General features: G+C 41.4%; 2 protein-coding genes across 2 annotated transcripts in view; both read right to left on the reverse strand.

Moving 5' to 3' along the window:
* Positions 1 to 6,888: 6,888 nt before the first annotated feature.
* Positions 6,889 to 46,592, reverse strand: LOC123829706 (cytosolic carboxypeptidase 3-like). Its single transcript, XM_045855579.1, is given in 11 exon segments — positions 6,889 to 7,321; positions 11,107 to 11,356; positions 22,530 to 22,601; positions 23,245 to 23,302; positions 28,665 to 28,745; positions 35,642 to 35,742; positions 36,669 to 36,795; positions 37,969 to 38,131; positions 40,952 to 41,731; positions 43,043 to 43,181; positions 46,556 to 46,592. Coding segments are annotated over 11 exon segments (2,241 nt in total).
* A 7,524-nt stretch (positions 46,593 to 54,116) lies between these two features.
* The window catches only part of LOC123829749 (cytosolic carboxypeptidase 3-like), a 5,708-nt gene continuing 4,517 nt past the window's right edge, over positions 54,117 to 55,307 (reverse strand). Inside the window, exons 4-5 of the mRNA XM_045855634.1 lie at positions 55,215 to 55,307; positions 54,117 to 54,736 (exon numbers count right to left, since the gene is read on the reverse strand). The exon at positions 55,215 to 55,307 is cut by the window's right edge and continues 93 nt beyond it. Of these exons, the coding sequence (XP_045711590.1) occupies positions 54,723 to 54,736; positions 55,215 to 55,307 (107 nt within the window). The 3' untranslated portion in view covers positions 54,117 to 54,722. The remainder of the gene's footprint in view (positions 54,737 to 55,214) is intronic.

Genomic DNA, 55,307 nt, shown 5'->3' on the forward strand with positions numbered 1-55,307 from the left:
TTTGTTTTCTTAAAACTACTAAAGCCAATAAAAGTTTATTGAGGTAAATATTAAGTTACTTTTACAGATTTCTAATAATAGATACATTGGAAGAGACTTTGTCTCAAATATCTCCACCTGGTTTTGTAGAACGTCGATGGTGGTCTAAAGTAATCGTGAACACACAGCACTCATGTCCTCGACCAGGGTGCCCGAAGAAATGGAAATAATGTGTCACAATTAGATTAAAACCCTCTGTATTTAAAAACACTCTCAGGAATTACAATTCTATCAGAACTCAGTGAGAACAAAGAATACAATTAAGTAACGGCAGTTAAACTGAATAGAGGTGAATCTAGGTTACTCTTAAAGAGAGAAGAAACAGATGTCTTACAGTGGGTGTGGACATCAGGGTTTTCCGTTGGAAATCTGAACTGAACCTGCCAGGGACCCTGTGACCCTGGGTCTCGGTGGCCTCGTGAGAGAACGCTCCTCCTTGCTCGGGGTGGGAGGTTGGCCGCCAGCTGCCTGCTTCTCTCTGAAGGGGGCAGGTGAGTGTACTGCCTGCAGCAGCGTCTCAGCCAGAGGTGTCAGGGGCCCCGTCGTCCTTTGCGGCCCGTTTCATGCACGTGCATTACTCTTCGGGCCTCTTTCTCCCCTGGGCCTTCAGTTCCCACGCTCCTCCTATCGCCCGTCTCCTCGGGGAAGCGGCTGTAGGCTTTCCCTTCGATGAATGTTTTCATCCAAATCATCCGTTGTTTATTATTTCCCTCGAAAGTTGTTCCAGATTTTTGTTTTCTGAGATACCTTTGCCTTTAGTTGGGATCAGAAGGGTTTCGATCCATCTTTGATTGATGTCTGTCCTTGAAGATGAGCCCTGACTGAAACTGGAAAAGAATGGCGTTCGGGCTGCCCGTCACATACCGAACCCAATAAGCAGAGACAGGGATTGAATCTTTATGGGCACTTTATTCAGATGCCTGGTGATCTGAGAAGACGGTGGGTTCATACCCTAACAGACCATCTAAAATTCCATTTCAAACAGCCCCTTTTTATAAGGAGAAGAAAAGTATAGGTAAGGGGTTTGGAATTCAGGGAACAGTTAATTGGATTAAAAAGCTGCAGCATTCTCGCCCCTGGCGGCGGTGGTCTTTAGCTGCGTCCTGGGCAGTGGTCATCTCTGGAGCACAGTGGCTCAGGTACCATCTTGATGGCCTGCAGTCCTCCTGGGCACAGAGGCGGGACTGTCTGTGGTCTCCTGGAGTTGGGGGGGTGGGTAACATACCTTCAGTTCCTGGAACAACAGCTTTTATGTGCATTGATTACTAAGCTTGTTAGCTATTACTTAAACTAAACATTTCCAACTCTTGAGTCCTCTACCATTACGGCCTCTATAACTGGTGACTTGAGGACATCACTGAAATAATGATACTCTTCAACCAGGGCAGAAAAGCCTTTGGCTAACTCTTTATTCCTCCTTAAAGTATGTTTGGCTTCTTAAAAAAAATTATAGCAGCGGAAACAGAGGGGAAACCCAAAGGGCTTTGTCTCCTGGAGTCAGGTCACATCATCAGCACAGCTGGAGAGCTAGCTGGACCGATGCTTCTGTGGCAGCTGGAGGCCCTCCACGGGCCCCCGTTAGTGTCCAGGGGACCAGACCACAGCTACCTGCTCGGAACCCCACGGACTGCTGTACTTCTAAAACACACAAGTGCCTGGCAGCCAGGCCAGACCACCCGCGGGGCAGGCCAAGTGAGTCCTGGCTGAATAAAACATTTCCCTGATGGCTCCGCTTGCACACACAGGAGGTGACGCTGTTTGTTTGCTGGGGGTAGCGGGAAAGGCTGCTTACAGCCCGAGGACACTAGCCCGTGAGCTCTGGCTACTCGAGGCCCCACCTGACACTGCAGCAAACACCCTCTGCAGGAGAGCATGTGAGGGCAGCAAGGGTGAGACGTGACACACTGGAGGACTCCCATGCCCACGTTCCTGGGTGAGGCCCTTCTTCTGGCCTGAAGTTTCCTTCTGTAGCATTGAAGTCCGACCCTGATCACAAAGGTCGCAGGGAACTCCCTTCCCTGTGGGCTCACTTTTCAGGTTAGTGCAAAGGAGAGGAGTCAAAGAAATGGAGGGCGTGACCAAAGGTGTTAATGATCTCACTGAGCAAAATGTCCTGAGCCTTGTCACAGTTCATAGGTCATTGCAAGTGTTCTCAGACGGTGTGACTCAGCCACCCAGGCTCCTGTGGCCGGGAAGTGGCCCTGCCGTCCTCAGCACACAGTCACCTTCAGAACGGCACTTATCTCCGCGAGTGGACAATATTATTCCGCCAGGTGGATTTGCGATCTGCTTTTCTTTTTCTTTTTTCTTTTTAGATTTTATTTTTATTTATTTTTAGAGAGGGAAGGGAGGGAGATAGAGAGAGAGAGAGAAACATCAATGTGCGGTTGCTGGGGGTTATGGCCTGCAACTCAGGTATGTACCCTGACTAGGAATCGAACCTGGGACACTTTGGTTCCCAGCCCGCGCTCAATCCACTGAGCTACGCCAGCCAGGGCCGCGATCTGCTTTTCCTTTAAACAAAACCTCACTTTTCTGCCCTGGCTGGTGTAGCTCAGTGGATTGAGTGTGGGCTGCAAACCAAAGTGTTGCAGGTTCAATTCCCAGTCAGGGTACATGCTTGGGTTGCAGGCCATGACCCCCAGCAACTGCACATTGATGTTTCTCTCTCTCTCTTTCTCCCTCTCTTCCCTTTCTAAAAATAGATAAATAAAATCTTTAAACACACACACACACACACACACACACACACACACACACACAAAACCCTCACTTTCCTAAGATTGCTCTAGGAGGCCTAGGCCCAGGCCCACAGCCTCGGTGGTCTATCACCCGGAACTTGCCATGAACAGTTCTCTCCTGGGGCCCTTAGGAGAAAAGATGAAATAGTCAGCTGAGGCTGGCCTGGGAATCCGGGGGGCACCACGGCTTGTTTGGGTCTGTGGTCTGCCTACGACTGTGGAGACCAGAGGCTCTTACCAGACTCGGTGATGAGGGGTAAGGATGGTCGAGCTCTGAACAAAGTGACCATTGCTTGCTTATAACTTATTTCAGAGTGAAATCACGAATGAACAGTTGATAACATATTTCTGAAAGTATCCAGCCGTGATAAAGAAGAGTTTTGTTTTCAAGGAAAAATGACATAAAGAGCAAATCCCTTTTATATGCAGAAAGGGAGCTCACCCTTCCGGGGTAAATGTATAATTTTTTTTGGTGGTGGTGGGCAGATCATTCCTATCTTAAAAACTAAGAGAACAATTCAATGGCGCCAGGGTCAAAGCCCCAGAGTCAGCGTCTGCCCTTTGTTTCATCTTGCGACTGCCCCCTGCCTCGCTCAGAAGCATCAGTGCTGCTGCAGAATCCGGGCCCCGCCGGGCCTCCCGCTGCCGCCTGTGCTGGGAGCCACAGGGGAGGCCGATCCGGTCAGGCCTGCGCAGAGGACGGACGGGTCACAGCAGACACTCAGCCCTCCTTTCACAGTAGCCTCGATTCTTCTTTTTCTTTTTTTAAAAATAAAATTTTTTTACTCACCTGAAGACATTTTTTTTCATTCCTTCTAGAGAGAGAGGAAGGGAGAGAAACACAGATGCGAGAGAGAAGCATCGATGGGTTGCCTCCTGGACCAGAGATCAAACCCACAACCTAGGCGTGCGCCCTGACTGGGAAGCAAAACCACAGCCCTTGGGTGGCAGGACGACACTCCAGCTGAGTCACACTGGCCAGGGCTGTTTTTCTCTTTTGCTGGACGGAGAAGTCCAGGTTGCCAATATCATATTGTTTTGTTTACTATAGCTTTATAGTGAGTCTTCTAAGTCTTCTAGTTCAGATTGTGTTGGATATTCTGAAACTTTTGCCTTTCTATATAAGTTTAGAATCACGTTTGTCAATAACTGGCTAGGATTTTGAGTGGGATTTCACTGCATCTGTAGATCAAATTGGGAAGAACTGATCTCTTGACAACATTGAATCTTCCAATGGATGTACATGAATCTCTTTCTACTTTAGATTTTTTATTTCTGTTATTAGAGTTTTGTGGTATTCCTCAAATAGATCTTGAACATGTTAGGTTTATAGCTAGGTATTTTGTTTTTGGGGGGGTGCTAAGGTAAATGGTATTGTTTTTAATTTCAAATTCCTGTATTCATGGCAGGTATCTAAGACAGTGATTCACTTTTGTATATTAATTTTGTGTCTTGCAACCTTGCTATAATTGCTTATTACTTCCAGTAGGGTTTTGTTTGCTTTTGTTTGTTTGTATTTTTTGTTTGTTTTTGGTTATCTGGGACTTTCTACGTAGACTATCTTGTTCCCTGTGCACAAACATAGTTTTACTTGTGTACACCTGTTACTTCCTTGTCTTACTGAATTACCGAGGACCCCCACTATGGTGCTGAGTAGGAATGGGAGCACAGACATCTATGCTTGCTTCTGATCTTAGCAGGAAAGCCCCTAGTTGCCCATCATTATAATGTTAGTTGTAGATTTTTTGGTAGACATTCTTGAGCAAGTTGAGGAAGTTTCCCTCCATTCCAGATTTGCTGGGAGTTTTTAATCATGAATGCGTGTGTGGAACTTTGTCAAGTGCTTTTTCTGCATCTATTGATGTGATCATAGAACGTGGTTTTCCTATCTGTTGGTGTGGTGGATGGATATTTGGATATTGAACCAGCCTTGCATACCTAGAACAAAGGCTACTTGACCGTGGGGTATAACTACTTTTAGATGTTATTGGACTCCATTTTCTGATATTTTGTTGAGAATTTTTGCATCTATGATTATGAGAGATATTGGTCTGTGATGTTCCTTTTTTGTAGTATCTTTGTCTGGTTTTAATATTAAGGCAATCTTGGCCTCATAAGAGTATGTTAGGAAGTATTCCTTCTGTTTCTATCTTCTGGAAGAGATTGTAGAGAAATTTCTTTCATAAATTTTTGGTAGAATTCATCAGCGCACCCATTTGGGCCTGGTGTTTCTCTTCAGCAGGTTATTATTGATTGATTCAATTTCTTTCATTGACATAGGCCTATTAAGATGGTCTATTCCTGTGTGAATTTTGGCAGATTTTGTCTTTCAGGGAATCGATCCATTTCATCTAGGTTATCAAATTTGTGAGCAGAGAGCTGCTCATAGCATTACCTTATTATGCTTTCAATGTCTATGTGATCAGTATTGGTGGCCCTGCTTTCATTTCTGATTGGTCGTTTGTTTCTTCTTCTTTTTCTTAACAGTGGTAGATTATATATTTGATTGACAATGGAATACTATTTACCACTAAAAATGAGCTATCAAGCCATGAAAAAACGATAGAATTTATATGCATATCACGGAGTGAAAGAAGCCAGCCTGAAAAGGCTACACACTATATGATTCTAACTGTGTGATATTCTGGAGAAGGCAAATTGTGGAGATAGCGAAAAGATCAGCGGTGGTCCCGGGTTAGAAGGCAGAGCACAGGGAAGTTCTAGGGCAGTGGACCACTCTGCATGACACTGTACTGATGGGAACATTTCCTCTACGTGTGTCCAAGCCCATGGAACGTGCAGCACCGAGGGTGGAGCCTGATGGAAATAGGGACTTCGGGGGATGACGATGCCCGGTACCAACGGAGGTTTGTCAGTTGTGACAGATGAAGCGTTCTGGTGGGCTGTGGTTCCGGAGGCCAGGGAGCACACGGGGAATCTCCGTGCTTCCTGTTCAGTATTGCTATGAACCTAAAACTTCTCTGTAAACTACAGCCTATTAAAAACCAAAACAAAAACATCATACTTACTCTTTAATATCCCAAGGAGCTCTCCGTGAATCCTCTTTGGCTACTGAAAATATCGTGGAGAGGAGGCTGCCCACCCTCAGCCTCTCGAGTCCCATCTGGCTACAGCGACCTAATTAGGCTTGTGGCCTGTGCCTGCAAGGTCCCTCTCCTACCCGATCCTCTGGCTTCTTACCCTCACCCGTGATGGGCGCCGTCGCTGACAGCGGCTGCAGGCTGGGTCGGTTCTCACCCACCCTCCCCCCCCCCCCCGCCCCCTGACCCCCACCGTCTGGCACGCCTGTTTGTCCGCAGTTTGTCTCCTGAATGACAAACCACAGGGGGTTTCACCTGCACGAAGCTGAAGCTGCACATTCAGTGGCTCAAAGGACACCGCCCATCTCACCTTTCACATTTCTGCTAAAATGTGAGGAGTGAAATAACTATTGCAAACCGTCACCTACAAACCTACACAGTTCAGGGCCATCTTGTGCCAAAGTTTTGCTCTGTGTAATCAGCATCTTTCAATATATAGTATTTTTCAAATTGTTCAAATGTTAGCACTGTACTGTGCATTATCTTATTCTGTAATTATTTTACTCATGTATGTTTTGTGTGTACAATTATACAGCAATCTTCTAGTGGGGAGAAATGTCTTTCTTTTTTTTTCATCCCCAGTGTTTCCTATCACACTACAGATGTAACAGAAATGCAGGAAGTGTTTGTTGACTGATTCACTCAAGTGCCTAGTGGGGACATTCAAGTCAGTGACAGATAAGACAGGCCATTCATTCCCTCCTGAGCTCCTGGTTTTTTGGTGTTGGATACATAGATCATTTTGGGTGAAATGAGAATTTTTTCCCATCCTGAGAAAAATTAAATATAAACACTTGAGAAGATTTTAAATCCTCTGTGTTCTCCCCAGATCTCTGAGTCCGTCCCTGAAAGGTGCCCCGCCAAAGAAGACGGGTGTCTGGATTCCGGAGTCTGGCTGTGCTCGCGCACGCGTCGGGGGAAACAGCGCCAGAGGTAGACAGAGGGCTTTTCTCTCTCTTTCTTTTCTTTTTAATAGGCAAGCACGTGTGACCTTTCATGCGAAGTGTTCAGAGCAGCGTGAAGCTACATTCTTTCTGCCTTTGGAACTCCAGATGGAAGGTGGGCTGTCCATCATTCTTATCTGGCTGCTCACCCTTGTTCTCGGTGGGAGCGGGGAGCTACTGCACAGGGCTTCGCTGGTTGGATTCTTTAGCTTGAAGACTCCTGCCTCTGATAATCGTCGCATCTTTTTCAAAACTCGAGGAAGGGGTCTCCCATTTGCTGTGGACGGGTGTCATGCCTTTAGTCCTTATGGCCTTGACGTGAGAACATGTTTCGTCCTGTCCTTTGAAAGTTGACAGACTTGAAAATGACCTCTGGGACACAGGCTGGAGCCATTCTGAAGAGCTCACCATGAGGTTCCTTTGGCTCATAAAAGAGTGTCTGGGCGGCACCCAAGTGGCGCCGTATCTCTTTTCGTTCGCACAAGTAGCTCGGTTTCTAGGGAAGAAAGAAAACGTATGAGTTTTTGCCCAATATCTGTACCCTAGGTATTTGTGATAGCATCAGTCTATTTTCTTTCTCCTTCGGGGAGGTCATCCTCCCTTAAGACGTTTTACCGCCATTTCTATGAGAACGTTCTAAGTCCTTATCCCTGGTGATGATTTTTCAGGATAGCTCCAGCTCCGCGTTTCTAAATGCCTGGAGGATACGTTTATTTGGAGGCCTGCCCTGACCCCAGGCTCCCTGATGGGACAGTCACTCCGCACCTCAGCTCCTCACATGGAATGAGTGGAAGTGGAGGTGACTGTTCTCTAAAATTTCACAAACCCACCTTATTCTCTTAGAATGGACTCATTGTACATACTCTGAGATTTTTTTTTTTCTGCAGCCGGTAAAAAAACTAATCTAAGTCCAAGAAATGGAAGTTTTCCTCCAGAGAAGGAGGTTTTGTAAATTACAAATTGCAGCCACCTAAAGTGTCTCACTTTTCTTTTGAGTTCATTTTTTTCTTCCCCAAAAATCTCAACTATATTTTCAATTAAAATTGCAATTTTGAAATAATTGTAGTCTCATCTACAGCTGGGAGAAATAACACAGAGAGGTCTCAGGTAGCCTTTGCCCCGGTTCCCCCAGTGGAATACCTTGCAGAGCGATAGTACAGTAATATAATCAGGACATCGCTACTGGTCGTCAAGGTGCAGACGGTTCCCTCGTATTTTCCTTTTATAGACATACCTACCTTCCTCCTTGCCCATCCCCTCCTAAACTCCTGGCAATCATTAATCTGTTGTCCGAATTACGTAGTTTTGTTATCTCAAGAATGTTATATGCACAGAATCATACTGAAGGTAATGTTTGGGGTTGGCCTTCTCCCCTGGCATAGCTCTCTGGGCACGGATCCAGGCTGGCCTGTGTATCAGCAGTCCATTCCTGATTATTCCTGAGCAGTAAATAGCCCGTGACCCGGTGCACTACAGTGTGTTTAATGGCTCGTCCATTGAAGGACACGTGGTTTCTCTCTGAATCATGGCTATTACAAATAAACCTGCTGTGAACATTTGTGTACAGGTTTTTGTGTGAATGTAAGTTTTTCATTTTTCTGGGATTAACGCCCAGGAGCGCAATTTCTGGGTCATAGGGCAGTCATATATGCGGTTTTAAAGGAAGCTGCGAAGGTGTTGTGCAGAGTGACTGCACCATTCGACGTTCCCACCCGCAATGCACAAGAGGCCCAGTTTCTTTGCATCCTCATCAGCGTTCAGTGCTATCACCACTTTTTATTTTAGCTCTTCTGATAGCGTGTAGCTATCTCATTGTGGTTTTAATCTGCATTTCCCTAATGGCCAACGATGGGGAGTGTATTTTTTGTGTGTGGTTATGTGCCATCTTATGTTGTGTTTGATGAAATGTATTTATATCTTTTGCTCATTTTCTAAATGAAATGTTTGTTTTCTTACTGTTGCATGTTGAGACCTTTTTAATCTACATACTAGTCTCTTGTTTATGTGGTTTACGGATATTTTCTCCTACTTTATAGCTTGTCTTTTTATCCTCTTAACCAGGCCTTCTGAAGGGCAAACACTGGTATTTTGATGTAGTCTAATTTATCAATATTTCTTTATGGATTATGCTTTTGTTGTAAAGTATAACTTTTTGCCCAACTCTAGATTATGAAGAGTTCCAAGTTTTCTAAAAGTTTTATAGATTTCTATTGTGTGGTTAAGTCCATGATCCATTTTGAATTATTATTATTTGTATGAGAAATTAGTTTAAGTTAAGTTTTATTTTTTTGGACTTTGGGTGTCTAATTACTCCAGCAACATTGGTTGAAAATTCTCTCTCCTACATCGTATTACTTTTGTCAAAATTAGTCAAGCAGATTTGTATGGGTCTATTTCTGGGTTCTCTGTTTGGTTCCATTGATAAAGATGTCTATTCCCCTCCGATACTATACTCTTGATTACAGCAGTTATAAAAAGGTGTTCAGATCAGATAGACCGATTCTACTTTATCCTGCTTTTTCAAATTGGTTCTTTTTTCCTTTGTTTTTGTAAACAATACTGAAATGAACATCGCTACAGAAACTGTGTAGCCCTTACCTAGGTTTTTTCCCTTAAGATCAATTTCTAAAGGTAGAATTTCTTATCAGAATGAATGAAGATATTAAGAATTTTTCATTTATATTGTTGAGCCGTCTTCCAGAAACTCTGTACCAGTTTACATTCCAATAATTAGTGAATGAATTCTTTCATTGAGAAGCAAAAATGAATAGCATTTCATTATTTTGATTTGCACTCTTTGGATTTAAATGAGATTGAACATTTTAAAATGTTCATTGCCCATGGTTTTTTTTTTAACTCTTTGTGAATTTCTGGTTTATAGCCTTTGCCCATTTTCCTATTGAAATATTCATGATTTTGGAATTGATTTATAAGTTATCTTTTAATATTACCATGTATTTTGCCATGTAAAATACACTCCCATGTATAATGTGCCCCCACATTTTTGGCCCAAACTTTCAGGAAAAAAATCTTTTCATTTTAATTTTTAAATTCTGTTATTTATTTATTTACATTTAGATACTTGTTTTTTTGTATTATAAAGGAATTTTAGCATTTATTTTTGAACATATGGTACAAGAAATTTTATGTGACAAATAACCACAAAACACAGGAACAGATAGATACAAGGTATTTCAGGTACTGTCCATGTACAGTATGCATCCTTATTTTTCCCTCAAAAATTTGGGCAAAACAGTGTGCATCATACACGGTAAAATACAGTAAGTATATTGGTCCCGTTTTTCATTCATATTAAAAAGAGAAATGTGAAAGCGTAGCAATGAGAGACTCTGGAGTCAGAATGTCTAGCAGGGGTTGAATCCAATTCTGCTACCTACTGGCGGCGTGACCTCGGACAATTACCAAACTCCTTTGAAACGCAGTTTCCTCATGGATAGAATGGAAAATGTGCGTACCTATGTAAACATAGGGCTGGGTCTAGTACGTAGAAAGCAGTTTTTCAAAATTTGTTGATAATACTAGTGTTGTATTTATTATTTTCTGCTTGTCATTGTGTTACTTTTATTTACCGTATTTTTTGGACTGTAAGACACACTCCCCCCCAAATTTGGGAGGAAAATGGGGGTGTGTTTTACAGTCTGAATGTAGCTTACCTGGCTCACTATGGGGGGCTGGCAGCAGTGCAGCAGGGCCACAGGTTATTAAACATTTTACCACATTTTTTGATTCAAAATTTTTTTCCTGTTTTCTTCCTCTAAAACCTAGGTGTGTCTTATGATCCGGTGCATCTTTTAGTCCTAAAAACATGGTATATAGATTTCCTTTGGTTTAGTGTTGGTTCTATTTTCTTTTTTATCTTTAAAAGAAATCTGGTCTCATCCTTTCTGCCTTCCTCTGAGTATCGATAAGCTGAAGTAACTCAAATTAACAGTTTCTAATTGTGGTTGCCTCTTAGGATCATAAAGTTTAAGCACACCTGAGAAATTTCAAGTCAGGCTATGGTCATAATTTATTAGTGCCGGTGTACTTTGTTCATAGACTCAAATTAATGAGTGGTTTCACGCAGGTAAACATTCAAATAAGACCCGATAACTCACTCCTTCACACACCCAGTATTTTCTCACGGCTTTGGGCCTGTGTCCCTTTGTCCAACGTGATGTAGCTGCCACCATTTTTAAGAGTCTATGCTGGTTTCTTAGGCTAATGAATTACTTAGCCTTGCTTCCTTTAAAAAGAATGCCTTAAGTAGTTAAGAACGACAACATTGCATTGACTTACTGATGCTGGTTCTGGAAGCAGGTTCTTGGACTGAGTATCTGTTTTATCTGAGTGGTTTGCACGTTTTTAGTGCTTTTTACGAGAGGGATCAAATACTGCAGTATCTCTTCGGTTTGAGTCAGCCTTTTATTCCTGTATATTCTTTTTTCGTCATCTGTCCAATTTATGCCAGTCTTCTTGCTTTGGAAAGTTGTAGATTTTTTCATTTTGCCTTTTATGTTGTGATGCAGATCTGGGGAGCAACCGCAAAAATACGTACAGATGTAGAGACTGAACTGCTCCAACAATTAGTCATGGAGCCTTACCTGCCAAGGATCCTGTCTAAATAAAAATCCTTACCCATCTGAAGCTTATTCTTTAATTACAGGGGCAGAAAAGAAGCAAATAAACAAATAAAATATATGTTAGAGAATGATACAGTTTATGGGATAAAATAAAGCTGGGGAAGGGGATAGAGAATTCCTGGGCAAATGCTGACTTCTGTTTTCAAAAGGGTGTTCAGAGAAGGCCCTGTGCAGCTGATGTGTCAGGGGGAGTTGGGGAGGGAGGCGGGCAGCTTCCCGAGGAGAGAGCGTTCTCACCGGTCAAGGGGAACAGTGAGTGCGGAGGCCCTGAGCCGGGAGCGTGGGAGTGTGTGTTCAAGGAAGACCACGATGGCGCAGTGGCTAAAGGAGCATGAACTAAAGGGAAGGAGACTAGAGCTCAAACAGGTGCAGTGAGGCTCAGTTTCCACAAGGGCTCAGCGGCCACTGTGAGGACTCTGACCGGCACTGAATGTGGAACGGGGGTGAGCGCAGGGCTGTGAGCAGGGGAGCATCACCTCCCAGATCTGTTGCAACAGATCATGCTGGTTGCCGAGTTAAGAATAGACTAAATAGGGCAAGTCTGGACAAGCAGGAAGGTTACTGAAATGATACCCCTTTCTCTTGGAAGGTCAGTGAGATGGTCCAGGAGAGAGGGTGATAGCTTGGACCAGGGTGGTGGCTGTGGCCAGACAGCTTTGTATCCAAATCATTGCTTCTTTGAATTTGGTAAAAACAAACCCCGCCCTTTGCAGGGTGCCTTCCGTCAGCCAGGCCTCACATTCCAGGCGCCCCTGCTCTGTCTTTGGATCTTGCATCACCCACATGGGATGTTTCCGTTAGCTACCTAAAACCGTTTCTGCAAGTGCAACTGATGGATTCCAAATACCGATCAGCCACACCAGCAAAAATAAATCACATTATTGAAGCTAAGTGATGGGTTTAAGAGGGAGTTGCTTACACTATTCTAGCTCTTGAAGTTTTTTAAAACAAAGTCCAAAAGTGCATTCACTCAACCATCACTGGCCATCCAGCCCTAATGGCCATCAATGTCTTCAGGACATACTGTATTTTGCTGTGGATAATGCACTCCGGGGTACAATGCACACCCATGTTTTTGGCCCAAACTTTCAGAAAAAAATCTTTTGTTTTAACTTTTAAATTCAATTATTTATTTATTTATATTTAGAAACAAAACTGCTGATCATATTCCAGGTTATTATTTTGCATGTGAATATCATTACTGCTTTCTAGGGTTATACTTTTAATCCATAAGCCTAAATAAAATAATTAAAAGCATTTATATAGGTACAGAATTAGTACTGCCCATGTATAACGCTCATCCTTATTTTCCCCTCAAAAAATGTGCATTATACACAGCAAAATACAATAATTCTAATTACTACCCTCTTTCTAACATTTGTCAAAATATAGTCAATATTCACAACCATCATCGCCTTCCTTCCCTGGATACTTCTCGCCTGCTACAATCTGGCTTCTACTCTCCCCGTACCAGTGAAATTGTCATTTCCCAAGCCATTGACCTGTTGTACTTGCTTTCTCTGCTTTTGCTTATTCCCAGAGCCTTGAAAGTCTCCCCCCTTGATTCACTGAGCAATTCAAGTGTCTGGGGCACCGCTCTCGCCCCATTTTACTCCTGTTCCTCTGGTCATTTGTTCGGTGTCCTACATGGGCTTCTCTTCCTCTGCCTGACTTTTAAGTGGGCTGTTCCCCGGGATTCCATCCCGTGGGCTCGCCTCTTCTCACCACATGCTTTATTCTGAGCACTCACAGCTGCACCTGTAGCTGCCACAAACCACGGATGACCCTAATACTTGTTACTCTTCCATCTAAGCGTGGCTCTGAGTCCCTACTCATCTGCCCTCTGGGTATCTCCATTTGCATTTCCCCACAGACACTCCTAATTCAACTTGCCCACCGCAGCCCCTCTCCTCCTGCATTCCACGCCTCAGTCAGGAATACTGCTCTCGCCTAGCTACCTAAGTAACGACCCAAGACGGCCTGATCTCCTGTGCCTCCGTTTTTGGTATCCGGTAATGGGAAGCTCTATTCATTCTACTTCCAAAGATTCTCTTGGGTCTGCTTCTCTTCATTATCCTGCAGCTCCTTTTGTTCAGACTCCCTTTCTGCCTCCCTCGCATTTCTGCACTGGCTTTCTCACTGGTCTCCCCGTCTTCAGTCTCACTTCTCTTCAGCCTGTCAGCCGCTCTCCCCTCCGTCTCTGCCATCTCAGCAGACGGTCGGCTCAAGCCAGCCAGTTGCTCTGGCCCCAAACCCTGGCTTTAGCAGTGCAGACGCCTGTGAAACAATCACCACAGTCACCATCTAGGAATGATCATTTCTAAAAAGACTCTCTGAGCTCCTTCCCAGTCCTTTCACCGTCATCCCCTACTTCAACCCCTCCTACTCCGGGAAACCTCATCTGTTTTTGTCTCTGAGATTAGCTTGCATTTCATAAAAGCGAGATTTCGTGTAACGTGTACTTGTCTGTGTCTGGCTTCTATGACTTAGCACAATGCTGCTGAGATGCATTCACGCTGCTGAGATGCATTCACGCTGTAGCAGCGGTTCACTGATTTTTGATTGCATGGTACTAGAAGGCATCATCAACAAGGAGATATTGGGAATAAGGCAATTAAATAGATTTTTTCAAGGCTATAGTAAACTGAAATAATTTTTTCTATATTCAACTCATACAGAGATTGAATAAGGCAAGTATTTCTTCAAAGTTGGGAATAAAATGGCTATTAACCATCCCTGTTTACAAAAGCCATTCCCCAAAATCCTGATTTCATAAGATTTATTAATGATGATACAGTGAAAGCCACCTTTGAATTTATTAAAATCCTAAAAAACCCACCTTCCATTGGTATACTTGTTTTCTCGGTCCAGCTGGAAATTTCCTTGCTCGTGGGAGGCTTTAAGGATATCACTTGGAAGCAGTTTCCACACAAATCCGTGTTCTTGGGCTGAATTGTCTCCTGGATTGGTCTCTTGCGGGCTTCTAAAAGATGTCCGAGTTGGTCTTTGCTAAGCCTCTGAATCGTGCTTTGCGACCTGAAAAAAATTGGGTGCTCTGATTTCAATGTCAACAGTGAACTCTCTAATCAAGAGGAATGTAGTACCACATTATATTTGTATATTACAACTTACAGTATGCAGAGTATTCTTACAGACAGTATCTTACTGGGGGCTCTCACCAGTGCTGTGATAGAGGCAGGGTGGCCAATGTCATCCCCAATGTTACATCAGAGAGGGAATGTAAGCAAATGTTAGGGAATAAGAGAGATTAAGCTATGCATTTTCAAGATCACGTAGTTAATATGAGGGAGAGGGGCCCTGGCTGGCGTAGCTCAGTGGAGTGAGCGCGAGCTGCAAACCAAAGCATCGCAGGTTCGATTCCCAGTCAGGGAACATGCTTGGGTTGCAGGCCATGGCCCCCAGCAACCGCACACTGATGTTTCTCTCTCTCTCTCTTTCTCCCACCCTTCCCTCTCTAAAAATAAATAAATAAAATCTTTAAAAAAATATGAGGGAGAGGAAGGTCTAGAATTCATATCTCCTTACTTCAGTACTTCTTCTATTACTTTCTTTTATCTTGCTATAGCATTTGATTTCTTTCCCTAGATATGATAAATAAAATATTTTTAAAAATTAAATCTGGGTGAGTGGGCTGGAATGGGAGTAAAAGGGAGAAAACTGTACTTTGAACAATGATTAAAATAAAATAAAATAAAATAAAATAATTAAATCTTAGTTTCAATCAGTCAATCCTAGACCCAAATAAGGTATGCCCAAGATGGTTTCCTACTTAAGTCTTGGGGGTAGGCGAGTTTGCGTACTTCAACAGAACCCATCTTTACTGAACAGCATTCCAAGTTCTTAGCGATATGCCAGGGAAGGGAGGGCACACCCTATCGCCTCGGCTGTGCAATTTCAGTCTATTCTCAAATACGTGCCTGTTCCACGGGTCAGACGGTCATTCATATTATCCCTAGCACCAGGGAAACTTGCCAAGGGAGCTAGTGATGTAGTAACTACTGGTTTAGACACGACGGCAAAGTTTATCTCCGTTATCCCTGACTTCTCTTCCCATCATTCCTTTTTCAGTGTTTAGGTCATAGTATTATATACCTACATGACCAGTGCTCCAATTACTATCGCAGATAGTGGAATACGTGATAGGCATTCATTCTAAAATGCTAAATAGGTTTCTTATGCTAGAAACATTCCTTTATAAAAAGACGAACTCAGGTAATGTAATGAGAAATGCAGAGAACCAAATGTCTGATGTAGATTTTAAGGCATCCATTGGGGACAGTGTGGGAGTATTGAAATCTCAGAACCCTTCAAAACACATCACACGGGCACTCCTGTACGTGCAACTGACCTAGTCACAGGACTGTGTAGAATGTGAGGAGACAGCCAATGAGAAATTGTTATCAAAATGTGACTTTCACCTGTTGCTTTCATTCAAAATCAAAATCTTACAAAACAGAGGGAAAGGAGTTGGGTAGTACTTCTCCTACCTCAAATGTCCTTTTAGAAGGCAGGGAGGGGCTTGTCCAGATATTTTCACTAAAAAAGAAATTATACCATAAAATTTCTGAAATTAAATTTTTAAGATGAACCAAACTTAATGCTTTATGTTCTTGAAAATTATTTATATATTTAAGGGCTAACTTAATTGAGCTTATCTTCAGTGGTCTCATTCAGACACATGAAATATGTTACTACATATTTCCCTTGGATACCTTTTAAATGAAACTGCTTCAACAGAACAGCAAACAGTAGAAATACCTGTCCAATAACAGTCCCAATTGAGAACTGAGTGTTTGTCTGTTAGGGTGTATGAAGGGCACCTACATGAGTAGTAGGACGGCTAACTTTTCAGGGGGCCAACCCAGGGCACAGCCGTACCAGACCCAAACATAATAAAATATGCAATAAATCATTATACACACATGTATTATGATTTTAACATAAAATAGGTGTTACTTCAATTATATATTATTTGATTTTATGCTACATGAATACTTTAAAGCAAAAACAATAGAGCTAGTTAGCAGCGATAATTAGTAGTAATAAAACAAATGGTGTGCGGGAGAATGGTATAACAATATATTTATGTTTCTTCTCTGATACAAGTTTTAACACTTGATTGGATATTTAAACTTTATAAGCCATATTATTGTGTTATTTTAAGACATACACATAGAAGACCTTTTAGAAGTTGAATGTCAATACAATGGCCCTAACTAAACAGACATCACCCATATTTAACACAGTTGAACAGGGACTCATTTCTTCACGTCCCATGACACAGTAGGGGACTTTTGCTCTGTGTTTCCTTTCCTAGTAATATTCTCTAAACTGCCTGCGGCATTTGGGGTGCCCTCCTTTTCTTCTAGGTGGTGGTAAAACTGAACACATTCAAAATCGAGCTCTCTTTGACTTGCAGGTCTCCTCTCATCAAGCCCATGTCACACTGATGGCTGGTGGCAGTCCCATTCAATGACATAGAGTTAGATACCCTATCGGCCCTGTCGAGTTAGATAGGAGTTTGATCTGGGATGTGACTTTCCTTATTAGCAATAACGGGTTCCTAGACTTGTAGGAATAAGGCTCTAGTTTTGTAAAAACGTCCATCCGTTTGGCCTCTACAGACTTGCGTTAGCAGACCAGCTTTTCCACATTCAGGCTCTTTGCATCTCCAAATTCATGACATGAGGTCCCCACGTCTAAATGTCCCTTGTTTTCAGACAGCCCAAAGCATACTGGCTGTCACCGCAAGTTAAACTTCTTTCTCAGGGAAATGTTTTTAAAGCACACAGGTAATGTGAATTTAAACTGAAGGTGGATGTCAGATAAATGACAGCTTTTAGTGTTGCTTAATTTGGTTGCCCTTTTCTGGTGACATAGTTTTGAACTCTGAGTCAGGCTTATTCACCCCCAAAGGAAATTTCACCGTATGAGTTTTTGCCACCATACACATAATATCGAACAAGTCAGGTGCAGTTAATTCATCCCTTCCTACACGCCTTATGGACTCTGCTAAGGCCATAAAACACTTCTAGAGAAAGAGCGTGGAGTCGTCCCCCCTCGCCCACGGGGTGCATGTGCCAAGCCCCCAGCGGACGCCTGAAACCACGGATAGTACTGACCCCTCTGTACGCCATGTTCTTTCTATACCTCCACGCCTGTGTAAAATTCAATGTACAAGTTAGCCATAAGAGATTAACAACTAGTAATAAAGTAGAACAGTTATAACAGTGTACTGTATTAAAAGTTATGTGAATGTCGACTCTCTCAAAATATCTGTACCGCACTCAGCTTTTCACTGAAGGCAGCACTTTAACAGCCTATTTTGTCATATTTGAGCAGCCGGCATCACTGCTCTTGTACTTCGGGATTATGTGAGCACGACACTGCGACACCAGCACAGTCTATTTGGTAACTGAGACGGCTGCTAAGTGACTAATGGGTGGGGGCGTCTGCCGCAGGAAGATGCCGGACAAAGGGGTGGGCCACATCTCAGGTGAGATGGAGCAAGGTTTCCTCATGCTACTCAGAACGGCATGAGATTTAACCTTGTGAAGTGTTTATTTCAGGACTTCCCTATTTAATGTTTTAGGACCGAGGCTAACCTCAGGTCATGGAAACCGTGGAAGGCAAAACTGTGGATGGGGGTGCTACTGCGTGACATTGTTTAACTTTCCTACATTAAACCAACCTCTCACTCCTGGGATAAATCCTGCTTGTTCATTATGTGTGATCCTTCTTACATGTTGCTAGATTTAGTTGCTAGTATTTTGCTTGTCCTGCTCTCTTGTCTGAATTCTTAATGATTCGGAACTTGGTTCAGAAACATGTTGTTTATCAGGCCCCTGTAAATGCTAACAATCACCATTTTGAGAAATCCGCTCTGCTTCTCCTGTATCCCCAGGCAGCGCCTGCCACAATCCCACAGCACAGTAAGTTGCATTTATCCAATCATACCTCTATTGTCTGTTCACTTGTCATTCTCTCTGCTTCTTGAGAACAGACAATATTTTACTGCCCATTTTATTCCAATATAAACCACAAACTTTGCATGGTATAACTTGAGACCTCTGGGAAGGAGATCAACATCAGATTTTTTAAAAGATTTTATTTATTTATTTTTAGAGAGGGAAGGGAGGGAGAGAGAGAGAGAGAAAGAAACATCAATGTGCAGTTGCTGGGGGTCATGGCCTGCAACCCAGGCATGTGCCCTGACTGGGAATCGAACCTGCAACACTTTGGTTCACAGCCCACGCTCAATCCACTGAGCTACGCCAGCCAGGGCCCAACATCAGATTTTTAAAAGAACATGAGCAAAGATGGAAAGGAGATTATACACAAAGAATGAATATGAAAGAATGGCTGAGGCATGGAAAAAGAGTATCAGTAAGGCTAAAATACCAAATAAACTAAGATGTGAAGATATATTGGAAATAAGAAATAAATTTTGCTTAGCTGTATTTAGAATGAAAATATACCAACGAATGTTTAGATTTGTTCTGCTGGGATTATTTTAAAATACTGATGGGTGACGAAGAGCAGAGCCCTCAGCCTTTACACTGTTTCTGTCTTTCCTGGCAGAAAGCTTTCTTCGGACCAGAAGGAGGACGAAGGGAAGAGTAAACACTGGCACGAGATGACAGAAGTCGAAGCCTCCGCCGAATGAGTTACCTCTCGTCTCAGGCATACCGCCTGTCAAGTAAGAACAGAATTTGCATCTAAGATCACAAAACCATTGACAACAACATTTAAGAACTCAAGGAAGTGACTCTCCTCTCCCCGTTAAATGCCTAACTTGTCAGTTATGACTCCATCATAATTTAAGGATCAATTCCTTCAAGAAACCATTCCTTGAGATCAGCAGGCTGGATCAGAGCCCCGTGTGACGCACCAGCCCGACTGGAGTGCATCACTATCACTGCATCTGTCTCACTCTCACTGTAAGGAACCGAATGTGAGTCTTAGTGAACTTTAATACCTGCTCCTTAAATGAGTAGCCAGACTGGCTGACAAGAGGGAGAGTTGTGTTTTGGGCAGAGGAGACAGCATAAGCAAAGACAAGAAGGTGAGAAAACTTGTAATTTGAGGTTACAGGAAGACCGTCTTTGCAAAGGTGTTAAGTAAAAGGCAGAGAAAGGCCAGAGATAAAACTGGGGAGGCAGTCAGGGGCCAGCTCATTGGGAGTCATGTTAGAAAACTTGTTTTCTGTGCTGCAGCTGGTGGTTGTCAAGAAAACTGCTCGGGATGAATAATGGCTGGATGGGCTAGGTCCCACCAACCCTCCCTGTCACCCCCAAAGTGGGGAGCTGCAAAGTGTGGTCTGCAGATCACAGCCCCAGAATTATGTGAGGTGACGCACAGAACATGCAGAATCTGGGCTTGACAGCAGAGACCAACTCAGAATCCCAAGCTGATGCTTTCATAAGCTCCTCAGGTAATTGTCGGGTACACTAAAATGTTAAAACCGGACATTCTACAAGAAAATTGGCCCATGGTCTGTCTTCAAAGCTGCCAGTGCTGGGAATAATAGAGGCCAAGCAGCTGTTTCATATTAAAAGAGATTAAAGGGATGTGGCGATTTAATGCAATCTATGATCTCGACTCAGAGAGAGGTTTTGCTCTAAAGGACATTGTTGACACATTTGGCAAAATTTAAATGTGCTATGACAGAAAATGGTACTGTATCAAAGTTGAATGTCCTGATCCGGATGTAAGAGAGCATTCTTAGAAAATACACACCGAAGTTGTTTAGGGAAAAAGGAGCGTGATGTCTATGAAAAATTAACTGGGGGAAATAGAGGTGGGTAGGTAGATGCAGTTCTTTGTACCAAATTATTTAAAAAGCAAATGTTTAAAAAAAAATTTAAAAGAGTTACCTGGCTGGCGTAGCTCAGTGGACTGAGTGCGGGCTGCGAACCAAAGCATCGCAGGTTCGATTCCCAATCAGGGCACATGCCTGAGTTGCAGGCCACGGCCCCCAGCAACCATACATCGATGTTTCTCTCTCTCTCTCTCTCCCTCCCTTCCCTCTCTAAAAATAAATAAAAATAAAAAAAGATGAACCATCTTTAAAAAAAAGTAAAAAAAAAATAAAAATTAAAAAATTAAAAGAGTCTAAAAATACATGAGTCTGGGGCTGTGCCAACTTCAACCACTGTAAGAAAGCTGGGAACTACGGAAAGGCTTTGGGTACGTGGTTTACACGAGCAGATCTGTGTTCCCGATGGATGGCTGCTCGGTAGAATGAAAGGCGCAGTTGGGGTGCCCGTACTGGTGGTTAGGGGACCGGTTAGAAATCTGTGGGACTCCCGGTGATGGGTCCTAAGCATCTGAAAAGAATGGTGGTAGTTACGACGGAGAAAAGAGGATTCTGAGGTAAACTCGGCCTCATTCAGTGGCTGACTAGACGTGAGATGTGGAAATGAAAGGAGAAAAAGGTTAACTATTAGGTTTTAGCGTGGCTGGTTACGGAGACAGTGCTGCTACCAAAGTCATACAAGATACAAAATACAGGAGGAACGGCATTTAGTGTAGAATTAGATGAACCTGAATTTGAATATGAGGGGCATCTAGGAGAAGATGCACAGCAAGCAGATAATTACATGTGAGTCTGAAGCTTTGAAAGAGGTCAGATATATGTATAGATAAGCATGTATACATATTTATATGTATACACAAATATGTATGTATATAAACACACCTATGTATATAGTACAACACTATGACGTAATCGAGATCAAGAGTTCATGAGATGCGGAATCCAAGAAGACTTAATTTAGCAGAAATGAATTTAAGAACCAGTACACTGAGCCAAATACCAAACCAAAGTTGAAGAAGTACAGGATAGGGGACACATAACTTAGCAGCCCCCCTATGAAAACAATGCTTTATAGTTCGGAGTGTATGTAAATCCATGAACTCAATAGTTTAGGACGGGGTGTCAAACTCATTTTCACTGGGGGCCACATCAGCCTCGCAGATGCCTTCAAAGGGCCGAAATAATTTTAGAGCTGTATAAATGTAACTACTCCTTAACTGTTCAGGGGTTGAAATTACATCCGGCCCTTTGTAGATAACTGCAATGCTGATGTGGCCCCCAGGGAAAATGAGTTGACACCCCTGGTTTAGGACCGTTTTCAGACAACAAATGCAATCTCACACTGCGTTCATGGAAATCTAGTATCTAGAAATGACAATGAAGGTCTATTTGTGTACTCAGTAGATGACATTTACAATACCGTGTTCAGCTTCATTCAAGCTTGAACAGTGATGGGGAAGAGTGAAATAAGATGGCAGAGGGAGTTGGACCATGCCATACTAGGGACGGTTGAAAGAAACGGAAGGAAAGTTTCAGGGAAAGAAATCATAGCTTTAAAAAAATACTTACAATCTATCACGTGGAAGAGGCGCGTGTTTGTTCTCATGATTTCAAGGAGAATTGGGGAAAGTGAGTCAGTCAGACATGTTTGCCTTTAAGGTTCCTTTACTCTGTGTTTTATGTTATTAGATAGATGGATGAAATTTACAGAAACACATGCTTTTAAGTCAATGTGGGAAGAACTTTTTCTTGGGCTATTTGTCTATAGCGATGGAATAAACCATATTGTAATTTGGTAAATTATCTGTTACCAAGTGTCATCAGTCAAAGGTTGGATGCGCCTGGGTCCTGTGATGAGTAGGAGGTAAGAAGAGAGGACTCTCAAGGTTTCTCTCTGCTTTAAGACTCAGTAAGATGGGAATGAAAAAAACTAGACAATAAGGTGAATATTTTCTTTCTTTTTTTGTCTGGGTAAAACTACGAAAGGGCAAATTGACATACAATGATATCTGCTGGCTTCCACTATATATTTCTAGAGCTATAATGAAAAATAAAAATCTGAGGTTTAAAGTTTCTGGAATAGTGAACTGATCTTTGTCTATCCATTTTGAAGCTAATCCAGCTTCTTATACGCAGAACGTGATCATACGCATCTCAGTAAATGGCTCACGTACAGGTGGTGAGTCGCCACTCACTGCTGCCGACATTCCCATTTTACTCACCCAAACCCGGATTAGGAAGCCGTCTTCTCAGATAATCAAACACACAATCAACTGGTATGTTTGGCCTCATATCTAGAAAAGATGGTAAAAGAGCCTTAGTCGTGTGGAAACAATTCATTGACTCTTTTACAATTCGTGTTTTTTATCATTTTCTAAATAAACACGTGCCGGCAGATAAGCATGTAAACAGTTTATTTAGTTTAGCGCAATTAAACCCATACAAACAACTGTCAAACCTTATGAATTTTTGTTGCATCTTTGCTATATAGAGCAAAACTCTAAAAAATGTTCATACCCTTTGAATCAGCAATTTTCTTTCTAAGAATTATAACTAAATAAGAATATGCACCAATGGGGAGTTATAAAGTCTTCATTGTTGTTTATGATAGAAAAAGCATAAGTGAACAGCGGTTACCAATGGGGATGGTTAAATTAAGGTTTACTAAGTTAATGGAGCACTTTGCTACCGTTTATTAACATGTAAAGAAGTTAATAATAGACTGCAATTTTAAAGGAAAACATAAGTTGCAAAGCAGGTTGAACTTAACTTGTTTGTCTCTACTGAAAGATGAGCCCCCAAGGGGAAGAAATGGTATGGCGTACTTCCTAACACCCCCAAGCACCACGTGTAGTGGCGACCTCCAAGTGGTGGCACAAACAAGTGTTTCTTGAGCAGAGGGGAGTTATTTATGAGGTGGCACAAACAGAACATTACCTTTCACATCGGGATTTGAGGCTTCGTGTCTTCGCAGGAAACGTCCTTTATCACAATCCTAATGGGGCACAGAACAAGAAGGAAAACAATTCTGTTACAAGCATGAAAATGTGTGTTTCCTATATGATAAACAGAGGAGCTGTTTTCAATATTATTCCTTTTATACTCACAGGTTTAGAATGGATAAAACAATTTCTTAAACCAGAACCTCCTAATACCTTTCACAACACCATTTTTCTCCTATAGCAATGAGTGGAAGAAAATATTGGTACCAGCCCTGGCTGGTGTAGTAGCTCAGCGGATGGAGCGTGGGCCTGCAAATGAAAGGGTCACTGGTTCAATTCCCAGTCAGGACACATGCCTGGGTTGTGGGCCAGGTCCCTAGTGGGGGGAGGGTGCTCAAGAGGAAACCACACATTAATGTTTCTCTCCCTCTCTTTCTCCTCACCTTCCCTTCTCTCTAAAAATAAATAAAATCTTTAAAAAAATAGTTAAAAAGAAGAAAATATTCATATCATATTTTGGCATTAAAGGGAGTTTTAAAAATTTTCACTGCATGTAGAACCTATTTATGATGAAAAACAAAAATGTACTTTATAATCTCACTTATTAGAATGAGAAAAATAAAGATATAGGCAGATAAGATGGTGTGATGGGTAAAAATATATAAAATTGCATGCAAATGTATAAGCACTTACAAAACTATGCTTACACAGAAAAGATGGAAAATATTTTCTCGTAGCTTGCAAAGATGCCAGTCAGGAAGAACAGAGATGACCCTGCTTTCTATCCTGACAGAAGGCGCCCATGTGACCCTGATGGACTGAAAGACAAAACACTGTAGAGCCATGACTTCTGCTAACACTGAGTATAGTCCACAGGTCGTTGTGACTCTGAACACATTTTAAATGTGTTCAAACGTTTGTTTCTGCATCGGTGCAATGTGGGTATTATAAAGAATTTTCCAAGAGGGCCTGAGAAAGGAAAATAGAATTAAAACAATTTTTGTCAAATGTAATGCATATCAATTTATGATAGAAAGTAGAGCATGAAATAGAGTTAAAAACTAAAATAACACCTGCCTGGTGTAGCTCAGTGGATTGAGCAAGGGCTGAGAACCAAAGTGTCGCAGGTTCGATTCCCAGTCAGGGTACATGTCTGGGTTGCAGGCCACGACCCCCAGCAACTGCACATTGATGTTTCTCTCTCTCTCTCTCTTTCTTTCTCCCTCCATTCCCTCTCTTAAAAAAAACAAAACTAAAAGCTAAAATAAAATCCCTTTGTAGGTAAAACTGGTAAGAAGAAAAATTTGACATAATCGGTCTGAAATAAAAGAAAATGTAAAAATGAAAGATGAATGCAGGGAGAAAGGGGACTATTCTAGAACAAATGACACAAGGTTCAACATAGTGATACTACATAATCAATAGGAGTTGGAGAGACAGGGGTAGATTAGGCTGGAGAAAACGGCTGGTAAGACTGGTCTGATGGACTCTCAGTGTGTGTCATGGCAGCCCTCTTCCCTCTCCAGAAAGGATGCTGTGAGCCATAATGTAACTATTACATTTATTCACAGGAACCACTGGGCCAATGGCCTTCTGAATGGGATCTACGAATTTTAACCACAGTAATCTATGATTGCTTTTGCCGAAAGTCTGCAAAATTATTGAGTGTGTCCTGGTAGGAAATGAAGTGAACTAAAAAAAGTTTTAGATAACTTCCTACTATTATTTTGGGATGTATTGATGTTTTACAAGCAAACCATTAAAATAATAGCTCAAGAGCAGGAATTTGAGCGGTCCTCAGGTGCTCACTGCAGTTAAGATGACATTGTTCATTCTTTTTGCCAAAGATTATCAGAAAATAAATTTCAGGATCAATGACTAAGACCTCCTAATAGTGTATGGGCACATTTAGAATATATGCAACATTCTGAAATGACCAAACGACAAAGTTGTTTTCCATGTGGAAACTCCAACATTATAGGTAGAGTATGATTTCATAACAAGTTTTAAATCTTCAATCAAGACAGATGAAAATGCATAGATATTTGATATAAAGGAATTTACTACATTTTACATGAAATACAGTTTGGATAGATGAGGAAAATCACTATGTGGATGTTTACAAGAACTAAATAAATATGTGTTTCACAACATCTACATACCTGATTTGGGTTCTGTAAATGACAATACATTGAGATCAATTAGAGAGTTTGTTTGCAAAACGATTTATTTATAATCTTGGCCCTCCCCCAAGTACACTCGCATTGCACAGTTTACAAGGAGAAACTGAGATAGCAATGTCAAAATATGCAGTATTACTGCAACAGTATGCTTTAAAGAACAGAATTAAAAATTTAGGAGAAGTGCTAATGTAGGAGAGCCCCACACACCAGCAGCACAGGCCTCCCGGTAAAATCCGCATGAGCTCTGGGTTGTATGGACCCCAGCTTCCTGGTGCAGACAGAGCAGTGACCGGGGCAAGATGCTCCTGTGGGGGAGGGGAAGTAAAGGATGCGGGGGACCTCCTGTACATGCATACGGTTCCTACAACTCCTGTGCCTCTACAGTTATTCCAAAATAAAAAGTAAAAATAAAAGAATTTAAAAAGGAAGAGAGGAAAAAATCATTCCAAAAGTCCCTGGGAAACGAGACTCTGTTCCTTCAGCCCGCACCTGGCAGGTGACTGTGCGTCCTGTGCTCAGGGCGTGCTGAGTGAGCTTGTCACTGCTGACCTGAACTCCCCACTGGTGCTCCGTCACATAACGGGGAATGTTTGCAGAGCAATGTCTAGCATTTGCATTGTTTGAATACTTGAGTAGAAATCTTCTCATCTTCTGAGTCTGGCACTAAGGTCTTCCCCAGCTTCTGGGTTTTCTGAAGGTGACGGACGCTCAGGGATGGATTGGCTGGACCCGGTCAGCTAGGGACATCGCTTTATAACTGTCCCCCCTGTGTTTGTCAGGCTTGCTTCCTAACTAGACAATTCTGCTGAACTCTGGGTGCTGACTTCTACCTGCTCCATCTTTTATCCCCCTGGGCTTGTTATTTACTTGTTTGTTTCTTGGGAGACTGGCTGGGTTGTTTTAGACAGCTGCTCGTCCTCCTGCAGTGGCAGGCTTCTGACTTTGCTCCCCAGGGGTGCAGACTTGGGTATGTGCACACTCACTCTGGGACGGCAGTGGCTCTGCATGGTGGCCTTTGTCTCTTTCCCTGAGCACAACCAGCTATGAAACTCCACTACTTTCTGGCTGATAGCTTCACGGTGTTCAACAATGCCCTCGGCAATATATTGTTCCACAGAGCAGTCCAACCAAATGTGTGCGCCTTTGGAAGCAGAGCTCCTGAGGTCAGTGTTGGAGATTTGTTCTGATCTCAGGAGGGCTCCTCCCAGCTGTCTCTTTCCCACTTCTCTTTGGCAAACCAGACGGCCTACAGTTTAGCCTATATTTCCAATGAACCTACCACTCTCCTCCACCCTTTCCCCATACTTCCACCGATTTTGAGAATGTCCTTGAGTTTCTCCAGGATCTCTTGCAAATTAAGTCACTTCTTTGGAAAAGAGACTGGGAGCTACCTGTTTTATCTGGTTTTCCCTCAAGGCAGAATTTCTGACCCGAGTGTCTCTGGAGCTGGGGGTGGGGACAACGGCATTCTCTCAGGGATCCCCACTGTCGAGCTGAGCTGTCAGAGCTGTCGGTGGAAGACGGCAGCAGTCTTTGGCTTTCTCAGTTTGCCTCTCCCAGAGTGGTACCACCGCTAGACAAGCCAAGGCAAGGGCAATTCGGGCCAAAAGTATTTTCAGTGACGTAGCACCCAAGGTAGAGTCTCCTTCTCATGAATGGGGTCTGGGTGGAAGGAGGGACACCTGTGTCTGGGCTGCACTCACCCGGAATGTAGCTGCAGCAACAGGTAGCTGGGTGCACGGGAAGGCGTCCTCTGACTGGTGTCACGGGAGAGGGGGCCCTGCCCGGCACGCTAGTCTGGAGTGGGAGGGTGAAGGGGGGAGGGGGAGGCGATTCAAACACCATGGGCTTTCACTGTGCTCTTCTTTGTCTTCTCCTTCTCCTTTTTTACCAACTTGTAGATTTTCATAAACAGGTGTGTTTTTTTCATTTGCTGGATCCCATTAGGACCACTTCCGGATTTTTTTGTTAGTTTAATTTAAGAACTCCGTATCGAGTCATTTCTGCCAAATTACCCAGTGTGTGGATGCTCTGTGCACTGGGGAGCGGGACGCTGGGGTGACAGACAGGCAGGGCGCTCACAGCAGATGAAGACTCGGAACAAAAAGCCCAGTGTGTGTGAATGCCCCAGGGATGAGTGTGTTTTCCCTACTGTGTGTGCTCGATTTTCATCTTCGGCCCAACTTCATAGCAGCTGGTATATAATGCACTTTGTAAACTCTCCCTTAAACTTTTTTTTGGTGTGGTGGAATACATGAGACATAAAATTTACCATCTTCACCATTTGTAAGTGCACAGTTCAGTGTCCGTAAGTACATTTACAGCGCTGTGCAGCCGTCACCACCATCCTTGTCAGAACCCAGTCACCTTCCCTAACTCTGTCCCCATTAACTACTACCTCCCAGCCCTGCCTTAATCCTGGCCAAGATTCACCCTTTTCACAGATAAGCAACCAAATGCATTAGAAAGAATATTTTTTTGTATGTCTTCTTACCAACTGCATGAGCAACGTGCATGTATTCAAACATCAGAGATGTAAGCAGTGGAAAGCCAAGTGCCCCCACAGATAACCAATGGTGCTTGTGCTGTGTAGTCCTCCAAACGTGGACAGTACACAAGCTATAAAGTTGTGTTTTTCAGAGCTGCAAATAAAGGTGACTTCTTCGTGGCAGCTGAAAAGCACCACAGCGCTCAGCAGATGCACCCAGAGAAACCGGGAATGCCACATTCTTTCGCTTTCACTTGCTCTCTCTCAGAATCAACGTCTGGTTTCCTGCCTTTTAACTTTGTGGGAAAAGTCTTCAAACCTCATTGTTTAAATGTTTTTTTTTTTAATAATTTTCACCAACTTTTGCTAGTGAATGCGTCTGCAGGGCTCCCGTCATGCAGGGTGGAAACAGTCTCCCTGCACCATCCAGTTTATACTTGGGTGTTCCCATTCAACTTTTCTTAGTTTTAATTTATATCTCCCTGCTATTCTGGATGCAGCCCCATAACATGCCTCAAATCCTTCCCTGAGTAAGGGGAAATTTTGCACCTTAATAAGACCCACCTCTCATCTGCCGAGGTCCTTTTGTGCTTTTATAACCAGTAAAAATATGAGCAAAATTTTAACCACTAACTTTTCCTGGGGAAAAAATTAGGGTGTAAGAAGGTTAAGAGGACATAACTTGCCATTCTCTTGCAATCAGTTTTTCAGAAGCTGCTAACAACCGGACAAATGAATATTTACCTCTTGACGGTCTCTGTCATGGTGGCAGCTTGCTATGGCAGAATTTCTTTCCTTCCTTGTTTTCAGATGTTTTCTATTGCTCTGTGTCTAGGTAAAAGATTCACATTTAAAATCAGCATTTAATCAACCCATCAAGGGTGGTATATATGCAGACATAGAACTGAAGGTCTTCAGACCTTCACTTATAAGGAGATGAAGTACTTTTCCTATGCCTCCCACTAAGTACAACAAAAAAAAACTGGGTGTTATATACAAAATAAATTTAAGGGACTCTAAAAGGTGAAAAAAAAAGGCAAAGAGGAGCAACACAACCTTGAACAGTTTCCTGGGGTTTTGTTTGTTTATTTGTTTGTTTTTGCCTCATGTAGTGGCCCTAGAACTGGAGGGGCCAGCAACCCAGAAATGCCAATGGGTTAAACAATGGCTGAAAACTCCCCAACTTTGATAAAAGACATGAATATAAACATCCAAGAAACTCAACGAACTCCAAATAAGATGAAATGAAAAACTCCATACCAATTCCATATAAATTTTAGCATTATTTGTGCTGCTTCTGAGAAGAATGCCATTGGTATTCTAATACGAAATGCATCGAACCTGTAGTTTAGTTTGAATAGTTTGATTATTTTAATGATGTTAATCAGGCAGAGAAAGACAAATATCACATGGTTTAACTTGTATGCAGGATCTAGAAGGACAAAACAAATGAGCGAACAAAGCAAAACACTGAAAACAGACTCACAGAGACACAGATCAAACTGGTGGTCACGGGTGGGGGGCGGGAGGGTTAGGAGGGTAGGAGGGTAGGTGAGAAGGTGAAGGGGAACAGAGTCAATAATATTGTGATGTGTCTGCACGGTGACATTGTAAGGTACATAAATTAAAATGTCATATCACTATGTTGTACACCCGAAACTAATATTGTATACCAACTATACTTACATTAAAAAATTTTAAAAACGTATTTGCAATAAAAACCCCACACCAAGACACATTATAATCAAACTTACAAAGTCAAAGATAAAAAGAGAATCTCGAAAGCAGCAAGAGGGAAGCAAATTATTACATGCAAGGGATCCTCGATAAGACTGTTAGCGGATTTCTCATCAGCAGCTTCGGAGGCCAGGAGACAGTGGGCCAATGCAGCCTCAGCGCTTACAGAAGAAACCCTGGCAGAACCGTCCTTCAGCACTTAGGGAGCAATGAGGACGTGCCCAGACACACAGACGCTGAGGGCGTTCGTGACCCGCAGACCTGCCTGGCGAGAAGGGCTCAAGCAAGCCCTCCGGGAGAAATGAAAGGGCACTAGACAGCCTGACTGTGCATTGATCGAAACTATTTCTTTAAAATGACCTTTTCTTTCTTTTCTTTTGATTCCAAGTGGTCTCGCCCAGCACCCCGCCTCGCCTGGCCCCTTCTACCTTACACTCGGCGCCCTTGATCAGCCTAATCACGAAGCCCTGAGGACAACGAGGTTCTGGTTGGCATCAGATAATCTTAGGAACGGAGCCTCAGGTCTGTTGACCACAGAGACAGTTTTCATCAAACTAGAGATAGCATCTAGGCCACAACTGAATTTCAGCTCCACACCCATAAAGTCAGCGAAACCAGACAAAGAGACGCCGTGGCTGAGGTCAGGACCAGACTCATCGCCCCTAGCGCAGACGGATCTGCAGAGAACACTGCCCTGACTGCAACCCTGACTCCCCTGGTCACCACGATTAACGACTTTCCCCCTGTATATCCTGTCCCCTGGAAGCCACTGGGGAGCCAGGTCTTTGAGCATTAGCCCACCTGTCTCCAGGTGCGGGCCACTTCCTGAAATAAACCCTCACCTTCTTCGCTGCAAGCTCATGTCCGTGTCTTATCAGGCTTCATGGGGAAATGCACCCCTTTGGTCCAGTAACAACAGGAAATTGGAGGCGTGGGGAGAAACGAAGATCCCAGTATAGGAGGACACATGGGCAATTATGAAAGCTAGCGTTGTTGTAACAATGGTTTCAAACTGCACTTTTGTTTCCTACGTGATAAGTGACTAACACATTTAAAGAAAAAAAACTATTAGTGTAAAAGCTAGTAATTACTGTAATTTTGACTTGTAAGTCCAAATCTTGTGTTCTTCCTAAGAGACGAGTACATATAAAAATTATCAGGTTATGTTTTTGGACACATGGTGTATAGAGACATAATTTTTGGACATCGACAACCGAAAGGAGCAGGCTTGCAGCTGCACAGGAGCAGAGTTTTGTGAGTCGTTGAAGGTTAGCCGGGACAAGTGCATATTAGTGTTACAGCTTTAGGGCGTCCGAGGTAACCCCCACAAAGACGACAAAGAAAATACCGCCAGGATATACACAAAAGGACACGAGAAAGGAATTTAGACATCTCACTACAAAAAAATCAACTGAATGTAAATGGAAACAGTAATGCAGGACGTGGCTGACAAAACACTGTCAGACGTACAGAAAACAAGTAGCAGAGTGCGAGAAGTCAGCCCATTTGCACCAGTAATTCTTTTCATTGTAAATGGATTAAACTTGCCAGTCAAAAGATAGATATTGGCAGAATGGATAAAAAAAAATACACGACCCAACTATATGCTATCTTTAAAAGACTCAAAAGATCCACAAACAGGGTGAAAGGGAAAGGACGGGAAATATATTTTATGCAAATAGTAACCAAAAGAAGCAGGGATGGCTATCTTAATATCAGACAAAATAAACTGTAAATTTAAAAATGTTACAAGGACATTTTATAGTAAATATAGCAAGAAGACACAGCAATTATAAACATCTGCATATCTAATGACAGACCATTAAAATACCTGAAGCAAAAATGGGCAGAATTGAAGGGGGAAACAGACTGTTCTGCAGGATGGCTGGAGCCTCCCACTCTTGATGACGGACAGAGCGAACAGACAGAAGACGTGTAATGAATATGGATAAGACGGAAATTGGTACCTAGAGGTGTGCTGCTGTCCTAACAAAAACCTGACTATGTCACTGTTGTTCGCTTCGTGACGAGCTGACAACAGGTGGTGTGGAGACGGTCCCGGGAAGCTAGGAAAACAGTGACACAAGGGATGTAGAGGTGACACATCTAGTACAACTGTCTCCAGTGACAGCGTGACGGACAGAAAACACACCTAACAGGCCTGGGTCAGCGGACATAGAGATTTTGAGGCAGAATGCTTAGTGTATACATTGGTTGTTGCCTGCTTCATTTGATGAGTTGTTACAAGAAAGAAATCATTTGGACAAAAGAACTTAATTGAGAGGGAAAACGGAGAGCCCCCGGTTTTAGAATCTGAGGGTTGGCTTCAGTGAAACCTTAAGGCAAAGGTTGAATCCAAGTTACGACTTTCACATTTGTGGTAGACAGTCTAAGATAACTAGAATGATCCCCGTCTCCCAGTGTCCTCACCCTTCTACCATCCTCTCCCTTTGAGGGTGGGCTCAGGCTAGTGACTCCCTCCTAACACATGGCAAACGTGGATGGGGCTCTGCTTCTGAGACCAGGCTGCTGCGGGGCTGTAGCTTCTACCCCGCGTGCCCTCTCTTGCCCGCTCACTCGCTCACTCAGAGAGGACCCCGTTAGGCGCGCCCTACAGAGAAGCGCACAGGGCAAAGTACCCAGGGAGACGTGCAGCCAACAGCCAGCAGGGAACTGAAGCCCTCAGCCCAACAGCCTGTGAGGAACTGAATCTTGCCAACAACCATATAAGTGAACTTGACAGTGGGTCCTTCCTCAGTCAAGCCTTTACGTGAGACCACCTTCTGCCTGACCGACACCTTCACTGCAGCCTTTGGAGAGGCCTTCGAAGCACCCAGCTAAGCCATCTCTGGATTTCTGACCCGCAAAGTGTGTGATAATAAATGTCAGTTGTTTCAAGTGCTAACGTTTTGGGTAAGTTTTTACTCAGTAAAGAAGATTAATACAACATCTGTCTAAGTCCGTTTGGCTGCTACAATAAAATACCAGACTAGGTGGGTTATAAATAACAGAAATGTATTTCTCACAGTTTTGGAGGCTAGAAGGTTGCAATCAGGGTGCCAGCATGGGCAGGTGGGAGCGCTCTTTTGGGTCACAGGGTGCTTTTGCATCCTCCAGAAGGGGCTAGCGAGCTCCCTGGGGCCCGCTGTACAAGGCACTATTACCTCTCACGAAGGCTCCACCTTTATGACCTAACCCCTTCCCATGGGCCCCACCTTCTAGTACCGTTATACTGGGCATTATAATTTCAACATATAAATGAGGGGGGGGCAGAAATATTCAGACCATAGCATCCTTTCCCTGTTTCCAGAAATTCCTGTCCTTCTTACATGCAAAATACATTCATTCCACCTCGACAACCCTAAAAGTCTTAACTCATGCCAGCATCGACTCCTAAAGTCCGAAGTCTCACCTCAGTATCATCTAAGTCAGATACGGGTGAGACTCAAAGCATTGTTCACCCAGAGGTAAAGTCCCTCTCCAGCTGTGGCCCTACGAACCAAACAAGTTACGTGCTTCCAGAACCCAGGGGTGGAATAGACACAGGACAGGCATTCCCATTCCAAAAGGAAGGAACAGGAAAGAAGGATGAGGTGACAGGTCCCAAGCAAGCTCAACACCTAGGAAGGAAAAACTCAATGAGATCTTAAGGCCCAAGAATACTCCTCTCTCACTCCACGTTCTGGCGCCGGGACCCACTGGGGTGGCAGTGTCACTCCTGCTGCTTGGCAGGGTGCCGCCCCTGCCTGGCTCTCTGTGGGGCCCAGCCCACACCACAGCTCCCGGCTCCAGGTGGGTCACCTCTCCACCTGCTGGCCGCTGTTGGAGGCTGTCCGCCTGTTAAAACGTAGGTGGTAGTGGCCCTAATAACCTTCTGGTTACCTTCGAGCCCTCAAAAAAATCTTGTTATAAAGAACAGCGCATATTCACACAATGGCTCTGAGGTATCCTCCCGCAAAACTCAAGCCCACCAACATCCTGCACACGGTCCTTTCTGCATGCACTACAGCTCTCCTCTTTTCTTTCTGGATTCTCACCAGAATCACTCTGAAATCCTTTCATGGCAATATCACCATTTTCTAACATGCGCTTCAAACTCTTCCAGCGTGTACCCATGACCCACTTCCAAAACCACATCTCACTTTTTAGGTGTTTCTTACAGCAGCACCCCACTCTCAGCACTGGCTGTCTTAAGTGTTTCTTACAGCAGCACCCCACTCTCAGCACTGGCTGTTTTAGCCTGTCTTGGCCACTCCCTACTAGCACTACACTGGGGTGCAGGGTGTCAACATTTGTAGTTGGTAGGGGTGCAGACACTCAGCACACAGCACCATGTAAAGTCTCTACTCCTCCCCCCCTGCACCTATTATCATCTAACATGTCATATATTTTACTTCCTCATCTTTGTTTTTTATATCCCCAACTAGAATATACTCGACGAAAGGGAAGGATTTTTGCCCGATATTTTTTACCGCTCTATCCCTAGAGTGTAGAGCGGGAGCTCCACAGATAGCTGTTAACTAAGTGAATGAGTAAAGACTGGACCAGCACTCAGGCAACGCTATACCACCAGCTCCCACTGGAACTGGTGTGGCTCCTGGCAAATCATTTAATCTCTCTGGCTGTTACCTGTTTTCATCTATAAAGTAAGAGTGTTAAGAAACCATCAGGTGAAAAAATGCTGTGATTTGAAGGCATGGTATATAATCAGAAAATAACAGTTATTGCTAGGCAGTAATTATACAACTGGGAGCTTTTCCCCCCGTCTCCTAGTGACAAGAAAAGAGTGCCTGTGCAGCACCTCCACACCACGGGCAGACACCTCCGCCATACCTGAGGAGTTAACTTGGGAAGAGAGGTCTGAGAGTCACTGGATTCTGAACAGTCGGAGCCATGGCTGCTACAAAACATAATGAAATATTTTCTTAGCTTACGGTATGTTTTGGTGCCATTTTAAAATTTCAACTGTGACTTTTGCCTTCTTGCCTTCTTGGAGTGGTAGAAATAGTTCTAATTATGAAAAGAATGTTTACAAACATGGTGTACATAGATGTCTGGTAGTTCTAGGCTTCTTAGGCTATTGGAAGAATAATGACTTAAATTGACTGGAACACAGCAAACATACACAAATCCATGAGTTCAAAACGATACTCTCCATCTGCAGGTGAACTTACGAGTCACCCCCGGAGGTCACAGGGGCACTAAGTCAAAGTCTAAACATTTATAAATAAAGGGGAAGAATCAAATATTTATTCTGCCCTTCCTATAGAAACTATACTAAGATTAGTACCTTTTTTCTTCCAACAACATTCCTTTAGCACTGAATTTGGCACTTATTATTCATTTAGAGTATTTATGAGGCATCTTTATAAATGTGTCAATTCTTTGCGGGTAATGACAGCATTAAAAACAATTTGAGTCTATCTTTCACATATAGTACATAGTTTGTGCTCATTTAATGTTACTTGACTAAATGAATTAATAAAGTCTTGATGACATCTGGATAAAGTAATGTGCATAGGAAAAATTTTCCTCTACCCATAGTTGGGATTCCAGTTGAAACTGATGATTACATCCTAGTAATATGAAAAAGAGTAATATGAAAACCAGTGAAACAGCACACCAAATATTACTTCCACCTCTTGACTCACCTAGACTCTAGATCCAAAACAACTTCTTCCAGAGAAGTATCTGAATCATCAAGGACTTTCTCCAAGTTGATACGTTTTTGCATTTCTTCTAGTTCTTTTAGGCACTGATAATACTAGGGAAAATGATCAATGAGATGATTATTAAAATAACTTTATTTTCTAATTAAACTAATTGAATATTTATAGACGCCTGGAACAATAGCTACTGGGACATCCACTACCACAACACCCTGCACAAGGACACTGAAAGGAGTGAACTGCCGTAGGCCCGCAGGTGGGTCGCGCTGCCTAGGAGAGTGGAGTCGGATGTGCTTCCAAGGGGACTTCGCTCACCTTACTGCGGTCTGGATCACAATAGTCCAAGAGAGTATCACAAAAATGATATCCCATGGACTCCAAGTCTTTTGTGTTGAAATGAGTGCCTCGTTTATTACCTAGAACATCAATAAGTTAATTCACCCTTGAGGATGACTTAATTTTTCCTTAGTAGATAGGCCTAAGCTGTAAAACAGAGTATAAACAAAGCATCTGATATGATTCCATATCCTGTCCTTTGGATTTTCTTCTCCGGGGCAGGTCATTTAACAGGTTATTGTTTTCCTTCATTCCCCATCCACCACCTGGACCAAAGGTCAGTCTATGCTGTAAGGCAGAAGAGAATTCAGTACAAAAGTTATGGGATACTTGGTTACCAGTTATAAACACCCTAACAATCACTTAAAGGAAAACTTGGGTAATGATTATAATGTTTTCATCATCATTAATAATATCAGTTTCAAGGTGCTTTAAAGACTAGCTAGTGGATTTCCCACTTTCCTTTGAGTTGATACATTCTCTAATAATTGACAATTATCTTAATGTGGAGTATTCTAATGATTTGCTGGATGTGATTAAAAAATTTCTTAAATGGAACTACAGAACACTTTTATTTTTAGTTCAAGGAACCAAGTAATTCCATTAAAATATAAATTGACCAAAAACAAAAGCTAAACATCAGTCTATTTGCCTTGCGAAGAGTAAATCCACTAAAAACATTCTTAGCCTGATATTTTAAGTATGAGCACTGCTTTTCTTGAAATCGTTAGACTCATCTGTAGGAACCCCTTCTAAAAAAAAGCAATTAAGAATTAATTCATGAAACAACCAGTTACGTATTCTATCGACAGGCTAAAACTTCCTACTCTGAAAAAAAGGGAAATGAAGAGAGAGTTTGTTTATTCATTTTATCAATAGCATTGATCAGACATCAGTATGTATTTAAGTGGGAAGACAGTGCTCACTATTAAACTATCTACACTGTTATCTTACCTTAAAAGTGGCTTAAGCTCTGAGAGCCACGACCGAGAACGCTTGGTCTTACCCAGAGTGGATCCACAAAAGGTGGCCTCCATGGTAAAGCTGTTCCTGATGCCCATTTTCCACATTACCACCCTTCCTGTTCCATGTTTGCTCCTCTGGATATTAAACTTGCAAGCTGAGAAGGAAAACTGGAAAGAAACAAATGAACAAGAGCTATTGTTCTTAGGATAACAATGTGGGGATGAAGCAGGGATGAAGATGGAAAAGTGGTTGTGCAAAACCAGTAATTCTCTCTAAAACTTCGGGAGCTGCTTTTATCTTCTGACCGATGGAAAGAATTCATTTTAAAAATGATATATTTACATTTCTGAGAACTACAGATTTAAAATCTAGCAATAAATTTTACCTTTTATCTACAAGTAACATACACATTCAAAACCAGTTGAGTAATTCTTAACACAGTTGGGATAAGATTTTAAATGTCAAAAAAGCTTTGACATATTTAGGAATGGAGATTAGTGTTATGGATTTTCAGATCAGAATAAAGATGCTATATTTTCATGTGAAAGAGCACTTGAGAGCTGCCTGAGAGATTGTTATGACATCAGTATCTATAGAATTTTTGTCATTTTATTTTTAAATTAACATAAGTTTGACATGTTTCGTGTTCCAGTCTATGAATTTTAACACATGTGCAGATTTGTGTAACCAGAACCATAATCAGGATAGAGAACAATTTCATCACTTCTAAAAAGCTCCCTGTGCTACTCCTTTGCAGTCACAAGTACTTCATTTATTTTGGAGCTACAGTAAGTGGTACTGTTTTATATTTTAGATTCCCATTGCCCATTGAGAGTTTAACAGAAATTAAATTGTTTTTTTGTGGCTGACCTTGAATCCTATGACATTCTAAATAATTTATTAGTTTTAGAAGGGTTTCTTTTGTGGACTGCTTTGGATTTTCTAGGAAGACAATCACATCATCTTTGTTATTATACTTCTTCTTTTCCAATCTGTCTGCCTTTTTTTTTTCTTGCCTTATTGCACTTGCTAGAACCTCCAGGAAAAGTCTGAACTGAAGGGGTAAGAGTGGATATCCTTGCCTTGTTCTTGACCATAGGAGGAAAACAATGTTTGTTTGTTTTAATCATTAAGTATGGTGGCAGGATAATGGGCACTTCCTTCTTCATATTTCAAATTATTGGTCACCAAACATTCTGCATAGTTGCTTTCTTGTGCCAATTGTAAAATCAGGCAAAATAACTAAATAAAAAAATTAGTGTACTGAGTAAGATTATCCATTCTGTCTCATGTGGGCAACACTTAGTAAAGGAAAACTTAACATCTTAGAAAGGGCTTACTTTATCTGGACAGTTTTTGCTCAGCATAAGTGGAAAGATTCGCTGCTGTAGGTACAGTGCTTTACATCTGCCGCTGCCACCACAGCCGTACATGAAGATGTTCTCTTTCCTGCTGTGGCCGTGGAGGTCGCAGTACAAAACCACCTCTCGTTCCTCCATCAGTCTACCAAGAAGAAAAAACGTAAGTCACTCAAATTCACTTTTGCATTTCCCTTTTGTGTGTGTAACTCTGGGTTTACAAGTCTAACATCCAAGTAGAATGTCTGCCATATCAGCTTTCGATTGCTCTTCTTATCTATACTGATTATTAATATGGAATTTGAAAGATGGCTGCTGTAATTTCCTATTAACTATATCTAAAATACAAATGCCTTCCATTCAAAGGACAAACCCTACCTTATTCTCAACACTTTTTCCAGTAGGATCTGGGTTACCATTTTGGCTCTCTGTTGTATACAGAAAGAGTTCACTGCTTTCTCCATTAGTGCTCGCATGGATTCTTTCTGGCTGGAAGACCTTCTTTCTTCAAATTCATGAACACTACCCCTCGCCCCTCCAGAGTGACCTCACATCCCATTTCCTCTCTAACCAATCAAGCTTGGAGATCTTTTTTTTTTTTTTAACACCCATAGCACTTAATACTGGCATCATTTACTTGGCACTTGCATAGGAAAGTTTTCATACTTTTGAGATTTAATCTTCAGCTTAAGAAATGCTTCAAATCATCTTTAAATCATTTGGAACAGTGCTATGCATACAGGTACCCAAAATCTTTGTTAAAAGTTGAGTGCCTTATCACTTGGTGCTGACGCCAATGAATATTTAACCCTTTATTAGTGTGGTGAGTAAATATCACTTTGAGAAAAATGGTACCAAAGTTTGAATTGACTTTTCTCCCCCAGTAAATTTATAGTAAATAATTTAAGAAAATTATTACGTATTCTAAAGAGCATAATCCTTAGCTTGTATAATTTAGGCATTCAATAAATATTAAAGTAATAAAAAATAAGCCCCCCAAATTGGTTGATGATGGCTTTTAATAGGTAAAAAAAGTAGTGATGTTAAGATGGTAGAATTATGGGTATTTTTGCCTTTTTAATATTTCTAAATTTTATATATATTACTTAAATAATCAAAATTTCATATGTGATCTTATATCTGGAAGGATAAATAGCACAATGTTAGCAATGTTTCTTAGTAATATGAAATGTGTTACGGTGGTCTTCCCCCTGCCCGAAACCTCAGACCATACCTAGCCCTGTATATACTGTGTTTTTTTCCTGGACATGCATACACTTCATGGATTCTCTTTGGCATATGTGAATTACCAGCATCACTACTCTTGCACTTTGGAGCCATTCTTAAGTGACGTAAGGGTGACTCAAACACGAGCACTGCTGTAGGTGACAGTCAATCTGATAATGAGATGGCTACTAAGTGGCCATCAGAAGGTAACATACACAGCGTGGCTGCGCTGGACAAAGGGATAAGGCATGTGCCAGATGGGACAAGGAGAGATCTCATCCTGCTACTCAGAATGGCGTGCAACTGAAAACGGATGCCGTGTTCATTTCTGAAGCTTTCCCATCTGATACCTTCAGACCGTGGCTGACTCTGGGAAACAAGCGGTGGAGAGTGAAACTGGGACTGGCGGACTATTGTACTTTTATACCAAAAATATGGAAACTGAACATCAAAACTTTCAAAGCATAGCTTCTATCAGAAATAATACACCTTTACACTAGAGTGAAATTTCATATTGAAGTCTGCTACATGTATTAATTTATTGTCCTCCTCTCATTTGGTGCCAAACAAATTCTAATTGATAACTTACAGTGGACATAGAGCCACTGAATGACCACTTCAAGTTTTTAGAAAACTAGATTATAAAGCAAGAATATCACATTAGCTCCTTAAATATGAAATATGCTGTACATGTTGAAGTCAACAATTTCCAAATTTTAATGGTCTTTTGGTTTCTTTTGAGTCAAAAGAAATTTCTACTTCTAAGTAACTAATTTCCAAGGAAATGTTACGACTTCTGAAGTAAAACAGGATCTAAGGGTTTCTCATCTTACATTAATTTAAATCACTTTAGAAACAGTTTGGATGTTTTTTTTACTCTCAGGTATTCTAGTATCTTACACAAAAATCTACTCTATTTCTCATATTCCTGAACAACTTTTTTCTTTTTTATATTTGAGGAAACACTAAATACACTTAATGCTTTCAATGTCCCAGATTTTATTCTGGGTACTTTAGTAACAATAATCTCATTTAATCCTCCTATCTAAGAGGTATTATTATTCACATTTTATAGGTGATAAAACTGAGGCTCACATTTGTTCTTAAATCACTCCAGGTCACCTTGTTAGCAAATGATAAAGCAGGATTCCAATCTGATAGGTTTAACTCAAGCTCCACACACTTGACCTGGTCATTTAATGAAAATTTTAAATATTATGTGCTTTTACTGTTCCAGATTCTTTGGCAATTTGAAAGCTGTTCCATTTTTGTAGGGAAAACTAAGGCTACTTATTATTCATGCAGGTTTTAAATAATTGTGTAACCTGTTCATCAAAAGACTCATCACTGAGTGACGAATGATCAACATAGTGCCGGAAGGCTCTGTGGGGTGTAATTTTCACATATAAGGGATTCAAGGATCCCAAGGTAAACATCAGTGTTAGCGTTAGCTTTAGCAAGGAAATCAAGTTTGGGATGTGCAAGTGTAACTATCAGTTTCACAACGCCATTAAAATGTTCCAGCGTGGAAATCATTATTCAGTATAAGGCTAGTGCATCCAGTGGTACAGTGCCAGAAAGATAGAGAAGCAGAGTTGGGAAGAATGGGGGGAAACTAAGTAACTATAGTTAATCTATCCAAAGAAAATCTACAGTACCATGAGTGGGATGGTGGAACCCCAACTCTTACCGCCAAGTTGACTACAGAAGCAGAGAGGCAATTCGAGGCTCCATTTACCTACGGATCATGTTCCGCGTAGACCACACAGAAGGGAACAGCTTCTTCAGGAGAGAGGTGTAGTTCCGGTTTAAATCCTGTCCCGCTAGGGAACACCGGTAATTTCCTACAATCACACCGTCGGGATTCAGCATGGGCACCACCTTGAAGACGAAAGTGTCCCGCAGCAGCTGCGCGTCACGCGAGCCTCCTAAAATATAGTCGAGGAAGCCTTTCATGATCCAAGAGCTGTTGGTCTCTCCGGGGTGCACCCTCGCGGTCAAAATCACGGCCTTACGCTTCCTTGAGTCCCCGTCCTTCGAGGGGGTAGTGATCGTTAAGACGTACACCATGTTCCTAGCAATCGTGTGGCACAAGACACGTATTTTACAAAACTTGGACCTCACTGGGTCATTATGGATGCTGGAAAGGTATTCTTGCAGGTTGGTGTAAGTGTACGGGTAGCAGTGAGCAAAGTAGCAGGTGTCTTTGCTGTGTGGAAATTGAAATGTCCACGTGAGGGAGAAATAGTGGCGCCCCTCTTGCCCGGGGTTGTTCCTGTAATACTTGATTTGGTCCCCTATTCTCTTCCAGCCAATGTTATGAGTCTTGGCCTCTTTCTCAGAATAAAAGAGTGGGCGCATACCCCGGCTGTAAAGACTAGCGGGCTTGGTGAAATTGATAATCGTGAACCTGTAGACTATTCCTGCCTGGGTATTAGTGACTTGGAAATAGTACCACTGGGTGTGCTTATTGGTGAAGAGGTCGGGACGCACCGTCAGCAGGTATTCGTGGTCTGCCCTGATACACAGAAGAGGAAGGGAAAAGAAAGCACGTAAAATGTGGAAAATGACATTCAGTTTTAAATACATAAGGAAAGTTATTTTATTTTTACCTATTCACAGAAAGCATTTTTGGGGGGTGGGGAGAAAATGTTTATTCAAGCAGTATCCTAAATTGCAAGTAACTGCAAAACATAAGAGTTTGGAAATTTTCTGTTATTGGATGTGAAAGCTCTTCCGTGCTAATTCTGAAGCTTTTTTATTACTATTGAAGAGAACACATACACAATGGGCACTGGATTTTAAAAAACGACATTTTCACTCCAATTATGTTTCCTACAAAAGAAATAAAGAGTTCCTGAGACTGAATTACAGTTCAATGTGTCTTTTTTTTACTTCAGATATATATTTCTGTTTTCTATTAGATTCTAACTGTAGGGATCTGATATACTATCACTGAGAACAATTTAAAACATGTATAAATTAATATGACCACACAGAGTATACAGTTTTAAACACTTTGAGGACTGCACTTGACCACTACCCGGAACCCCCGTGTTCAGTCATGGAGAATACGTAAGTAAAGGCAAAAATAACTTTACTGTATAGTCCTTATGATATATACATGGACCAAACTCACCTGGTTAGTTGTCTCTTTTTTCTTTACCAAGTAACTGCCCATTCATCAGCATCAGGCACTCAGTGTGCGTGTGTGTTGTGTAGTTGCAAACTGACCCGGGAATAGGTGGAATGGCTGTGCAAAACCTGGGTAGCTTCTGAATCTAGGTGATCGGTATGTGATAGTCAATGTAGAATTTCGTTGTCCTGTGTACTTAACTATAGTACGTGTTTAAACATTTTCATAACCAAATTCTTTAAAATAATCTATTTACTTATTTTTAGAGAGAGAGGAAGGGAGGGCAAAAGAGAGGGACAGAGACATTGATGCGAGAGAGAGGAACATCAGTCAGTTGCCTCTTGTGCGCTCCCTGACTGGGGATCGAACCCGCAACCAGGCGTGTGCCCTGACCAGGAATCAGACTGATGGCCTTTCACTCTGTGGAGGGACACCCAGTCAGCTGAGCCACACTGTCAGGGCCACAATAGGATTGTTTTTTCAAATATCACTGGGTTGGCGTACATGCTCCTAAGTGTGTTTTCTGGAACACCCATCCCAAGAACTATTCTATGAAAAAGTTGGAGAAGCAGCGTGTCCTTCCAGGAACGACACACGGTTCCGAGTTGGACACTAAGACTTCAATGGAGCAGATACAGAGAACGACAGACAGTTGAGGGCCTAGCCCCTCAAACAAGCGTGATTCCAACCTACACTTTGACTACCTTCTGTAGATTACCACTCTCAAACCTTGCTTCGAACGTCAGCGTGTTGTCGCGGTCGCCCACGGGCTGCTTCAGGGATGTCCGGTTGCCCCCGACCCGGGAGTACACGAAGCAGGGCTCTTTGTAGGCTGACGAGAGAAACAGGCCATGAGGCTATCGCGCCGTGTCTAAGGTATAGGCTATTCTGCACGGAGTCTGCAGCTACAGGACAAGTGAAGCGGCGCTGAGAATTTTAACTTGCAAAGTAATTTGATCCTAACGTGTAGATTTATGTAAATCTAAGAGTACTTAGACTAGGAAAGCAATGCCTAAAATAAATTCATATATTATTCACATTAAAAATGCTCATTCTGGTTCTGGTTACTATGAAATAATTGGTTCTGAACTTGACCTTTCACTATACATAACTATAAAACTGGACAAGCCATATGAGCTAACTTTTAAAATGTATGTAGACAACACAGACCAGAACTATCTCAGATTCTTGAAAGACGATAAATACATGCAATGAGCCCTGTTTTCAACCCTGGCTGTCTTCCTGTGAGTATTTCTGAGTACATCTTCAGAAGGTTGCACTGAAGAATATCAGAGCAGGCCGTGGCAGGGAGGCTCCGTTGGTTGGAGCATCAGCCTTTACATGAAAATGTTGCAGGTTCAATTCTGGTGAGAACACATACCTAGGTTGCGGGTGTGAGCCTCGCGGGGCGCATACAGGAGGCCACCAACTGATGTTTCTCTCTCACACTGATGTTCCTCTCTCTCCCTTCTTCTCTCTCTAAAATCAATAAACATATCCTTGGGTGAGGATTAAAAGGGAAAAAAGACTGGTATAACATTCTTGCTGGGCTGAGGAGGCGATTGTGCCCCGGGGCTGCTGCAGTGGGCGAGGCAGGGCGCCAGAGAGAAAGAAGCTACACAGAGGAAGGGACTCGACAGTTTATGTGCTGTTTTCCCAGCTCATTGCGGGGGGCCGGGCCGTGCAAGCACAGGATAGGACTGAGCAAGACAGGAAAGAGTGTTACTGTGCAGATGAGATAATAGAGGGTATACAGTTCTAGAATATACTGGAATTTCAACGTAGCCAGTGCGGAAAGACTTCACTAAGCACCTCAGACATTTCATCGTGACCCCAGAAAGGCTGCACGTTGGGTGTAAGAGCCACATGGAAGAGTAGGGGCCATCCATGACCACTATGGCACTAAGGACAGAAGGAAAATAAATCTGCCCTATGTAAAAAAGTAAAATCAAGCCTGAAGGAAACAAAGTTATCTACCAGCAATTTAGCTGCCTACCAAAACAAAATTCAACTTAAGTTTTAAAAAGAATATGATATGGACTTTTACAACATATCTTTCACCATGTTCCCCATATGGTTAAAAAATGATGAAGCAATGGAGGGAAGCATGGATCAGGAGAATGGGATCCATGGTGACACATACACACATACACACGCACGGGCACCAGAGCCCGAGACAACTCAGACGGGAGTTAGAGGGTTTGGGATATATGTTAAAAGACTTAAAGGAAAAGATAGAGACAATGAACAAACAGATTAATCTCAAAAAAGAAACAGAAACTACAAAAAAGAACCAAATGAAAATTCTAGAAATAAAAAGTGCAATAACTGAAATGAAAGATTTACTAGATGGGCTTATAAGAAGTTGAAATTTGCAAAAGAAAGACTCCATGAACTTAAAAAACAATGAAAAACTCAAGGACAAAGGAGGACAAAAAATTAACCAAAATTCAGGAACATGTAGGACATAACTACAAATCCAACATTTGAAATTGGAATTCCAAAGGGCAGAGAAAGAATAGGATGGGAAAATATGTGAAGAAATAATGGTCGAAAACTTCTCAAATTAAAGGAAAAAAGTCAATGAACCAATGGATCCAACAAGGTCAGAAACTCCAAGCAGGATAAAGATAAAGATAACCAAATCTGGGCAGAGCTTAGATTTGCTGAAAACAGAGAGACGGAAAAAGACACATAATATACAGTACAGGAAACACTGATACAAATTATGGCTGGCTTTGTATTAAAGACAACTGAGGTCACAAGACATTGGAACAATATCTGTAAAGGAAATGAATCTTTGAAAAAAAATGTCAACCGGAACTCTATACAGCCAGTTGTTTGGGGGCTTCCCTCTCTTCCAGCTACAGGTTCATTGACCCTTTCTGTCGTTTACCCTTTCTACCTGCCGTTTACCCTTTCAGGCCTAAGGAACGGAATGGTTCAACCTGTTGAGAGTCTCATGTTGCTTCGCCATCCCTCTTTAGTGTCCTTTAACTCTGCCCACCCTCTCACATTTTCCTTGAACTTTTAAACTTCCTCCCAGTATGCCATCCAATTCCTGACAAGACCTTGACCGACTTACCTCGACCATTTCAATTTTAGAGATTTTCTTTATTTTTAAAGAGAGAGAAGAAGGGAGGGAGAAAGAGAAGGTGAGAAACATCAATGTGAGAAAGAAACATCTGTCAGGTGCCTCTGTGTGTGCCCCAACTGGGGACTGAACCTGCAACCCAGGCATGTACCCTGACTGAGGATCGAACCCGCAACCTTTTGGTACATGGAATGATGCTCCAACCAACTGAGCCACACAACCAGGACTTATGTTTTCTTTTAAAGTAACTTTGCATAAACTAAAGTACACCTTCAAGGATATAAAGAGCACTAAACCAGCGTTTGGATCAACATGTAACCAAACATCTTTATGGGGACAGATTCCCTGGTAATCTGCAATTTCTACTGTAATCAGTAAAACAAATACTTGTATAACTAAGAGATTCATTCAGGTGCCAGATTATATTTTAGAGCAATGTGTTTCATTATGTACCCACCATCTTCAGCTAGGTAAACCACTGTATCTTCATTAGAGTTTGTATATAAGGGCTCCTCCTCTAGGCCTGTTGGGATGTACACTGGCTCAGAATAAGAAGGAGTCCAATCTGGAGAGAGGGGGGAGGGGGAGGGAGGGAGGGAGAGGGGGAGGGAAAGAAAGGGAGAGAGAGGGAGAGAGAGGGAGGGAGGGGAGAGAGAGGGAGAGAGAGGGAGAGAGAGGGAGAGGCATTACTTGAATATGTCAACAGTAAAAAAAGGAAAATTTTATTGGACATTTTAAAATTGTTCATTGGTAGATCCAGGCTACAATTTAGTTTTGTGCAGGGTTAGATTTTTACCGAGGATTCATTGGCAGTAACAGTGAATATGGTCACACTATAACAAAATCCATAACATTTCACCTGCTCCTTGTTCTGTGTTGTTGTGGTGCGTAGTTCGTGATTATGTTGTGTCATTGTAGATTGTATACTCAAGTTTCTGTTTCTCCGGGACATTTGATATCTTTCTGACCCATCTTTGGAAATCTTGCTCCACCTTTTACTCTTCCTTTCCCTGCATCTTCAGCATCTTGCCTGATAATGGTTGTCTCCTGAGCTTATAAACAAGCTCCAGCATCTTCTGTCTCCCCGAAGATGGGCTATCCTTGGACCCCACCTTCATCTTTAGCTATAGCAGCTTCCGTTTTCTTCATTATTGTTGGGACCAAGTTTCCTTCTTTCTTTTCTTCTCTTTTTTAAAGGCCAGGCTATGCTGGTCACATTTATATCACTTAAAAAAATCAATGTGCAAAAGAAACGTCCATTAGTTGCCTCCTGCATGACCCCAACTGGGGACCCTGCCCACAACCCTAGCATGTGCCCTGAGCAGAAATCAAACCAGCAGCCTTTAGGTTTTCAGGCTAGTACTCAATCCACTGAGCTACACCAGCTGGGGCGGGCCCAAGTTTCTTAAAAGTTGTCCGAACCACGCTCAAATGCATGGTCTATTCTGGACCATGATCTACTTGACTGGAAAAATGTGTTGACATATTCACAGCCCAACTACCCTAGCTGTTCCCATTTTTAATGGAACAAGGATCTGACTCATCACCTTACTTCTCTTTTATTATTGGCTTATGTGTGTCAGACTGTGCTTGGCCTCGGTAATGAATATATTCCTAGACAGGGAGCCAGCCTCTGTGATCACAAACACAGTCATCAGAACAGTAAGAAAAAAAAAAACTCATGGTGATAGACAAGTATTACTGCAAAAACATTTGGGGGATTATGCGTACAGTTATTTTAGCAACATAAGTATACTTGACATAATTATTAGGGGCCAAGTCTAGCTACAGAGCACAGATTAAATATTGATACCAAGAGGCATCTCTGCACATTGTCAATAAATTGAACAACACACAACCAGACAAAATTGATAATAAACAATAAAGGAAGTCATAACTAAAAAGTAATCTCTACTAGTTGAAAACTGTAATCGACTCAAATCGAAATGAACCCCGAACTGATAACATAGTACGGATTCTGAAATTTGAGGAGTTTCAGTATGGTGTCTGTATACCATCAAAAGCTGCGTGACAGCCAGACATCCCGGTTAAGGACAGGAGACTTCATTCATCTGTTACTGTTCTTCTTTAATTATTCAACAGTGAACGGTCCTTATAGTAAGAAGTATGAGGCTCTAGTATTAGAACTGGAGAAAGAATCTACAATAGGGTCAAGTTAGCAGCTTACCAAAGTACTCTTATGGTACCTGTGATTTTCTGAAGGGGTGCCAGACCTTTCCCAAGAGGTAGCGTGATTTTACATTCCCACCATCAGAGTACGAATGAGGCTTCTGACATCTCTATATCCACATCAACATTTGCTTTCTGATTTTGAGTCTTGTCATCGCAGCGGTGTAAAGTGCTATCTCATTGTGTTAATTGATTTGCATGACTTCCCTCAGAACTAAAGATGTAGAAAGTCTTTTCACGTGTTTATTGGCCATGTTTATTTTCTTTGTAAAATGCTCATTTAGATCATTTGCACTTTTTAAATTGAGTTGTTTTTTTTTAAATTTTTAATTAATTAATGTTTAGACAGAGGGGAAGGGAGGGAGAAAGAGAGGGAGAGGAACATCGATCGGTGGCCTCTGGTACGCACCCCAGCCAGGACCAAACTGGCAACCTAGGCAGGTGCCCCGCACCGGAGACCTTTCACTTTGCAGGACGACACCCAGCCAACTAAGCCACACTGGTCAGGGCGAGTTATGTCTTTGAAAATTGTAAGCGGTAAGAATTCTACATATTCTACACATAGATCCTTTTTATTGTTTTAAGAGCTCTATGTAAATCCTTCACCAGATAGTCTGCAAATATTTTTCTCCCATTCTGTGGGTTGTATTTTCACTTTCTTGCTAGTTTTCTTTAAAACCCCAAAGTTTTTAATTTTGGTGAAATCCAATTGGCCCATTTTTGTTGGTTGTTGCTTGTGTTTTTGGTGTTAGAGCTAAGAATCCATGGCCAAATTCAACATCATTAAGATTTACTTCTATGTTTTCTTCTAAGTGTTTGACCCATTTTAAGTTCATTTTTTATATGGTGTGAAGTAAAGGTCAAATTTCATTGACATTTCATGTGATTATTTACACAGTTGTTTCAGCACCATTTGTGGAAAAGACTATTTTTTCCTTGTTGAACAGACTTGCCCATTGGGTTGAAAATCAGCTGACCGCAAACACGTGGTTGATTTCTGGACTTCCAATCTGACTTACTAACCTATATTCCGATGTTCATGGCAATACAGGACTGTTTTGGTTATTGTTAGTTTGTTGTTTTAGAATTGGAAACAATGAGTCTCAAATTGTTCTTTTTCAAGACCTTTTTTTTGCATGCTATGCTAGGTTCCTTGAGTTTCCATATGAATTTTAGGATTGGTTTTTCAATTTCTACAAAGCAGGCAGTGTTCTGACAGAAATTGTATTGAATTTTCAGATTAATTTGGGGAGGATTGCTATCATAACAATCATAAATTGTCTGATCCACAAACGTTGGTACTATTCTATTATTTAGATTTTTTAAAGTTTTTTTAAAGACTTTTAAAATTTATTTTTAGAGGGGAAGGGAGGAAGAGAGAGAGAGAGAGAGAGACATCAATGTGTGGTTGCTGGGGGCCAGGGCCTGCAACCCAGGCATGTGCCCTGACTGGGAATCGAACCTACGATGCTTTGGTTTGCAGCCCGCGCTCAATCCACTGAGCTACACTAGCCAGAGCCTATTATTTAGATTTTGAAAATTTCCTTTCAACAATGTTTTGTAGTTTTCAGAGTATGTTTTACACCTCTCTTCTTAAATTTATTCCTATATTATACTTTTGATGCTATTGTATAATGAATGAAATTGTTTAAGTTTGTTTTAGTATTGTTCACTATAAGTTTATGGGAATATAATTGATTTTTAAAATATTGATCTTTAGCCCTGGCTGGTGTAGCTCAGTGGATTGAGCACGGGCTGCAAATCAAAGTGTCGCAGGTTCGATTCCCAGTCAGGGTACATGCCTGGGTTGCAGGCCATGATCCCCAGCAACCACACATTGATGTGTGTCTCTCTCTCTCTATCTCCCTCCCTTCCCTCTCTAAAAATAAATAAATAAAACCTTTTAAAAATAAAATAAAATATTGATCCTTTATCCTTCAACCTTGCCAAATTCATTTACTAGTTCTAATAATTGTTTTCTAGTGGGTTGCTTAGGGTTTTCTATATACAAGATTATGTCATTGGTGAACAGAAATAGTTTCATTTTTTCCTCTCTGATCTGGATGCTTTTTCTTTCTTTTTCTTGCTTAATCACTGTGACTAGAAGCTCCATTACCATGGTGTACAGAAGAGGCAAAAGTGGACATCCTTGTCTTGTTTTTCATCTTACAGGGGAAATACCCATTCTTTCACCAGTAAGTAAAATATTAGCTGTGAGATTTTACAGATGCTGTCCATTATATTAAGGACTTTCCCTACTCTCCCTAAGTTTTTTGACAGGAAAGGGGGTTGGATTTTTATTTTATTTTTATTTTTTATTGTCTGACTTTATTTATAGAAAATGTCCAGAATAAGCAAATGCACAGTGACAGAAAGCAGATTAGTAATTTTATTGTTGGAGGAGAGAATGAAGAATGATTGATTGATGGGTACAGGGTCTCTTTGGAGGGCCATTAAAATGTACCGATTTTAGAAAGAGGTAATAGTTACACAACACAAAAAATGTACCAAAGGCTGCTGAATTGTTCACTTCAAAATGGTTAATTGTAGTCAATGTAAATTTTGCTTCATTTAAAAAAGTTGTGAGCAGCTAACTGAACAATAACTCTGAGTACCACATCACACCTAACATTGTAAGACAGTTACTGAAAAAACTTTATAAATGGTAAAGTGCTCTACAGGTGTTAGCCAAATGTATGTCAACTGCAACATGTAGGTAACTATGACAAATAAGTCACTTCTGACATGCATGTTACTACTGACACTTGTCTATGAAACATATCAATTTGAAATGTATGTCAATTGTGATATGTCAGCTTCAACACATACACATGTGTGTTCACTGTGACAAGACTGTCAATTCGGACACCTCAAACTTGACACATTTATTGATTCCGATACATCAGTTTGACGCAAATGCTGGTCCTTGCAAACATCAATTCTGACACACGTGTAGAAACAGATGTTATTTTTGTGTTAATTTTGACATGATTCTGAGATGTGCGCATATTCTTACATATGTAGATTTTGACACAAATGTTGATTCGGACTTGTGTCGATTCTGACAGTGCACTGACTATTTATTCTACTACATGACCATTCAACACATGTTGACTCTGACACACATGCAAATTTTGACGCATGTTGACTTTGATGTGTGTGGGCTCTGGCCTGTATGTCCATTGTGAGACGTATGTCAATGTGACAATGCAGCATTGCCAGCAGATGACCACGGTCTCTCAGCTGCAGCAGTTTCCAGAAGCCGGCAGTGTCCCCAGCAGTAATTTCACGCGGCTGACTCATAACACTGAGCGAGCAGGGTTCCTGTTACATCAGCATTGGGTCAGTGTGCAGTTAGCACATCTTTGGTTCTTAGGATGGAGAAGATTGCTTCTTTAGTCATCAAAGAGCAAGGCCAGATCACTCAGGTTCCAGAAATTCTCAGAACTTCAAGGTCAGTGATTCTCAACCAGGGGCAATTTTGCCCTTGGGTGTTGGATTTTAAATAATGCTTTTTCTGTAGCTACTGAGAAGTGATTATACTTTTTGTCTTTTTTTATTTTATTGGTATGCTGTATTACATTATTTGATTTTATTACATCAATTATATTCATTGATTCTTGAATGATAAACTAACTTTGAGTTTCTGGATAAATTCTCCTTGTTTATGGTGTGCAGTTCTTTTCTTATGCTGCTGGACTCAGTTGACTAGTATTTTGTTGAGGAATTTTCCATCTACATTAATCGATATTTGTAGCTTTCTTGTGATGTCTGTCTGGCTTTGTATCCCAGGTAATACTGGTCTTGTACAGTTTCCCCTCCTCTTTTGCTTTTTGGAAGAGTTTGTGAAGAATTGGTAGGAACTTTTGGTAGAATGTTCCAAACTTTGCGTGTTTGGTAGAATTCATCAATGAAGATACCTGAGCTTGGGCTTTTCTTTGTAGCTGGCTTTTCTATTACTAACTCAATCCCTCGACTTATTGCGTATCTACTTATTTTCTATTTCCTCTTGAGTCAGTTTCAGCAGTTTTGTCTTTCCAGGCATTTGCCCATTATATCAAAGTTATCTAACTCACATCCCTTATTAGCCTATACCTAGTTCTCATTTAATTTGATAATCAGATCTTCCTAGTTTTCGGGCACAGTCTTCCCAGGACAGTTACCCACATCTTCAAAGTTTAGAATAGTCAAGCTTTTGAAAGTGTTCTCAATCATAGTACTGTTTGTCCTGCATTTGAGTTATCTGCCATAAAGCTTTAGGTGCTTCTGGGTTCTGTTGCTCACGGATCTATGTATATCCCTCCCAGAAGACCACAGGGTGCTGACTGCTGCAGCTACATAAAAGGTCTTGCTATCACATAGGCTGATCCCCCACCTTTATGGTACTTTTCCAAGTTGTTCTGGCTATTCTCAGTTCCCTCACTTTTGCATACAAATTTTAGAACAATCTTGTCTCTATCTACAAAGAAAATTTTAATAGGAACTGCCTGGAACCTATCTATCCATTTGGGGAGGACTGATACCATGATCATGGTATATTCCTTGATGTATTTAGAAATTCCTTGATTTCTTTCATTGGCATTATGTAGTTTTAAGCATACAAGTCTTCTGCATGTTTGTTACTTATATTTTTAAGTTATTGTAATGGTTATATATCCTACGGTGGCGGTTTGGACCACACAGATGTGCACCTTTGCTAAAATGCATTGACGGGTAGACTGCAGATTCATGCATTGCACTGGATGTAAAAGCTACCTCAAAAATACTGAAAGGAATAATAAACCAGGATTAAACTCCAGCTAATAATATGCATGCTGAAATGTTTATAGAACTTAAATATAAAAATGTTTGAAACTTACTTTGAACTACACAAAAATTAAGACAGTCTGACAGAGAGAGGACACATACACAGTAACTAAAAATGAGAAATAAGAGGTGGGTAATTTCTAAATTTATATACAAAATGTAACTTCCCTCTACAAAACCAGTTAGAAAATAACGTGCAATAAAGATTCCATCTAAAATAGCAATAAGATACCTAGCAATAAAACTGAGAAAAAGTGCAGGAAAAAAATGTATAATTATACTAAGGAGGGTAAAGGAAAACTAGAATATATAGTGAGATATACCTTTTTCTTGGCTAGGAAGATGCAGTATTGTAAAGACGTCACTCTTGTCTAATCTATAAACGTAATGAGATCACAATAAAGTTACCAGTATTAATTTTGGGACAACTAGGAAAGCTTATTTTAAATTCCATATAGAAATACCTATAATAAGGCAAAATAAGCCAATGCAATAAGGCAAAATACAATAAGCCAAGAAATTGGAAACATTTTTAAAACAAAACAAGGCACGTTGGGGGACTAAGTTTACCACATAACAAAATTTCTAGTTTTAAAGACGACAGCATTCAAGATTTCTGAGGCCTGGCCAGGCGGCTTGGTCAGTTGGAGCATCGTCCCCCACACAGAAAGGCTGTGGGTTTGATCTCCAGTTGGGGCGCGTACAGGAGGCAACCGGTTGATGTTTCTCTCACACCAGTGTTTCTTTGTCTCTCTCCCTTCCCCCTCTCTTGAAAATCAATAAACATATCCTTGGGTGAGGATAAAATAAATCAATATGTTTAAAAAAGGTTTTTGAGCTACCGTATGAATAGAGAGGTTAATGGAATGGAATAGAATTTGAAATTGCGCCTTGGAATTTAGTATATAATAATTGTGGCATTTCTAATCAGTAATAACAAATTATTTAATAATTTTGTTGGGACAAATGGCTAGACAGTTAATGGAAGTAGACTGGGTCTCACTTCTTCCTTCAAAATGAATTACTGATAGAAAAAAAATTTAATCGTAAAAAATAAAGCTTGAAAAGTGTTAAGAGAAATGTGAGAATTTCAAAACCCAGAAGCCATAGAAAAATGATAAAGTGATTACATAAAAACTAAATTTTTCTACATGAGAAAGATAAAAAGGTAAATGACAAACTGAGAAAAAAGCATGCAACCTACATGACATATTAAGCCAACCTCATAAATACACAGAGAGCACTTACAGATCAAGGAGAAAATCAGAAGGACAACCAATAGCAAAATAGCAAAAAATCATATCAGATAGTTTACATAAAAGGTCGATAAATACATCTGTTCATCACGTATATGTCTTTTTTGGAAAGATGTCTATTCAAGTCCTTAGCACGTTTTAATCTGGTTATTAGTTGCTACTGAGTTGTAGAAATTCCTCAAATTTTAAATTAACTCCTTATCAGAAAGATTTAAAAAAAATTTTATTTTAATCATTGTTCAAGTAACAGCTTTCTGTCCTTGACTCCCATTCCAGCCCACCCACCCATCCCTCCCCACCTCCCTCCCCTTTCTACCCCCCCAGAAAGATGGTTTGCAAGTTATTTTTTCCATCCCACAGGTTGCCTTTCACGGTATCATCTCCTTTGCTGCACAGAAGCATTTCCGTCTGATGTCGTCCCACCTGTTTGCTTTTGTCACCTCTGCTTTCGGTGTCATGTCCGCATCACTGCCAAGAAAAATGTCTTGAAGCTTTTCTCCTGCGTTTCCTCTTAGGAGTTTTATTGTTTCAGGCTTTATGTTTAAGTCCTTAATACATTTTGAATTGATGCTTTTGTAGGGTGTAAGACAAGGGTCTGATTTCGTTCTTTTGCACGTGAATATTCAATTTTCTCGACATTTGTTGAAGAGACTATCCTTTCCCCATTTGTGCTGTTGGCACTCTCATCAAAGGTCAGTTGAACATACATGCGTGGATTTGTTTCCGAGCTCTCTGCTCTGCTGACTGGTAGGTGTGTCTGCCTTTATGCCAGTACGATACTGTTTTGACTTCTGTAGCCATGCAATATATTCTGAAATCAGGGAATGTCATGCCTCCAGCTTCGTCCTTCCTTCTCAAGATTGATTTGGTTATTTGTAGCCTTTTGTGGTTCCATCTGAATTTTACCGTTGTTTTTCTGTTTTGGTAAAAAATGTCATTGGGGTTTTGATAGGGATTGCACTGTCAACATCACTGATCTTCAGTGAAATGGAAATCAACACTGCAGTGAGATACCATCTCAGACCTGTCAGGATGGCTCTTCTTAAAAACAAAACAAAACAAAGGACAAACGTTAGCAAGGATGTGAACAAATTAGAATTGAATTGAAATGTAAGTATGAATGGACAACAGTTTTCAAAGACTTCATACAAAAAAAATGTAAAATATTTTGAATATATGGGTAAAGTAAAAAATATTTTTGAAATCAATTTCACTTGTTTCTTTTTACCTTTTTAAATGTGGCTACCAGAGAATTTTAAATTATATATACAGGGTTGGCAAAAGTAGGTTTACAACTGTGAGAATGTGAAACACAGTTTATTCTTCTGTTATTATTTATTAACTATTGTATTATCTTCCGTACAAATAACTGTAAACCTACTTTTGCCCACCCCTGTATGGCTCACATTATATTTCGGTTGGAATGACTATTCTAATGCCAGGAGTCTTCTCATTAAAATCAGGGTTGGTACAGTAAGTTTACTAATAAGTGTGGACCCCGTCACTGCTAAGAACATACCAATATGGTGGACTTTTTCATCGATGACCTCACAGTGGTACGGCCACCGTGTTGGGCTCAGTGGACCAGAGGAAGATACGCCAAATAAATCGC

The sequence above is a fragment of the Phyllostomus hastatus genome, unplaced genomic scaffold (assembly GCF_019186645.2).
Source record: "Phyllostomus hastatus isolate PE091 unplaced genomic scaffold, TTU_PhHast_1.1 phas_scaffold_114, whole genome shotgun sequence".
Lineage (NCBI taxonomy): Eukaryota > Metazoa > Chordata > Mammalia > Chiroptera > Phyllostomidae > Phyllostomus > Phyllostomus hastatus.